General features: G+C 39.6%; 1 protein-coding gene across 1 annotated transcript; it reads right to left on the bottom strand.

Annotated features, from left to right (window-relative positions):
• Window positions 1-9429: 9429 nt before the first annotated feature.
• Window positions 9430-31479, bottom strand: LOC150090230 (monocarboxylate transporter 9-like). Its single transcript, XM_090390218.1, has 4 exons — window positions 31251-31479; window positions 24977-25120; window positions 13541-14470; window positions 9430-9542 (listed from the first exon to the last, which is right to left on the bottom strand). Exons 1-4 carry the CDS (start codon window positions 31477-31479, stop codon window positions 9430-9432), a joined length of 1416 nt encoding a protein of 471 aa, XP_090246344.1.
• Between the last annotated feature and the right edge of the window lie 27869 nt (window positions 31480-59348).

The following is a 59348-nucleotide window of genomic DNA, read 5'->3' as shown; positions in this document are numbered from 1 at the left end:
GGGCTGTAAGTTTAGCCTTAAAGGCACCATGTCCTGTTAGCAGGAAGGTCGCGTGGAGTCCCGGCGTGAACCATGCTGGAGCCATTGGATAGAGTTTTCCAACGTTGGGGAAGAATCGTTTGGTGACTTCTCCCTTTGTGGAATTCTCCCATCTGGTTTGCCAGGTTTGCATGAGATGATTTGCAAGTCTCTTTTTCTCAGTCAAACGATTTGTGGTAGGATCTGCGTCGAAGCCGGCGAAGGTGCAGTCTCTTCCCTTGGAGAGTTCATATAATACTCCACATTTAGCTACTTCGAGGTCTAAAGGTAGGGTTCCCGCCAGCACCTGCAGCGCGTGGGTGCTAACTGTTCTGCAGGCCCGGGTTATAGCGAGCAGCATGGCTCTATGGATAGAGTCGAGGATTCTGCGATTTACAGCCATGGTGACTTTGGGGTACCAAGCTCCGGAAGCATAGGTAGCTATCGGCAGGAAGGCGGCTTTGTAAAACAGCTTGAGGGTCTTCTTTTTCAATCCCCAATCCCTTTTTGCGACTCTGGTAACAAGGGCTGTATAGCCCCGTATCTTCTTACGGATGTATTTCAAGTGTGCCTGGAAGCAGAGAGTGGGGTCCAGTATTACTCCCAGGTATCTAAGTTCCTTGGACAGTCGTAATGTGATACCATCAATCTTAATCTGTGGGGGATCTCCTGTAATCTAGGGCACCCTTTAGGAGAATGGAGTCCGTTTTGGTTGCTGAGATCCTAAGGAAGTGGATATTGGTCCATTCTTGTAGGATTTTAAGGGCATGATTTGCCTTTCTTTCCAGCTGGATTCTGCTGTTTCCCTCTATCATCAGGATGAGGTCGTCTGCAAAGGCTTGTGAAGACGCCTCTCCAATATCGGTATTTAGGAATTCATCCAAAACGATGTTCCATAACGTAGGTCCTAAAACGGAGCCTTGTGGACAGCCTCTGTTGATTTTTCTGGTGAGTATTTTATATGGAGCATTCACCATGATGAGTCTACTGGAGAGGTAGCTTTGGATTACTCGATAGAGGTTGCCTGGCATCCCACTCCCCCGGAGCCGGGCCAGGATGCTCGGTCACCAAAGGGTGTCGAACGCCCCAGCAAAGTCGATAGAGATAGCCAGGAAATATTTGTTTTCTGTGGCAGCTGCACGTGCAAGGACGTTCTTCAGGGCATCTACAGTCGACGTTCCCGGTCTAAAGCCGTACTGGTTTGGGGACATTAGGTTTGCCTGTAGGTAGTGAGCCTGTATTCTGCTTAACAGGAGTCGTTCCAAGAGTTTACTGCAGACTGTTAGTAGGGCTATTGGTCTGTAGGAAGTTGGTTGGTCTGGTGGTTTTGTCGGGTTTTTAATTATGAGTTTAATATTTGCTTTTTTCCAGTCCTTCGGATAGGTTCCAGTTTGGAGACATAGATTGAAGAGGTTCAGTAGCATGTCAGGGGCTATCTCCACCACCTTCCTGATGATTTCGGGCTCCAAGAGGTCCGGACCCGGACATTTCTTACTTTTAATAAGGTGCGCAGCCGCTTGTAGTTCCTCTATTGTGAAATCCGGTTCCCTGTCTTCTGTTCGGTAGTCGTCATTCTCTGTGCACATCTTGATTTGTTGGGGTGTCTGTGGGTCTACATGAGGGTGGAAGGTTGCATCCAAAATATTGTTAATAGATGCCTCCCAAGAATTGGTAGCATCTCCCTGTGGTGTTATGGTGGTTGAAATTACCTCTCCCCTGGGAAGTTTATTAGTGGTTACTTTGTAGACCACCCCCCAGGGGTCAGTGTTGCCAGTGGTTGCGACCAGATTTTCCCATGAGAGTTGTTTACTTCTGCGTATGAGCGAGATGTACTGGTTTCTGGCCTCTTTGTAGATTTCCCGTAGTGCATCCACTTCAGGGGCAGGCCAGGAGCGTCTGGCTCTCTGGAATGCTTTTCGTTTGTCCTGGACTTCTCTTCGGAGCCTCTGGAGCTCCGGACTCCACCATGGTACAGCACCTGAGGCAGGTTTTCTTCGTTTTATGGCAGCATTCGCTGCTTTAGTAATGATCTCTGTGACTATTTTTTGGAGTTGGTCAGGGTCTTGGATTGTTTGAATTGCAGCTTGCTGTGTATCGCTTTCTGCTATTAGGGTGTCTCTGAATTGGTTCCAGTTTGCAGTGTTCACCGCATATCTCTGCAACATTTTTCTCTCAGGATATTGTGAATTTTTTAAAAAGTCCTTTTCCTATACTTTACACTGAAAGGACAGAATTCATGGGATACCTGGTTCCTGGGCAACGCTCCGCATCCACCCCTCTCCCAAGTGAACGAACCCACCGCTTGGCAGGTACATAGATACACTGCATTCACGGAGACGGTAATTCGATGTAAGCATGGATAAACCGACTTTGAAAGAAGTATAATAGTGAGTGCTCGACGCATGGGTGACTCAATCGAGGAGGTGGTGCAGATATTGCACTATCCCCGTTCGACAGTGTCAAGAGGGTATCGCGAGTACGCCATTTCCGGAATAACACCTCATCGTGGACAGCGCTGTGGGCGGAGAAAGGTGTGGATGATCGTGGCCGTCGACGACTGTTTCGCATTGTTTCAGCCATCCAGAGAGAGAGAGAGACAGTGGCCCAAATCACCGCCGACTTCAATGAGGGAGGTGCCAGAAACGTCTCCATCAAGACCATCAGGGGATCATTTGCCACAGTAGGTTATGGGAGTCGCTCACCCAGCAGAGTTCCTTTGCTAACACCACGACAGAGGATTCTACGTCTCAACTGGGCGAAAGAACATTGGCACCAGACCCTGGATGATTGGCGACGGGTCTCCTGGTCCGATGAGTCTGGTTTCCCGTTATTTCGAGCTAACGGGAGGGTTCGTATCTAGCGGAACCGCACGAAGCTATGCACCTGTCAAGTCTGTGCGGTAGCACAGTGGTATCCCCACCGTTCTCGCCGACCGGGCTAGCCGAGTGGGTAAAGTACCTGCCCGGCAACCCAAAGGTCGCGGGTTCGATTCCCGCCTCGGGCTTGGATCAAAGTACTGCAAAAACCTTGGGAGGTGCAATATGGCCACAGAAGCCGATGCGCCAACAACTACCAAATCAAAAAAAAAAAAAAAAAAAACCACCGTGCTCCCCCACACCGGGTAGAAAAGGCCCGGGTTCGAATCTCGTCGATAACGCTAGGAACTTTAGTGGGTTTTTTCACTCCGTGGCTGAGTTAGTCGGTCTCAGGCGTAGTTAGCAAGGTTTTTCCCCCAAATACATTTGGGTTTTTTCGTCCAGCAAACAGGCAAATCGATCAGAGAACACACGTAATTTACAGACAAAATAAAGATGGGTAGAGGTAATCATTTACAGGGGACCCTAATATCATCATTTGTTTGTTTTTTTTTATGCACCTGTCATGTCAACAAGGAACTGTTCAGGAAAGTGGACGATCGATAATGGTCGGGGGCGTGTTCAACTGGCGCATATTGGGAAGGGCCTCTGGTACGTCTAGACGCATCTCTTAAGGGTCTAGGTTACGTGTCCATCCTTGCAAACTATCTGTATCCCTTCAAGATCATCGTGCACCCACAGGGCAAATAACTCTTCCAGCAGGAAGAGTTAATTGCCCTGTGGGTGATCCACTGATTTTACCACCATCGAATGGCCTCCCCGTTCCCCAGACATGAACCCTGTGGAGGGTCTTTGAAATTTTTTGGAAAAGTCCGTTCTAGCTTTGGATCCTCCACCCAGGAATGCGATGGAATTATCGACAGCGGTGCAGCAAGCCTGGATGAAAATACCTATGAAACGCTTTCGTGAACTGGTGGACTCAATGCCTGGCCGTGGGACTGACCTGATCTGGGCGAAAGGTGGGCCTACCGGTTACTAGGAAGGTATCACATGAATTCTGTCCACTCTGTGTATTTGGAGTTGGAGTTTAGCCCATTTTTTATATATGCTCTAGACGTTTAATACTTTGTTCGTTACATCTTCTACAGACTAAATACTCATAATTGAAAGTTAAAAATCCTTGTAATGAAAATAACAGCTCATCCTTAATTAAGATCACTGGAGACTGAAAGACAGATTGTCTATCCACTGTCCATTGGAACTTTGTCTCTTTGTTCAGAAAATGATGATCTACAGGACGCAAAAGCAAAACAGGACCCAATAAGATCAAGAAGATATGAAAAGAAGGAAGGGAAATAGTATATATGCCCAGTAACTATTTTAAATTTCGAAGAAATGCGAATGCCTTTTTTAAGTCTCGTTTACCAGATCTATTTCGAGTCTGAAATTAAATGCTTGCAAATGAAGATTGGTCCTTGGTTCTCCTTGAAGATTTGGTCCTTGAGGTTGTCACAGACATTCTCTCAGATATGTATGCCAGACAAGCTGTTCTTGCTACCTGGGAGTCTAAAACGCTGATGGAACTGATATTCGGGTGACACTCAAGTCAAAGTGGACCCAATTTCGGCGAAGTCCGGACGGTCTATGACAGCCAAATCCTCTGCTTGCACCTTCACGATGGTGGGACTGTTAGTAATCCTGGGTATAACCTTCATGCACAAGTACATGGTGGGTGACCACCCAGGTGTGAACCAACGTAAAGAGGGGTCGAGGTGTGGCGCCCACACCACATGGAGGAACGCCGCCCCTCTATGTTACCAGGCAGTACTAGGTGGTAGATGACTCTCATCAACCGGTGAAATACCACCACTTTGATTATTGGAGGCTTGAAGTGGTGGAACCCATGTATAGTCTCTAGAGCTAAGTTCCGGCCAACCCTTCCCTATCTCTTCCATCATGCAGTATGATTGATGATTTTTGAGGTTATGATGAATGTCGTGGCGAGATCCAATATTCCTTACATTTCGAGGGTACAGCTCTAAAACGGTGTTCGCAGGCCGGCCGCTAGTTAGTACACCGGACTGAACCTATTGGTAACTCTCTAGGAAGCTTCCGGATCAGCTAGTGTATAATCTTGCTACCTCTACTCTGCCAGATAGTGACTGGAGGGAGTCCGAGTAGTGTGTATGCGGGGAACATTGTCGAGGCCACGTTATGTCAAGGATCTGGGTATATTCTTACCACATGTACGCCATATCCAAAAATTTCATTACTTCATACAGCATGTCCCACCCACTTTTTCTTACTATTGAATACACCATGAATTGTCAAAATAATAGAGCAAGCTTATCTGCGAAAAGATCTAAACCTCCCAAGAACTTCCTAATTCATTTCACAAATATACGTGGTCTCAATTCTAATCTCAACGATGTCCATTTCCACTTGCAGTCTTCCAAACCCCATGTACTTTTTCTGACTGAATCTCAGTTATCAGTTGATTCAACTACTGCTCATCTCAGATGTCCAAATTATTTGCTGTATGATTCCTTTCGCCTCAAAGGTGGTACTTGTGCATATGTCCGTTCTGATATTCCCTGTCAGAGACTTGGCAATTTGGAATCTCCTCTCTTGGATCTTCTCTGGCTTAAAATCTCTCTACCTCATTGTGTAAAATTCATCTGTTGTCTCTACCGTTCTCCCAACTCCACTAATCACTTGGAGCTCTTTGACTTCCTCTCTTTGCAACTTGACTTTCTCCAGTCCAACTTTCCTAACAGTGAGGTAATTTTCCTTGGTGATTTTAACGTTCACAACTCCAGCTGGCTTGCATTTTCTAGTCACACCGACCCAGCAGGTCGAGATGCTGAGGCTTTTGCAATTACTAATGACCTAGCACAGATTGTTCATTTACCTACAAGAATACCGGACAATCCTAATCATACAGCCAATACGCTTGATCTTTTTCTCACAAACAACCCTTCTAAGTACAAAGTTGAAGTGAGAGGTCCTTTACAACTTGGTGATTGCCTCTTCTCCAATGGAACCTTTATCTCATGGCTATTCCCAACCTCGTATTGTTTGGCATTACAAGAATGCAAAATGGGATGACCTGCGAGGCTTCTTTTCTTCTTTTCCTTGGTCTGATTACTGTTTCAAAACTTCTGATGTCAACGTTTGCTCAGATCGTGTCAGTGAAATTATTCTTGCAGGAATGGAATCCTTTATCCCACACTCCACTTTAAAATCTCGTCCTTTATCTAAACCTTGGTTTTCCAATAAATGTGCTAAGGCTGTCCAAGAGAAGAACGTTGCATATCGTAATTGGCTTGTTTCTAATTCTTCAGTTTCATTTTCTGCCTAAAACAAAGCTCGCAACAATTGTAAAGCAGTTATTAATCAGTCCAAACTAGAGTTTGAACAGGCTAAGAGTAGAAAACTTGCTTCTTGCCCTAATGGTAGCCGAGCATTCTGGTCTCTTGCCAAAGCTATTGGCCGCAACCCTTTCCCATCTCTGCTGCCACCTCTGTCCAAACCAGATGGTTCTGTTGTCACTTCAGCCAAGGATAAAGCTGACCTGCTAGCATCCCATTTTTCGTTGAGCTCATGTATTAATGATCTTGGTAAAACACCTCCCACCATTCCTAACACGCTCCATTCAATGCCTCCTGTGGTCTTCCGTCAAAAGGATATCAGAAGGATTTTGATGAATCTTGATGCTAAGAAAGCTCCAGGTCCTGATGGTATTTCTCCACTTGTTCTCAAAACCTGTGCTCCTGAACATACTCCTATTCTTTGCCGCCTTTTTTCACTTTCTTATTCCAAAGGTGTTTTTCCTTCTGCTTGGAAATTTGCTCATATCCAGCCAGTTCCTAAAAAGGGTGACAAATCCCTCCCATCCAATTATCGTCCCATTGCAATTACTTCTACTCTTTCTAAAGTAATGGAGAAATCAATTAACCGCCAACTCTTAAACTACCTAGAAACCTTCCGTCTGATCAACGATCGCCAGTATGGATTCCGTCAGTGTCGATCCACTGGTGATATTCTGGCTTATGTTACCCATTTATGGACTAATTCAATGGAAAGGTTCGGTGAAACACAAGTAGTTGCTCTTGACATCTCAAAGGCTTTTGATCGTGTTTGGTATAAAGGTCTTCTAAACAAGCTTCCATCTTATGGTTTGCCAACTGTTTTTAGTAATTGGTTATCCAGTTTTCTCTCTGATCGCTCACTGAGGGTGATGGTAGATGGCTCTCTGTCTTCTAACTTCTCCACTAATGCCGGTGTCCCCCAAGGTTCAGTTCTTTCCCCCACTCTTTTCCTCTTGTATATTAATGACCTTCTTCCATTGACTGGAAATCCTATCCATAGTTTTGCCGATGATAGCACATTGCATTCAACTTTCCATTTTGAGAAACCTTGTCCAGATCAATCAGCTTCAAGTTCTCGAAAATCTGCTGCCAATTCCTTAAATACCGATCTTCAGGTATTCCAAGTGGGGCAAAGACAACTTAGTTGATTTCAACCCTTCTAAAACTCAATCTTGTCTTATATCTCGCAAAAAGGATTCTTCTGCTCCTATGCTTATCTTTAGTGACACTCCGATTTCTAGGCAAAATGATATATCTCTTTTGGGGATTAAACTGACTTCTAATCTCTCTTGGCACAAGCACATTACAAATATTGCTTCCTCTGCATCTAAAAAACTTGGTTTTCTCTTTCGCTCTCGGCGTTACTTTTCTCCCAAACAGCTGCTCACTCTGTATAAATCGCAAATCCGCCCTACCATGGAATATTATTCCCACAACTGGGGTGGTGCCCCCAAAACCTCTCTCAGGCTTCTTGATTCCATTCAGAAGAGGGCAGTTAGGTTAATTAATGATTCATCTCTAACAGAATCTCTCCACTTGCTGTCTCATAGACGCACTGTTTCTGCTGCATGCCTCTTCTACAGATACTTCCATGGGCACTGTTCTTCTGAATTGGCTTCTATAATTCCCGCTCTCTCTTTCAAAACAGTCCGAACACGTGCCGCCACCAGCCAACATCCATTTACTGTCCAACTTCAAACCCACAGAACCAACTTTTCATCTTCCTCATTTATTCATTCAACTGCCGTTCTCTGGAACAACCTTCCTTCATACGTATTTCCTGAAAATTACAATCTACAGAAGTTCAAGTCCAATATCAACAAATATCTACTTTCGTCTTCTCAACCTCCAACCCAAGCACGGTACTAAGTACTATAGGTTATAATACCTCTCGTGTTTGGGGTTCTCATAAAAAAAAAAAAAAAAAAAAGATGATAACTTCTAGGTAAATCACTATGTGTAAAATTACGGACACTGGAACATAATCTTGAAACTCGGGGGGAAAATTCCCCGAAAACGGGCACGTGGCGAGAAATTAGATGCTGGGTTCTTATACTTTTTTAACTAACATCTCTTTCTTTTTAGATCCTTCTGTAGTAGCTCACCATTTTTGTAGGTTACATTGTATGAAATAAGCAATATTAATTCCACAAATTTAATCCATTCAAGTAAACGAAATAGCTCGAATGCATTTCGCTTCTTTACCACTCTCCTTCTAGTTCGTTCACTTTAGAAGGCTTTTCAAGAAACCATACCATGATGAGCGTGAAGTTGTCTTTATCAATGCTTCACAAAACTTTCCAATTACCATTGCTAGAAAAATTTTGTAATAAGATATTAAACAGGAATGTCCGCCTTTTCTTGTATAATTGGATAGTGTTTTTCAATAAAAGCGACTTCCAGAAATCGTGGACTAGAATTATCCCATGCGGAAACACTTCTTTTGAACCATCTGGATGATTGGTGCAGAAGATTTGTTCTGTGAGACCTACCTTTTAATACAATGATTAGGTATGGATGCCTAATCGTGAAGTTAACGTGGTTGATTAACCTTCTCAAAGAGTTTCAGGATGCCACATTTGATGAGGTTGGGCCTGAAGTTCTTTGGTCTCTTGGGATACTTATATTAAGTATAGGGCGCACAGAATATGACTTCGGAATTTCTTGGGGATCATTTGTATTAAGGATTTCACGGAAAATATAGCAAAAATATCAATTATATAAATACAACATGGTTGCAGAACGAAGAGCCTATATCCATTTGGAACTACTGTGTACTTTAGAAATAGCTTCTTTATAATAAATTGGTCTCTGGAGATGGTGCACCCTGGTAATCTTAGCTTTCACCGACCTACAGCAAGAACGATGGGCTGAATGAGCAGCGCATTCCGCTACTGGAAGACCAATCTTCTGTATTCCATAAAGGGTTTAATTGATCTCTAATACAATTACCGAAATAAAAGAAAAATTATCATCTTGTGAGATTAATAATCTATTATTTTAACATAGGTAGTGACAATTTTTAAATATCCCTACGATATCATCATCATCATGCGTTCCTTCAGTCTCTACGATAAGTTGGTAGCACTGATGACTCTTTTCCACATCTCTCTGTTGAGTGGCAGCTTCTTCAAGTCCTGGTATGATCTTGTTGTGCGCAACAAGACGATGTGTGCAATGTTTTCTACCCCTGATACGAACAATAATTGATACACTGTATTTCTCTATGCATTCTTGAATTTCTTTAGGCAAATTAACGACAGTCCTCCGACAATGAGAATGACACTAAATGAATAGAAAAGGCCATCGTAGCTCTGTAAGGTATCCCGGAAGTAACCTGAAAAAAATTTTTTTAAAGAATTGAACTATAGAAAATCTTTGCACAAGTAACATTAAAATCTACATTGAATTTTGTAATACATAAAAGGACTCTTGTTTTTCCTTGTAAATTTCAGTACCTTTAAATGTGGTCTTTGGTGAACATCCATCATAAACGTAAATCATTCTGTATGGCTTACAATTTGTATTGTGGCATGTGTCGGTTAAAATACTGAGCAGTTGGGCATCCAAATCTGGATAATTTAACACACGAAGGTGTTTGTGTTATCAAGATATTCAAATAGCTATCCAGACCGCTACGTTGATTTACAAGTTGCGATAATTTAAGTGTTTAAGCTCCATAGTGAAGGAGGAGGAGGAAGGCGTAAACACTAGCTAGGCTCGAGGGAGGGATGTGGAATTTAAGGACAAGGGGAAAAGTGTAGTACGCTTTCTCTCTCAGAAGAGGGAGCCAGAGAATGAAAAAGAATGATCAACAGTAGGTCAACTGACCACGATCGAGAAGAAAGGCACCGTCGCAAGCAAAACAGTATAATGATCTTCCACGGAAAGGATCCATGGATGATGATGTTGATGATGATCTCACCACGTATAGCAGCGGCTGCAAAATTTTCTATTTTGGAATCAGGGTATCCTACGGTTATCCAGATTGGAATAATGCTATGAGAAAGCATGTCTACCAAGGAGTTTAGCGTCAAAGCATTCAGGACCGATGCTTGTTGGAATTCTATATAAATCTTGAAGACAATGAGCCCGCTATTTGAGTTCTTTGTTTCCTTTTACTGTGGCAGTAAGTGCGGGTTCGTAATATATTGATGACAAAGATTGAACTTTGAACATTTATGACAGCTGAAGCAAGGTTTCTGAACTGAACTCTGACTTAAATAATCCTTTAAAAAAATAAATAAAATAAAAATTCCAGCTCAGTATCCGTCAACCATGATTAACACGGACCGCTAGAAAATTAAGCAAAAAAAAACCCAAAAACACTAATATCTATTAAAACAGTCAACTGTTTCCTTTTTTTGAAAGACTAATCTACAATATTCTTGAAAGCTTAAATAACATTCTTTGGACTGAACATAAGCCGCCGTAGCCTAGTGGTCAGGCGCGCGGGTGCATAAGTACACGTGCCTTGAGTGACCGGGATTCAAGCCCGTGACTGCTGAATACGGTGCTGTTTCTTGTATTCTGTCTATCTTGTGAACTCCTCTGACCGTTTGGTCGTCCCGGAGTATAAAAGAAAATTTATTTTTATTTATATAAATATTCAAAACATGTATCAAAATTGGAAAATTTATCCCTTAATATATATCTGTATTCTTCGTATAGCGAACACTCATATAAAAGATGCTCCCAACTCACTACCATTTTACATTCACAATATGGTTGGGATTCTAAACCAAACTGATAGAGAACCATGGCCAGTTAATATAAAAGAGGTCTCAATATTAAGATAAAACCACTTAGTCAACTTGATTTCATAATTAAAATTAACTAGTGGAATGGACAAACGAGTCACAGCACCAGTTTCACTATTATTTCATCTTTGCTGCCAAATATCAATTAATTTCACAAGAATATTTCTTTATTCTTTCTTAATATTTATATTGAGATTTCTTTCTTAATATCTATATTGAGATTGCTTTCTTAATATCTATATTGAGATTTCTTTCTTAATATCTATATTGAGATAACCTGAGAAAGCCTACAACAAATTATCAAATCATTTATAGCATCCTCCACAGAACAGTTTTTCTTGAAACTGTACTGGCAAGGAAGAGTTACATTAGCAGTGTTAAACAAAAACTCCAATCTTAATAACAATAATCTTTCAAATATCTGGCCCAAGTTAGCCAACAGAGAAATAGGCCTGTAAACTCTTGGATCAGTTAATTCCATCCCTGGTTTATGAATTAATTTTAATAGGGCAATCTTCCAGAAACCTGGAAAGACTCCTTCCACATAACACTTATTATACATTTTTAAAATAATTTCAGGGAAAAGTTCAACAGCTTTCACTATATTGCTGTTTTCCACCATATCTAAAACCGGTGTTTTGATACAATTTAACAAATAAAGTTATACTGCAGGCTCAGCGTGGATTTGTCAAGGGGTGAACTTTTCTGACTAACCTGATTGGATACTATGATGCAATAATAAAGGAACTAGACGCAAAAAATAAATTTGGTGTCATGTATTTGGATTTCAGTGCTTTTCATATCTTACGCATAAAAGACTGCTGTATAAATATGAACAGTGTGGCATTAAGGGCAAATTACTGCTTTGGATAAATAGATGGTTGAGTGGGAGAAGATAGAGAGTGGTTATTAATGGACAAATATTATTAGGGAAATTCCCCAGAATTCTGGGCAGCGCCCATTATCATTTTCTATATTTATTAATGGTATTGTAAAAGGTATATCGGGATTAATATTTAAATTTTCAAATGGATAAAAATAGGCAGATCGGCTGAGAAATGGTAGCTGAAGTTTAACATTAACAAATGTCAGGTATTTATATTAGGTGCAGTAATTCAAGATTAATGTACCAATGTGGTACTTAGGGTAGTGGAAAATAAAAATACCTGGGGGTAATTGTGCAGCCAGATATAAATATCTCTGACAGCACAGACTGCCAGGAAGATCATGGGATATGTTCTCATATATACAGGCATTTTGGTACCAGAAATGGGGGGGAAGCATTGTCCCATTTTATAAGGCTACACAAAAGATGGGACATAAATTCAAATTGTGGAAGTATGGTTGCAGGATAGATGTGCGGGAGTTTGCCATTATCCAACCGATGGTTTTATTATTGACAAGCACTCCCATGTGTTTCGGAAATAGTTTCAATATATTCAAAGAAGAACAAGAAAAACTATTGGTAGGGATGCACAGGTATGAAGTGTGAAGTTTTTTTTTTTTTTAGCCTGATGTTTTGTGAGCTTGCTCTCTTGCATCTTTTGTCTCACAGTGTACAAGGACACCGAGGATGCCTATACGAGCCCAGCTAATATCCGCTGCATAGTCCATGTGAATATTGCTGTTGCGGTTCCTATCTTTCTGGGGGTTGGTTGACTGTGCTCTGTCGCTGCTGTTTTACGAAATGAGACACACATAGCTCACCACGTGCGTCGACCACACGTGGTCGACGCACGTGGTGAGCTATGTGCGTCTGACGTGTTTCACGTTTGACCCTTGTCTGGTTTTTCGATCGCAGTAAACCTAGTCACGATAGACGTGTGACCCCATACGAGAATGCTTAACCATTTTGGCTGATGTCAAAATAATGGCATCTGTCCGTCTTGCCCCCACAATCATTTTACGTTCGGGGCTGGATATATCTCGACGCAGACCCAATTTTCCTGGCAGACAAAAACTGATATCAGTCCACGTGTGTGAACTACAATCTTATATCAACATTTCCCGAATTTGTCCCTACCAGCATCACAATCTGTTCGTTCTTACACAAGGAATTGTTGTTAAAGCAAAACTAACTCAGTGTATATTGGGTACAGGGAAGGACAAAGAGATTGGTGAGGAGAACAAAGCTGTGCTTTCACCAAGAGAGGGTTCAGTCCTACATATTTTGGCTTCTGGAGACATGACACTTGAGAAGTGATCTGACTGGGGTTTTAAGGCTGTGAATGGATTAAGTAAGCTCAATGCTGATGGCATTGTTCCTGTTGCTGAGACGACACACATGAGGGGGTGGGAGCATAAATTCAAATTGAGGAAGGATGGTTGCAGGACAGATGAGCAAAAATTTGCCTTTAGCCAGTGGGCGGTCGATTGTGGGACAATTGACAATAATTTTAAGCAATAACTAGATAAATTCTTAGAGGGGTAGACAGGTGATATGGGGAAATTTTTTGGATTTTTTTTTTTTTGCCAATGCTTTGTTATGTATTATCTTGCTTGCTTTGTTATATATTTTGCTTAATCACAAAAAATACGATGCAAAATTAAAGAAGAGCAAGTGTTGAAAACTTACCAATAATAACTGGTATAAGAATACTAAAACACCCAATAATAAATCTTGACAAACCAGTTGATAATGCGAAGATTTCCCGTCCCAGATGCTCTTCAAACAAAACAAGGTAGAATGGTTCAAGACATGAACATAATCCTATAACAGCGGAGTTTATCATCAATACAATATAACTTCGAGCTGAAGCAATGCAAGCCATGTTCACACCCATCGCTAACATGAGAATTATAACGAGAATTTGCTTTGTTATAAATCCCTTATTGGTCACCCATCCACCACCGATCTGGAAGATAATACTTGCCACAGCAGTACAAATTACAATAGAAACACTGTAATTTTCACTGACTCCCTTGTCAAAGGCAAAATCTATTATAACGGTGTGAAAAGCAATTATAGAAATTGTAAATGCAAGTAATCCAAAGGTTATGACAAGAAATATCGGAGTCAACAGCAAAGATGCCATTATTTTTATTGTGGGTAAAGTACCTTTAAGGAATTTAAAACAGTAATTTTCGTCATTGTTAATTGCTTCGAGTTGCGACGTTCTTTCTGGGGAACTCCGCTGTGTTTCTTCAGAGAAAACGTTCATATTTTGAGTAATTTCTGGCTTTCCATATGATTTAGAATCATGACACTGGACATCTGAAGAGGTTTCTGCTCGATGACCATTATCATAATGATTTTTTGGGGACTTAACAGAAGGCTCTCCCATTACGATTCCAGATATAATAATGTTCATCAGAAGAGCACCTAGAATTATAAACGACCCACGCAATCCATAAAATTCAATCAGTCTTTCCGTAATAGCTGGTAAAATTAGACCTCCGAACCCATTTGCCGAGAATACGATCCCAAATACCACAGATTTCGTAGTTTCGAAGTGTTGGCTGATTGTGACAGAAACTGTCGGATAAAGCAAACCCATTCCAAGACCTGTGAAAATAAAAATAAAAACAGTATATATGAGGTAATAATAATACAATACAATTTATTTTTATCGAGAGAATTTATTTACAATAAATGAAGTTGTTAAGAGAAGTAAATGTCTTGACAAGAAGTTGTAATTCTTCATTTACAACAGTTTTTGCATAGACATTTCATTATCTTTTCTGTTGGATAACAGAAAAGATAATGAAACCACAACACATAGTACATTCCGCACTGCAAATAGAGAAAGTAATTTATCTGCATAGCAATTCTAATCTACTGTATCATTGAGTATCAAAAATTTTCTTATTAAAATGTTTAATTTGGAGCTTGAATAACTTCTCTTGAGTCTGAAATCTACACTAGCCAACACGTTGTTTATTATATTCATTGTGTGCCTATCTTGAAATCAATTTAGTATCCTAGGGTGAGGCAAAGTGATTGCTTTTGGGTTCCTTAAATTTTGTGAGACATTTCTTTGCAGATTCGACTCTTCAAAAATAGATTAAGATTTTTCAAGATTAAATTTAACTTCAGTTTTTGAACTGGATAAAGTATTTTATATTTCAACAAAAATTGCCTTCTCTTATTCAGGTCATTCCAAAAGTTTGTCCCATTAAAAGTCTCAAAATCCTGTTAATTAAGTTGTTTGTTACCCTTATTTCAGTTATATTTGCTCGTGCCCATACATTTACTAAATAATTGAGTTGGGAGTCCACTAATGCATAATATAAGGTAACTTTTGTTCTAAGATTTAACTTATTCTTAATGTAGTAAAAAAGTGCACATAAAAACTCATTATTTTGTACAAATTTGTTATATGAATAGCCCAACTTAGATTGTTGTCAATCCAAGGTAAAATCCAAAAACTCCAATAAAAAATCCAAGTAAAATCCAATCCAAAAAAAAAAACCGAAGGTAACAATGATTTGAAACTTCTTCCACAGTTAGACATTTGCAATTCTGGAAATTCTGATCATGTAGGCATTCATGTTTGTGTAATTTAATAGAGGGATGGATGTCCAAGGTTTGATAAGGGGGTCTAATTACCAGAAATTTTGTTTTTTCAAAACTGAGTGCTAATTTATTATCATGCAACCAGTTTCGTAAATTTATTAAATCCTGCTGTAAATATTTAGTCATTTTTGTCAGGTTCTTTCCTATTGTATATAAGATTATATCATCTGAATAGATTTTTATAAAGGCGTTCTTTATTACTTCGAATATGTCATTTATACAGGGTGTTTCAGTTAAGCGTTTCAGAACTTTTAAGAGGGGTAGGGTACATCCTGACAACTCGAAATCATATAGCAATGTGGGGTCGGAAATGCTTTCCTGAAGCGGTGTTGTACACAGAAGCACCATAAAGAAAAGAGACCGTAAGTGAGAAATCGTTTTAATAATACATGAAAAGAAGCAAAAGGTACATGGATTAAAGTAAGTGTTCGAAGTTTCTTCCACGGGCTACAATGCACGCCTCACATCTCCGACACATGGACATCCGAACATTCTGGAATACTCCAGGCGAATTTCGAATTTCTTCGGGAGCTACTGCGATTCTTGCAACCAGCTCCTCAGCATTGTCAACAGGGGTGTCATAAACTAGCGATTTCATATGACCCCAGAAATAAAAATCAAGACATGATAGGTCGGGTGACCGAGCAGGCCAACGCACGGGACCACCACGTCCGATCCACTGTTGACCAAATGTGACATCCAGGTAGTTACGAACATCTCCGCTATAATGGGCAGGGGCTCCATCGTGTTGGAACCACATTGTGTGTTGCGTCGATGCAGAAATCTGTTCATCTCTCAAAAGTTGTGGCAATACTTGCTGCAGAAAGATCAAGTAGATAGGTCCGGTTAGACGACACGGTAACAGGTAAGGTCCGATGAGGTGATCTCCCATAATACCGGCCCATACATTGACCGAACATCGAATCTGTGCTGCACGACGTCGTATTGCACGCGGGTTCTCGACCGCCCAGATATGGTCGTTATGCGTGTTGAAAATTCCTTCCCTTGTGAAGGATGCCTCATCGGGAAACAACACTTCAGCAGAAAAAAGGGGATTTGTAGCACATTTTCCAAGGTACCACTGTGCGAAAGCAGTACGAGGTGCATAACCCTCCGGTTGCTGTGTCTGGACACGCTGCCTGGAGTATTCCAGAATGTTCGGATGTCCATGCATCGGAGATGTGAGGCGTGCATTGTAGCCCGTGGAAGAAACTTCGAACACTTACTTTAATCCATTTACCTTTTGCTTCTTTTCATGTATTATTAAAACGATTTCTCACTTACGGTCTCTTTTCTTTATGGTGCTTCTGTGTACAATACCGCTTCAGGAAAGCATTTCCGACCCCACATTGCTATATGATTTCGAGTTGTCAGGATGTACCCTACCCCTCTTAGAAGTTCTGAAACGTTTAACTGAAACACCCTGTATAGATGTTGAACATGATTGGCCCTGCATGAGTGCCCTGAGGTACTCTTCTCTTTACATTATATGATTTTCCTTTGTATTCTCTACTTCAACTGTTATTTTTCTTTTGGTTAAATAACTTGCTAAGAGTTGATTGATTCTTCTCCTTATACCATATTTCAGTAGTTCTGTTTCAATAATGGAATATCAATTAAGTCATATGCTTTGGCCAAATCTATAATTAAAATCATTATGAAGTTATTGTTGTTTAAATGTAAGTTAAAAGAGTCTACTAAACTCTCTAATAATGTTTGTGTGCTCTGCCCTTCTGATATGAGAATAGAGAGTTGTTTAACAGCCCATATTGATGTAAGTATTTGCTTATATGGGAAAAAATATAATTTTCTATTATCTTATTTATAACTGACTGTATTGTTATTATTCTGTAATTGCAAAAGTCATCTGGTGATCCCTTTTTATATATTGGAATTACCTTAAATGAGAGTAAATTTGTAGGATAGCTTCCCGACTCTACCATCCGTGCTATAAGCTCCACCAAGAGAACAGAGAACTGTTCTTTATTTCTCTTTATTTAGGTTACTGTAATAGTACGATTTCTTGTTCTTTAACTGTTCTATAATCTTAAGAACCTCAGTGTATTGTGGAGTTAAGACTCCACAAGAGATCACTATCTGAGGAAGACTATCTTGTTGATTAAAGGAATTTTGGCAATAATGAATATAATATCTATTGAGATCTAATACAGCTCTGGCAAACCTATTTGCACCCTAATATTGATTGTTTGTACCAGAAATCTGTTCTAATAGTGTTTTAATTTGATTCCCCTTGATAAGTTCTTCCTTGTACTTAACAGGTTATTTATAATGTTCCATTTATCCTTTTGAGTTATCTGCTTATCCATAAAAAGTTGATTGCAATAAGTGTTTTTTTGTTTTCTAATCATACCTGTCAATTTATTTCTGAGTGTTTTATAATTGCGATAATGTTCTATCTTTGATGGACAATTTTTATACTGCCTGAAGTATTTGTCCCTTTGTACCATTAATTCTTCTATTTAGTTAGTCATCCAAGGTTTCTTAAGCTTAATCCTGCTACTCCTAGAATTTAAGTTGCAAGCGTATTGATTTACTTTTCTCTCGGTATTAAACATCGAATTGTTTATCATTTGTATTATCTTATTTTAAAAGGCATTTACATTTGTTGTGTAAGATGCTTGCTCTTGTATTAACATGTTTTCTATGTTCTGTTTCAGTTAACCTGTTGATAAATAATTTTTCTTCGTAACATTTGTTAATTTAATATCTTCACATGGATGTTGTTTTGAGTACATATCCACTATAAGTATACATGTTCTGTGTTCTGAAAATTTATTTAATAGTATGTAAGAATTAGCGTACTTCAACTTTATATTTGTTATAAGGTGATCTAAACAAGAGCTTACTGTTCTATCACCCTCCATCCTTTGTTGCCCAGTTATTCCAAATAAGGTATGTTCAAATCCATAATTGTTTAATATTGCAGAGTATTTGAGTATTACATTATCAGTTTCATCGGCAAGAAAATTAACATTAAAATCTCCTACTAGTATGGTCTTTTTAGTCTGTATGTCATCCCATTGCAAAATTATGTTATCTAATTCTATTGGGCAACTGTTTATAGAATTTGATGGTGACCTATAAAAAGCACAAATCATGAATGTGTTTTCTGGATCTTCTAATAATTTGACATACAGGAGATCATTAGTCATTATTCCTATGTGTAAGGCCATGGTTAAATGAACCTTGGTATAGAGGTCTGGAGGCCTCACTTGGAAGGATGTTGAACAGCTGGAACGAGTTAAGAGAAGGGCAACCATACTGGTGAAGGGAAAAAAAGAGTTATTGTAGTAGGGTTTTAGGTGCATCAGCAACTATGGTCATATTGCTCCTTGTATGCTGTCTCTAAATTGTTCATGTTCTGTGGTCGATTTTCTGTTTTTCCGGACGAAAAACCCGAGTTTCCATAATATGGAAATTCAACTGGAACCATGCTACATTCACCTAACACAGACCAACTCTTTGTAAAAAAGGCCCATAAAAATTCCTCTCGTCATCCACGGGACTCGAACTCAGTTCTTTTCAGCCTAGTGTGGAGAGGAAGGCGATTCTGTCAAGTGTGCTGACCACGAGAGCAGACCCTATTAAAAGTAATAAACAAGAATAAGCAGAAACACGCTTTGCAAAATGTTTATTCACATTATGTGTACGTTTTGCTTATTATAATATATATTTCTAAAGAAACTTGCTTGTTATAATCTGCTAACCTACCTTCCATTGTTATCTCCTCTCTCATTACAAAATAAAGAGTATTGATGAACGCATTATTTTTTATTGTTTTAATGTTTTTACAATTACATGTATACACAATGTATTCTATTCAAAAGTTACGTGATTACATGTTTACAGAAGACAGTTATGTTTTCACACAAGAATCTATTCAGCAGCTAACCCAATGATTCATTTCCTGAATCATTGTTAACTGATTAATTATGAATCAATTATATGGACCTCGGGAGCACCTGAGCAGATTAAGAGGGCCCGATGACAATGGCTGAACAAAGTGACAAACAAACGAAACTCAAGGTCGAGACCGATGTTGCACATTAACGTCAACTTTAAACCCCAGAAACATAGGATACAATAAATAAAGCTAAGTAGCATAGAAAATCATTTACACATTGACTCATTAGACCAAATCACATATGCCAAAGAATCACATGTTCAGAGAAGGAAACAGGAGAAACAAAAAAGAAACTGAAATTGAATTTAAAGGAATGAATGCTATAGAGAGAATGCTCCCCGCAAATACATGGGGACCTCTTTTCTTCATAACATTGGAAAGAACTTCTGTTTGAAGGATTTTTCAAGGTCTAAAAGATAAATAAAGCAAATTATTATTACCTTTTTAATTCTATGTTAGTAATAGAATTAATATTAGTAGTGAAAAATGATGCAAGAAAACAGAATTGCACAGCATCAGCCAAAAAAATAACTTTTCCCTTCACCTATCCATCTCCTCCAACAGGTAGTCTAATTCTTCCTTCAATTTATTGAAACGATTCATTTCGAAAGATAAGGATGCAAGCTTGTTCCAGCAGTAAACCACTTGCTAGCTAAAGACAAACGTCCGCATGAATTCTGTAACCGGTCTTCCTCAATCTGAATTTGTGCCACCTTATGTGCGTAGTCTGAGCAAAAGAAAGAACCCCATCAGCATTTATCTTGCTCAATCCATTTAAAGCCATAAAAACCTCAATCAAATATCCCCGCAGGTGCCTAGTCTCCAGACGCTGCAAATTGCAGAACTGAAGTGCTTCTTGGTAAGACCACTCTTTTATTGCTTCACAAATCTCGTTACTCTTCTCTGCTCATTCCAGCTGCTTCACATCCTTCCTAAAACGTGGCCACCAAACCTGCACGCAGTACTCAAGGTGTGGCCTGACCTTTGCCTAATATAATAGACTAATCATCTTCTTATCCCTGCTGCCAAATTTCCTATATGTCATAGACAACCCCACGATTTGTCCTGGCATTGCTCAGATTTCTTCATATGGGACTGCCCAAATTACCCCTAAACATTTTCCTCTACTCTGAGTGTAGTAACACACAGTCGGAATGTTACCTTGGAATTCTCAAAGTTAAGCATCAACTGTCATGTCAGTTCTCAGCTCACCTAATTTTTCTCGATCTTCTTACAACAGCAAACTGTAATTACTATCATTAACCATCCATCCTGCCAACCTTCGTAGTATTGGCAAACTTAAATATTAAGCCTGATATACCTTCATCATTCATAAATAGAGAAAACAAAAATGGGCTCAGCACCGAATCCCAGGGAATCCACTAATAACATTAGTCCACCATAACAGGAGTCATTGATAATACTGTCTGTTTTCTGTTCTTCAACCATCCATTTATCCATATATGTAACTTTCCCTTAATGCTAAATTGCTCAAATCCATACAGCAGTCTTTTATACGCAACAGTATCAAAAGCTTTCCTCAAAATCCAAGTATATGATATCAAAATTATTTTTTGTATCCAGTTCCTCTGTGACCAAATCTGATTATGCAATAAAATTAATCAGACAACATTGCCTTATGGGCTACCATCTGTTTGTTTTTTTTCAATTGAGTATTATGTAGTTTTCTCTCCGACCGTTCACTGCTTTTTGATGGTAGATGGCTCTAAGCCTTCTAACTTTTCCACTAATGCTGGAGTTCTCCACGGTTCAGATCTTTCTCCAACTCTGTTCCGCTTGTATATTAATGACGTTTTTCCTTGACTGGAAATCTTATCCATAGCCCTGCTGATGATAGCACATTGCATTTCGCCTTCCAGTTTAAGAAACCTTTCCCTGCACAAACAAATTCTACGTCTCGAATATCCAACAACAATTCCTTAAATTCCTCTCTCCTAGTATTTCTCCAATAGAACTTTAGAAGAATTGAAGTTAACTTCAATCCTTCTAAAGTCCTCTGTCATTTCTATCATATAAGACTCATCCTGTCTTAATACTCGAAAAATTTTCAATGTTTCTGTGCTCATCTTCAAGGATACTCGAATTTCTAGATAAGGTCACATATCTCTGTTAGGGACTACTCAGCATTCCAAATGAATTTTAGCATAAGCTCATCAAAATATTGCTTCCACTGCATTAAAAAAAATGTTTCTGTTATTTTGGATTTCGCCGTTACTTTTCGTCTAAACAGCTGCTCACTCTATCTTACATCGGTCCTACATTGCAATACTGTTCCCACTTTTTTTTTCATTTGATTTGTTTCAGTTTAAATATATACCTGCTCAAATACAATAAAATGCCAGAAGATACGTGGGACGTGAGTATTTGAAGTTGTGCCCCGGAAACCTCGCTCGAGCTCCTTGACTCTCTTCAAAACTGGGCAGTAGTCAGGTTAATTAATGTCCACCTCTTACAGAGTCTCTCCACTCTCTGTATCATGCACGTTCTGTTTCTGCTGCATGCCTTTTCTCTAGATAGGTCCATGAACACTGTTCTTCTGAACCGCATCCGTAATTCCAACACTCCCTTAAAAATAAGTACGAACGCGTGCCGCAACCAGTCACCATCCATTCACTGTCCAAATCCAAACTCACAGTACCAACTTTTTCTCTTCCTCATTTATCCCTTCTACTTCTGTTCTTTGAAACAGAATTCCGTCACATGTATTTCCTGAAAATAAAAATGTAGAGAAATTCAAGTCTAATATAAACAAGTATCTTCTGTCTTCTCAATATTCAACTGATGCATGGTACTGAGCACTATATGTTATCAGCCTTTCATGTTTGGGATTTTCGAAAATAAAATAAAAACCTTGAATTTTTATACGGTAGGCTTTCATTCAGCGAATTAAATGATCATCTCTGCATTTACGAAGCATATTCCATTGCGACTGCCATTTGTCGATACTTTACTACCGGGATATTACCGAAAGTCCACTTGGAAAATGTTCATCACCTCCTATTCCCTGTTTTTAAATTTTTATACTTTGATCTTCCTGTTTACCGTAATTAAATTAAATCTAATTACCGTAATAAGTAATATATTAATTGTCTATCTCTAATATTCCAGTCCGCTGACTTTAATTCAGCTTTTGATGTAAAATGTGGGTAATGGATGTGGAACAATATTACATACCCAAGCTAAAGTTGAAGATGAACTCAACAGTTACCTTGCATCGATATTTAAAGAAGGGAAAACCCTTTATATCAAAGAGAAATTCTGGGAGTGAAGTCGAAAAAAATGTAATTAATGATGTTGAAATTCAAACGTTTATTTAATAAAAAAAACTTTCGAGCCTACAGGACAGTCAGGCTCCTGGGCTGATGGCATATATCGTATAATCTTAAGGGTGGTGGCAAGTGAGTGCATTGAACAATTAAGGCTAATTATGCGAGCATCACTTTTTTTTTTTTTTTTTTTGATAGTTGTTGGCGCATCGGCTTCTGTGGCCATATTGCACCTCCCAAGGGTTTTGCAGTACTTTCATCCAAGCCCGAGGCGAGAATCGAACCCGCGACCTTTGGGTTGCCGGGCAGGTACTTTACCCACTCGGCTAGGCCGGTCGGCGAACGCGCGAGCATCACTGAACTCGGAAATATTTCCATTGGATTGCCAAAGTGCCAATGTATCTCCAATACATAAGGGCAGTTCTAAAAGTAAGTGGGAAATTACCGGCCGTTTAGTTTAACTTCAGCAGTAGGGAAAATCATGGAGACTATGATCAAGGGTGGAATTTCAATATCATTTAGATAGAAATGAAATTCTGAAGGATACTCAGCATAGTTTTGTGGCGCCTCCGTAGCCAGGTGGGAAGGAGCAGCAGTGCGTAGCACACGCTTCTTGATTAGACCGGGGTTCGAGCCCGTCACCACCAAATACGGAGGATGCGGAAAGGTCAGGGAATGACCATCGCATATCCCGGAGCAATATGGCCTTAGTTGCTAATGCTCCTAAAAACCAAATAACAACAACAACAACAACATAGTTTTGTAAAGGGAAAATCATGTTTAACTAACCTGGATAGCTATTTTGACAGGGTCACTCAAGAGCTGGACTTCGGGAAAAATTTTTGCATTGTTTATTGGGGTTTGAGCAAAGCATTTGACTGAGTCCCACATGCTTTATTAGCTGGACCAAGTTGGAATCACAGGAAAAATCCTTAGATAGATAGCTGTATGGCTTCAGGCAGGAGGCAGAGGGTTGTGATAATTGGTTATTCCTAAGATTTGGTTAATGTGAGAAGTGGGATCCCCCAAGGATCAGTATTAGAACCACTGTTGTTTTTAATTTTCAAAAATAACATCGATGAAGGGATAGAGGCGTGATGTCTAAATTTGCAGATAATGTAAAAATTGGTAGAGTAGTTAATGATCGCCTGCATGCAGAGCTTCTTCAGAGCGACCTAGACAGACTTCATGGAAGTTCAGAAAAATGGCAGCTATGCTTTAATCCAGCAAAGTGTAAGGTATTGCACCTGGGGAACATTAACCCCAAAATAACTCAGCATAGTTTTGTAAAGGGAAAATCATGTTTAACTAACCTGGATAGCTATTTTGACAGGGTCATTCAAGAGCTGGACTTTGAGAATAATTTTTGCATTGTTTATTTGGATTTGAGCAAAGCATTTGACTGAGTCCCACATGAGTTTGTATACACTTGGCGGAGTTGAACTAAAGCCGGTAGTGAAGGAAAGGGACTTGGCTGTTACGATACGATTAGAGTAAGATTATAGACAGGTTGCAAGGAAGGCCCATGGTGTCCTATCGAACATATGGCCGCCATAACCGAGTGGTCAATTGCTCGGATGCATAAGTACACGTGCCTTGAGTGACCGGGTTCAAGCCCGTGACTGCTAAATACGGTGCTGTTTCTTGTATTCTGTCTATTTTGTGACATCCTCTGACCCTTTGGTCGTCCCGGAGTATAAACAAAATTTTTATTTATTTGATAGTAAAGGTAAGGACGTCATAATCCCATTGTATAAGGCTATTGTTAGAACACACTTGGAATACTGTGTTCAGGTATGGAGACCGCACCTAAAGTAAGACATTGTGCTTCTTGATGGGGTACAAAGATGGTTACTCGCCTGGTGAGATCGGCTAAAGGGCGCCCATATTAGGAAAGACTTCGAATATGTGGGTTGCAGAGCTTGTAAACTAGGCACCTTAGAGGATACTTGATTGAGGTGTTTAAGGCGCTGAGTGGCAATAGTAAAACTAATGAGGACGAACTTTTCACGGTTATAAATGATTCTAGAACTAGGGATCATAATTTCAAGTTACGGGGGAGTTGTTTAGATTGGATTGCAGGAAGTTTTTTTTGTTTTTTAATTTTTTATTCTTATTATTATCATCATTTTATTTAATTATATATTTTTTTGGACTGGTGCAGCCTAAGCCATAGGTTTCCTTGCACCATGTGATCATTGCCAATCTAATACCAATACTAAACCTCTGGCTATTGTCCAAGAAGGTTCGTATTATTGAAACCCAATAAAGAATTAAACTTACCAAGGACGAATCGGTATAATATCGACAACCACAGTATGCTTTTCGCCAGTGAACACGCTGTTAGTCCAACCACTGCAGTAAAACTGCCAGCCAATGCTACCTTTCGAGTACCGAAGTTGTGTGTCAACATTCCTCCAAGCAGAGCTGTAAGAATAAAGAAAATTCACGGTATTCACGACAAATGGAAATACTCATTCAAAACATGACTCGCCATTTATTTAATTATTATTTAAACTCAGTCTTATTAATATTATTGTTCTTATATATTATTTCTATCTGATTAGGACTCCACCCCGTGATTGCTACTGGTACCAAGTGCACAGGGTTGTTGTTGTAGGGATTGAAGAGCATCAGCAATTCCGAGGTCGATTTTCTGTTTTCTTGACGGAAAACTGAGTTACCGGGAGAAAAACCTATGCTGATCATGCCTGAAGACAACTAACTCAGCTACGTTGTGAAAAAGGCCCATAAAAATTCCTCCCGTCATCGACCGGATTGGAATTGGTTTTTTCCACCTGGTGTGGGGAAAAAACCCCTGGCTATTGGAGGACGGCGATCGTAATAACCATGCTACCCATGAAGGCGGTTGTTATTTCTACCAATGTATAGTGATAATTATGTTCAGATATTTTTTATTTATTTATTGTAAAATACGGTCCCAGCCAGCTTTCCTGGCAACCCCGCTTATAATTAGAATACTGTACAGATATTTACAAACTTACATCACTAATTCCCTCTCCATTACAAGATATTGATGTTCTGCACTTCATGTGTCCGCAAAAGTATAAGATAATGAACAGCTGCAGTTCATAAAAAATGAATTTGGAATCCTTGCTAAGGAAAGTAGTTGAGAAATTGCCGTCAGTGCATGCAGTTGCAATGTAATGTCCAGTCTGAGAAAGAAAAATCTTTTTAATAAATGAAACATTACCCGAAAATTGAATTCCACACCATGGAAGTACTGTATTCTCCAAAGTAAATTGCAGTCAGGCCGGAAAAGTATTCTTATCAGCAAATTGTAGTAAGAAAGTGAACACAGATCTATTGCAAATGCATCAACTTCATAAGCTTTAAAATATGTTTAGTTAGAGATTGACGTTTCCAATCGACTCGTCAGGTATACCGAGTTAAAAGACCAATCACTGATGAAATTCACAACCTGAATTACCTATCCTCGTCCAGTACTCAGATTTGAAATAACACTTAAGGAAGCATCTGTCCTCGAATACTCCTCCATGAAAGAGCACTCAGTGATGAAGTGTGGACTAACCAGGGATGTTTTTCTGGCCTATTTGTACTACTCCTCTTAAATCATTAGTGATTATCTAGCAGCTGCCAAAGCTCGTGCCTGCAGTATCAGGTACCGCATCACACAGCTGTCGTCCACGGCACAAGGAACCGCCTTGCTGTAATCTAATGATCGAACATCATGTTGTAGAAACTGGTGACACCTTGGAATTACAATTTCAATATGATTTAGCCGGAGGATTAACTCATGCAGCAAGGTCCATTCAAGAAAATTTTATAGCTGTCACGGTATGGTTGAAATTGTTTTCAATATGATGTTGCATGGTTCACGTTTCAAGGAAGAAATAGTCACCTACTACTGAAGAGGACGTTGATTTTCACCTCCATAAAGAATACAATAGGAGATGTGAGTTTAACACGAGTGTCACCTGTGGTTAAATCACCTCTTCCGATTTGTTTGCCGCAGCTGACTGAAACATTCTATAGCTATCAGTTTGAGCCACGAAAAACTTGGATGTGCTACATCCGTTTCAGTGAAGAAAATTTAATATGCCATAGAGCTACTCAGCTAATTTTATCAGCATTGTTCTGCTCCATTTGCAGCAGAACTCGTCGTCTTTTGAAAACTTGTACAGCAAAAGTTTGGAAAGCACCAAAGTCTACCCTTGTCTTCAGTAGAAGGGCCTCACACATCCAGAAGTCGGTGTTTGCACGCTGGGTGCTCCACAATCAATTCCTCTTAGATCCTGGTATTCGGGATACCTATAACGAAGATGTACGCAGTGTTCTCTTTCTCCACAAATACACGATGAACGAGCTGAAATACCTAAATCATTTGATTTTCCAAAGACGGACCCATGTTATGTAAGCAGGAACGTTGAATATAGATTTGGTTGAAACCAACATGGCATGCCTTTCCAAAACTGTTTGATGCTTGGAAGAAACATTTTGATTATTAAACCCTTAGTGCAGTTCTTCCATCTGTTTTGCCACCGATCAATAAGAAGAGTCCACAATCATTTCTTCTCCTCGTTATAACCATCGTCACAGCGAATTTCAATTGAAATCCGCTCGTATGGCCGTCTACGCCGCAAATAGAAGCACATGATTTGAATACTAAGATCAGATCCAGCGGCAGCCGTCCTGTTATCACCTGCAAGGCCTCATTTGACACAATCCTACAAGCCATACTAAGTTGTAACAACATTGTCCATTGAATTGAAAATATTCTCCTAACATTTGCCTTTTGCATCTCACAATCTAGCCAGACATGTGCACCATAGCTCGCAATTGGCAAGAAGATACAGTCATAAAATAGATATAGATTCAATGCCTTGCCTTTTATCCCCCAGACCTTCCTAGTTACACGGCCAATCATACCAACAAATTTACGAATCTTCCCAGCGATGTAGTTGATGTGTGAGACAAAACGTAACTATCTATCAATCTTAACTCCTAGATATTTGATCGTTTTCACACACTGCAGACTCACTCCATCTATCCGGCATTGTGGATTTCTCGTAATTGACAGGTATCCTTTTAACAACACATTTTTGCTCTTTTCTCTTAAAATCACAAGTCTCTGCAATTTACACCAGGTACTCAGCTACGAAAAAATGAAATGTGATCGTTACTCTAATTGGAGCCTCAAGTCACCGTCCACCAGCAAAATTAAATCATCAGCATGGAAAATCGCGCATGATAACCGTTATCATACGCGATTGATATTTAAAGGTATGATATTAGGTATGATTTTAAATATCATACGCATATGATATTTAAAATCATACCTACACTTTCTTCCCATGTTCGAGTACCATCACTTGCCTGAATTGAACGTGTGATATCTCCCCCTGGGTATTTAATTTTGCTAGTAAATAATTTGGAAATTAAGCCCCAAGAGTCACTGTTCCCACATATTCTTACAAGTTCCATCCACCCATTAAATTTTTCTTTTGCAATCAGACGTCTGTATCTTATTCTCAGTCGTTTCTACTCATTCCTGAAATGCATTTCGTCTTCTTCACAGTGACGTTTACTTCTTTGGTATATCTTCCAATTTATAGCTTTATTGGATTCTTTGCGTAGCGTTGTTAACTGTGGAGTCCACCACTTAACAGGCATACGTTTAGTTTAGCAACCCCTCATTGCAACTTTAAAGGCATTTTACACTGGTGGGCAAAACTTATGGACCAATCAGGTTTTCACCTGTAGCTTCTCATAGGAGTGGCCTGGATATCGGAAAAGTACACCAAAGGAACCTTGTGAGATACAGAAATGATGAAGGAAACAAAACCGACACAACAACGCTGCAGATGGACTTTATTCAAAAATGTCAACATAACACTGGCTGCCATGATACAGATTCATCACTGCCAAACATGGAACAAAGGGAAGAGGTGGTCCACAGTAGGAGATATGGCAACCCCTAATGTCGATGCAGGCTTTCCACCGCTTGTCCATACTTAGACGATATTGTTGATTTGTTCTTGGGTTAACATCGGCCATTCCTCTATCAGCGTCATCTTCAGCTGGCGAACATTTCCTAGTGGGTGTGGATGTGCTGCTAGGCGTCTCCTCAGAGCGTCCCATATGTGTTCGAAGGAATTTAGATCGGTCGGTGAAACGGGCAGGCCAATTCATACGAACAATATCCTCACTTTCCAAAAGCAAGCTACATTGCCATGTGGTGTGACGCTATCATCCATTAACACGAACTCGGGACCAATGGCACCTAGGAACAGATGCACACGGGGCAGGATTACCTCAGTACAGTAGCGTGCACCAGTTACAGTACCGCCTTTCAGTATCTGGAGTTGTGTACGTCCATTCAAGATAAGGCCTCCCCAGACGAGAACACCTCGACTGCCATATCGATCCCTTTCAGTGATGTTTGAGGGGTGATACCGTGTGCAGACCTTTTGCCAGATTAGCTGACGTCCAGAACGCTGCTGAGGCTGACTCTACTCTCATCAGTAAAGAATACCTTACCCCCATGCGCTGCTGTCCAGTCTTTGTGTTCGAGGTACCACTGTAAACAGTGTTTCCGATGGGCAGGTGTTAAAGGGACACAGTCTACTGGCCGTCAGGCAAACAGTCCACCTTTGTGGAGTCGCCTGGCCACAGTAAACCGCGATACCCTGCGTCTTGTGCTCCTGTGCAGTTGGTTTGCAATGGATCCCGCTGTCTGATGTCGGTCCCTCCTGTCCTGTAGGAGTAAATAGCTGGCATCATTGGAGGTTGGTTTTCATGGACGAATACCACTGGTCCTTCGAACAGCTGCACTTATCGTTCTGAAGACCGACTACGCACGTGAGACGATGCTATGGGCAATACCGAACTCTGCAGCCACACTGCTCGCACGTCGACGTTCCTCGTGCTTCCCAGTTATTCGACCCCTGGTAAAGTCATACCGATGTTGTTGTCTACTGGCCATTTCGTTGTCTGTAGCACTGTATGAAACCAATGGAACGTCTGTAACAATCGTGCTCACCATTAGTTAATATTCACATAACTGCTGAACTGCTGCTTTGACCTGTTAATTGAGCCCTCTCATCACGATTCAAATGTTTGCATGTGCACTAGCTTTCTACTGAACGGCCACAGTTTTGCAAATCGCTACAGGCTGTTTCGTTTGATTTTGTGTTTGTAACCTTTATAAATAGTGTTGATCCTTAAGTTTTGCACACTAGTGTATAACCATCCTTGTATCAGCTGAGCCGCTGCAGAGTCACCCAAATCGATTAACGCATGGGTAGACACTGCGGCCTTTTGTTTGTGTAATTCTTCATAAAAACAGATTCCAGTTAGCAGTATGTACAGAGAATCGTTGCAATTGACCTTGCATATATCCATTTTGACGAGTGTCATTTTCCGTTATCTCAAACATGATACCTCTATGATCACTGGAGATCTAGTCACGCTCAATGATACAGCTCGTTATGTGTTTGGACCCTCTAAATTGTTGAAAGGGTGATATCAATATTCGATTCTCCATATCTGTCCAAAATGTGCTATTCTCCGATCTCTGATTATGGATTACAAGATTATTTCTGATTGTTTCCTTCAATAATATCAGTAGACCTGTATACCACGAAGTATTTTTGGAGTTGGAGTCCAAGCACAAAATTATTGTTTGTCCTTTCAGATATTCAAACAGGCATCCCATGTAATCTAAGTGTAATTCAATTTCTGCACCATGCTGGAAGTATATCGAGGCTAAGTAAAATTTTACGATCTCACTTTCAACACATACACATACAGCATGAGAATTACAAAACAAATGCAGTCTTGTCACCCCTATGATTGAAGATAAGAATCGCGGCCCACAGATTATGCTCGTTGCACGACACAATGTTTGTAGACAGAGAGAACCTCATTACTTTTCCATCACTTTCGTAAGGTTCTTGAGTGCACGCCAGATCAACCTGTTTAAATTGCATGCTATTCTCAGCTCAGCCGCTCCAGCTTTTGACCGTTGTGCATTAAGCTGGATTATTTTTATATTACTTTTACCATTAATCTGTTCGTTACGATTTCTAAGTGTATCGTTCCCATATTTACAATAATTCTGACCTGAACCTCTTTGCACCATGTTGCAAAGAAGAATATCAGATACGTCATATTAGAATTTCTGAATATCAGATACGTCAGTTCGTTCTTTCAATTATTAATTTCCGTGCTCTTTCAAGTTCTGGACATCTCCTATCCCTAACAGAATGATCTGCTTTATTTCCTCGATTTAAACAGACAGTTCACATACATAACTTGCTTATGAATATCCGGACAAGTGCGATATGTATGTCCACTCTTTGCACAGTGGCTGCAAGTAAGCTCTTGCCGCCTGCAAGGTCACCAGATGCTACAACTGCCGGCTGGCAGTTGTAGCATCTGGTGACCAAACGAAATGAATTTAGCCCATAGGACATCATTCCTATATAGACTCTTCCCTGATTTATCAAATATTTATATATGCGACTGGACACTTCAACTATCCAGTTTCTACTAATTCTTGTTTTGTTTATACTGTACTTCCAAAATATATCATTAAAAAACTTCTCTTTGTTTATTTCTTCATCAACATCATAGATAATTATTTTTGGACTCGATTTTTTAGGCTTCGAAAATGAAACATCCAAACTTCGAATCAGTTCATTTTTCTTTATCTCATAGATATCCTTTACAGTCTCTAACTCCAGTATAATACGTCTTCCCATTATTTCTCGTACCCTTACAGTTTTCAGTATTCCTGACATTGCCTTGCCAACAGCCAGTTGAAAATCCGTACTGATTTTTAGCCTCGAATCTTCTTTTGCTTTAATCACAAGCGCGTGATTAAAACAAAAGAATATATAAATATATATTCTTTTATATAAATATCTAAAAGGATATATGCTTCCCTTCTTCTTGCACCACATCGCTGTACAGACTTTTACCTACCTGAAAATTCTCACTCCCCATTGCTTTATGAAATGTTATTTTTTTGACAAGTCTACTATCTTTGCTACAAGACACCCTCTGCTTCAAAAATTTCATTTTGGACACCCAGCCCTATGGATGCATTGTCTAATATACCCCGTCTCAACAGAATTTCTGCTATCACAGTTCTGTTTACGCCATTGTCTTCACTTAAGAGCTTGACCAGTTTTCTCTGGCGAAGTTTCTTTTTTTCCTTTACACTCCAATCTCTGTCTAGTCTCTTCAGACTCATTTTCTTCAGGCTCAAAGGCTGGGCTGAAATTTCTTTTTTGATCCTCAATTTGAGGAGACATCTGAATCTGGGGTACAAGACTCTTCACACCGCTTACTTCCTCTAAATTAATACTGCAGATTAAATGCCGTTCATCATCCATTAAAAAAAGATATAAAGCCATATTTTGTTTCACTCTTTCAAGTGACCCAGCCTCATGTGCATGATACATTTTTTTTCTAGTCATGCTTCTTGTGTTTCTCTTTATCCCATGTAACTTATTCTTACTCATATCTGGAGTTCCCACCAAACTGTCCTGCTCCACTTTCACTAGTTTATTTCCCTTCTTAGTAATCAATCTCTGAGAATCTACGCTATCATAGTTGGTTTTATCTTAAGTCGATGGACTGTGGTCCAGGACAGCCCCAGAGACTACTTCCGCCCAATCTTTATCTATTACTTGCATTTCAATGTCAGTACTGAGCGCCGATTTGTTCCCTGATTGAAGGCCAACTTTTTCCACTGAACCGTTATCACCGCAATTTTCCTTCTGTTTAAACTCCGATTTTATCTTTGCTTTTTCCTTTTTAAATCTCTTTTCCTAACCCCTTCTGTCTTCCTCTCGCCGGTATCAGGAGTTCCCACTGAAGTGTCCTGTCCCACTTACACCAAATGTTTCCCTTTTTTTTAAGTAAATTCCTGGAAATCAGCATATTCTTTATCTTGAGTAGACAATGGGCTGTCCTACAAAGCAATCCCAGAGGCTATCTTCACCCGATCTTGATACACTTGCATTTCATTATCAGCATTTGGTTCCGATTTTTTTCCTGATTGACCACTTATTTTTTCCACTGGACATGTATCCTTGAAGTCTTCCTTCCATTTGTACTCCAATTTTCTCTTTGCTTTTTCCTTTTTTAATCCCTTTTTCTTGATTCCTTCCTCACTTCTATCTGCATGCTTGCTATTTACCTGGTGTTCTCCATATTTTTGGCAAGCAGTAACTATGGTCAATTGCCCTAACACTGTCTCCATTTTACCGTGATTTGTGTCAACTCCATTATATATTAATATACATATCTAGAATTAATGCAAGTGATGCGAAATTACCGACATCCGGAGTTCGCCATGAAGATTCCAGCTGGCATTAAATAACTTTCCTCCTTATGTCAACTCTGTATTACCAGGAAGCAGCTAAAATGACAGAAGGAGAAATTAGACAATTTGTAATATTTCCTTATTTCACAATGACAGAAGGAGAAATTAGACAATTTGTAATATTTCCTTATTTCACAAGCAGTGATCATAATCATTATTCCGGTTCACATATATTACTTAATTTGTTTATTTCTCCTTGTTCACAAGTGTTGCACGTTTAATCAGGTGGCGCTAGTATCTTCTTCCCGAAGCTATTCAAATTGGTAAATTGGTAGGTAATTGTTGTCATTAACTTCAAATTAGGTAATGTATTAATCCCATTTGGTTTTATGCATCATCCGCATGTACCTCGCTACGTCATGGAATAAGTTTCGAGTTGTAAGAAGCTCCTTAATTCAAATAATTACCGAATGAATCGTCAACGGCGTTTTCCTATGTTATAGCATAGGAAGCCATTTAAGTCAAATTGCTTTAAAATATTCTTACCGGCTAGTAACAATTTTCACTCTTATTCATTGTATGACTGGTGTTCAAAGAAAGTGCATCACCTAGGAATTTCACATTTCTAACCCTTCTTTCGCGATGGTACGTTACATTAATGACTAGCATCACAAATAGAAATATAAACAAAAGGTATTTATTAATAGTTAAGGCAAAGCTAAGCAATATTTGACAGGTGCTCTCAAAATATTCCAAAATGAGCATTTGCAACCTTTATGCATCTGTTTTGGTAAACACTATAATTATGGCTGAAATGTTATCAGAAGCCCTCAGTTTGGGATGTGTTGGGGTAACTAAGAATAGGAATAGGTGCATGTATAGCAATGCTAGAATTATAGTAAATAAATTTGATGATTTTGAAGTGTTGGTCAAAACATCAAAGGCGGATGTTGTTGGGATATCAGAGACGTGGTGTCACACAGATATTAGGAATGCAGAATTGAAATTTGGGGAGTATAATGTGTACAGAAAGGGAGGAGGTGTTATGCTGATAATTAAGAAAAACATAAAATCCAAAGAAGTGCATCCAGTTGATACAGATGAACACTGCACTGTTGAGTCAGTTTGGTGTGACATAAGCATTGTGACAGCAAAAATAAGAGTAGGAGTGTGTCCTAATGACTCACATTAGTACAATGAACAATTGTACAGAGAAATAGAGTGGTCTAGTAAATCAGAATGTCTTATAATGAAGGATTTTAACTTCCCAGATATTGACTGGAACTTCAGGGTTGGTCTCTCGCACACATGTAAGACTTTTGTGGATTTATTGGATGATTGTTTTCTGCAGCAGCATGTCGAGAGGCAACCGGAGAGGGTAATATCCTTGTTCTGATTATCAGCAGTGGTCAATCGTGTATTAAGAATTTGCAGATAAAGGAAACACTGGGTGTCAGTAATCACAGTGTACTGATGTGGGATTTACTTAAATATACAGGGTGTTTCAGTTAAACGTTTCAGAACTTCTAAGAGGGGTAGGGTACATCCTGACAACTCTATATCATATAGCAATGTGGGGTCGGAAATGCTTTCCTGAAGCGGTGTTGTACACAGAAGCACCATAAAGAAAAGAGACCGTAAGTGAGAGATCGTTTTAATAATACATGAAAAGAAGCAAATGGTACATGGATTAAAGTAAGTGTTCGAAGTTTCTTCCACGGGCTACAATGCACGCCTCACATCTCCGACGCATGGACATCCGAACATTCTGGAATACTCCAGGCGACTTTCGAATTTCTTCGGCAGCTACTGCGATTCTTGGAACCAGCTCCTCAGCATTGTCAACAGGGGTGTCATAAACTAGCGATTTCATATGACCCCAGAAATAAAAATCAAGACATGATAGGTCGGGTGACCGAGCAGGCCAACGCACGGGACCACCACGTCCGATCCACTGTTGACCAAATGTGACATCAAGGTAGTTACGAACATCTCCGCTATAATGGGCATGGGCTCCATCGTGTTGGAACCACATTGTCTGTTGCGTCGATGCAGAAATCTGTTCTTCTCTCAAAAGTTGTGGCAATACTTGCTGCAGAAAGATCAAGTAGATAGGTCCGGTTAGACGACACGGTAAGAGGTAAGGTCCGATGAGGTGATCTCCCATAATACCGGCCCATTCATTGACTGAAAATCGAATCTGTGCTTCACGACGTCGCACGACGACTTCTGTGTACAATACCGCTTCAGGAAAGCATTTCCGACCCCACATTGCTATATGATTTCGAGTTGTCAGGATGTACCCTACCCCTCTTAGAAGTTCTGAAACGTTTAACTGAAACAACCTGTATAATTACCGTCAGGGGTAAAGGAAAGAGTTTTTGCTTCCGTAAAGGTCTCAGACATTGGTCTCAGACAGTTTTAAATTCTGTACAGTGTGACCAGCTGATGATGTTACCAACAGTAAATTCTAAGTGGGAAGTATTCGAGGATTTAATCGTGGAAGCTACTAAAAGTTTCATACCTATTACAAATATTGTTCAAGATTTAGGCCTAAATGGTTGTCAAATGAACTAATGAGACTCGTGACAGAGAAGAAAAATGCATGGAATGCATATAAATTATCCGCCGACACAGAAGCCTATGGCAGATATAAGCTAGTCTGTAATCAAGTCACAAAGAGGTTAGGCAGGCGAAGGCAGATTACGAGAAATCTTTGGCAAAGGATGCTAAGAAAAACAACAAGGATTTCTTTACTTATATAAACTTTAAAAGGAAGAGGATGAATCTGATTGGTCCACTTGAAATCGATGGTTCGACTGTTGATGATCCAGCTCAGAAGGTAAACATTCTGAATGAGTATTTTGCATCTACATTCACACATGAGGAGTTATTAAGGTTTAAAAATGCCAGAAGGTTATAAGATTGTAGCAGGGTGCTTAATGCTTTTGTAATAACAGAGCAAAGTGGAGGAGAAGTTGTTGAAGTTGAACATAAGAAAGGCACATGGAGTGGATGGGATCTATCCAGTTATATTAAAGGAAGCGGCAAAGGAAGTAAGCAAACCCTTAGCCATAAGTATGAAAGCATCCTTGCATTCAGGGGAGCTCCCCACGGACTGGAGATGTGCAAATGTGTCCCCAATTCACAAAGGGGGATCGAAAGGTGACATGAGTAATTATAGACCAGTTAGTTTAACTTCTGTTCCGGGTATAATAATGGAGTCACTGATTAAAGATGCATTGCAGGATCATCTAGACAAGACAGCAGCAATAATTCAGACACAGCATGGGGTTTGTTAAGGGAATCTCGTCTGAAAAATTTAATTGGATATTATGATGTGGTTACAAAGGTACTGGATGCAAAAAAAAAAATTTTGATATCATATATTTGGATTTCAGGAAAGCTTTTGACACTGTTGCACATGGAAGACTACTGTACAAATTGGAGCAGAATGCTATTAAGGTAAGTTGCTACAATGGATAAAAGGATGGCTAAGTGGGAGAAGACAGAGGGTGGTAATCAATGGGTACTGCTCTTCGTGGACAAATGTTTTTAGTGGAGTACCTCAGGGTTCGGTGTTGCGTCCATTGTTGTTTTGTATATTTATCAATGATATTGATGAAAGTATATCAGGCTTAGTGTCGAAATTTGCAGATGATACAAAGGTTGGCAGGATTGTTAATGACAGTAATGGCAGTGTGCTATTGCAACAGGATCCAGAAAATTTGGTCGGGTGGGCTGAGAACTGGCAACTGAAGTATAACATTGACAAATGCAAAGTATTACGTATGGGTAGAAGTAACCCCAGAGAAACGTACCAACTGTGTGGTACTACACTTAAGGTGGTAGAAAATAAAAAAAACTATGAGTAATTGTGCAGTCATATATGAAGTTTTCTGAGCAATACCGACAGTCTGCCAGGACAGGTCATGGGGTTTTGTCCATGATATACAAGAATTTTGCTACCAGGGATAAGGAGGTGATTGTCCCTCTGTATAAGGCAATGGTCAGGCCACGCCTTGAGTACTGCGTACAGGTCTGGAGGCCTCATTTTAGGAAGGATGTAGATTTGCTTGAGCGTGTACAGAGAAGGGCAACGAGATTGGTGAGGGGAATGAAGGGATCCTCTTACCAAGAGAGGCTTAAGTTCTGCAAATTGCAGTGGCTGGAGATTAGGCGCCTGCGAGGTGCTCTGATTGAGGTGTATAAGGCCTTGAATGGGTTGAGCACGCTGAATTCTGATGGGATTCTTCCACTTGTTCAGATTACGAACCTAAGGGGGTATAAATTCAAATTGAGAAAAGACGTAAAATACATGTGCGGAAATTTGCCTTTAGCCAGCGGGTGGTTAATTGCTGGAACAAACTTCCATCTGTCGTTGTGAAAGTTGATAGGTTAAATAAATTTAAGGAGGAACTGGACAAACATTTAGAGGGAATTGTTTTATAATTTTTTTTTTTCGCTGATGCTTCATAAGCTCATACACTTGCTTTCTTGCATCAGATGCCACTACTACTACTACTATTTGCTTCGGTTTATCATTTTAAATGTAAAACAAAATGAAAAGTTGAAAAGTTCACCAGATGCAAACTAACATTTAGTTGGACCACCTCTGGCCCTGATGATAGCAGCACACCGTCGAGGCATTCAGAAGATCAATTTCTGAAGATAATCAACTGATAGTTCGTGGTTCGAAACATGAATTATGAAGTTCACAAAGGGCCTTTGGTTTCTTTCTGGCAACTGCAGATTCCACACGATGCCAACAGTTTTCTATTTCCGGGCTGTTTCCTTGCCAGCTAACAGTTGTAATGGACCGTTCTTCCAACCATCTTTCACCTGTAACAAATGTAAACACATTGCTGTGAAGCCTCTAATGCAGAAATGAAGCTAAGGTAACTACAGAAGTGCCTACTTACACTTTTCGCCCGATGACAAGGAGCAGAGTCGTCCTGAGAGATGCAGTTACTTGGCAGGCTGAAATAGTCTGATGATTGGCAGTAATTTGCCTTCTGGTATAGCCAGGTATCCATTGGAATTTACGGAACCTTTTATAAACTGCAGGTGATACGAAATGCACCTCCATAACATTTGGCTTGTAGGAAATTTTACTGTCGACACCATACAGTCTGGAGTGCATTCTTCACCACGTCTACGTCGAATCGTTTGTCTCCCATCAGAGCCATGCAGGTTAAATTTCTTCTCATCCGAGAAAATAACTGACTTTCTCTGCTCGGGGGTTCATTTGAGACGCTCCTTACACCAAATTAATCGGGACTTTTTTATTTTTTGTGTGAGGAGGGGCTTCTTCTTAGGACGACAGACTACAAGTCCATTTTTGAAGAGACGTCTTCTGACTGCTAATGCACTTGCTACCACTCTTGTATGTTCTTTCCATTCTCTTTTCAGCTTAGACGAAGAATCATTACAGTTTTTAAGGCATAAGCGCTTCAAAACGCGGTCCTGTTATGGCGTAAAGACTCGTTTGTGTCCGGTTCCTTTTTTCCTATCAGCAGAACCAGTATTCTTGAGTTTGGAAAGAAATCAACTCACTCTCCACTAATTACGAGACACTCTATAAGCAATATGACGAGAAGAACATCCTTTCTCACGTAAAGCAACACTTTTTCTTCGTGGAGTCAACTGCACTTCACTCGCCATCCTGACACAAGCAAGGAAGGACTGCAACTCTTTCAGAGCGTGCTCATATAGCTGAAAGTAACGGCTGATGCAATATTACGTCATCACCTACGCGTGTCAATCTTATCTGATGCAATGTGTAAAAAATATTGCCATATAATTACGTTATTCGGACGACAATTACAATTTTAAGGGATTATGCACTTTCTACGAACAACAGTGTAGTTACCCAATATAATACAAACATTATCTCTTCAAGTAGAATTTGTATTCCTCTCTCCGATATAACTAGTCATCTTGTCTTTCTGAGCCTTTAAAAATAACTAATTTAACGTTTAAAACTTAACACAAAATTATCTATCTATAATAGTTAACTACAGTAACGCCCTTCAGTTATGTTCAGATACCATTCTTTTGACTAGGCTAAACAATGAAAGTAGATTTTTCTGTACTTATTTTACCACTTTCAAAATAAGCTAAATCTCACTACCTAAATTTCCATCTGCTTTGCTTTAATAGACTCAGTTTTAAAGAATGCTGTCAACATCTGGAGCAGAGTTAATGCACCACAGTTAAGCATCTATATAATTTCCTACAAGAACATTGAAGTTACTTATCGGTTAACTTAATAAATATAAGGAAAACGAGGTTCATTCATCAGAAAGCGGTAACACGCATAATATTCTTATTCGTTTTTATCGATTTTAATGATGCTAATGTCTTTTTTCACTGGCAAGTAGTGGTTGGTGATTTATTGTATTCTTGTGTCAACTCTTGAGCTATTCATACCGGATAGGTTGCATCATCGATTCTCCATCGGGTTTAAAAATATATTTAAGTAATTTACTAAATTCATCATATCTAATTTGGATAATAGAGACTGTTGATATTGAAGCATTTTACAAGAAATCATTGAGGAAAACTTCTTATTTATTTTTAACTGAATATGATAATCAGTTAACAAATTCGGAATGACACTATTTCAGAGAATCAGGTTCTTCTAAAGTTTAAACTTGTGTATCCCCATCATAAAAACAAATTAAATTTAATACTTAAAAAATACAGTTAATACAATCATTACCATACCATACTCTCTTAAATCGCAAATAACCCCTGTATTAGTTCATCCCATACCATGGAATAAATATGGTTTAGGGAAACTTTCTGTATTATCGTTGAATTATTTTAAGAAAAATTTATCTTTCCAACCTAAGAATTTTAGTAAGAATACATATTATCCAAAATAAACCAACAGAATGAGAATTTTTTTTCTTTCCTTTGCTGTTTTTGAATATTTAAAATGGAATGAAGGTAATTGTATCTTTATTTTGTTCCAGAATGGCACACATATAAACGCTCAGATTACAAGATTATATTTAAAAACATTCGTAATTCTAACTTTCTTAAATAATTTCAGCGATAATTAATATTAGTTCTACAAACACACAGTGCACGAAAGCATTGAAAGATCATAATTCACTGTTGGGAAAAGAGAACCACTTACACGCTGTCTGGAACATCATCATATAAAGACTGAATGGCCATACTGATTTTTCTCGGGATGCATCGAAAACTCTCATGGTGGCTACAAACAGAACTGCGATTGTTCTTATTAATCCAAAAGTAAAGAACATAATAAGGAAGCACGCCATAACTATCAAACACTTGGAAATCTTTGTCACTCCCATTTTCGAGCTCATCGCAGCAGACACCTACAACAGAAATGCGAAAACGTTAGCGCTCTACGCTACCTCTTGAGAAAGACGAAAAAGATCCGTGTACATGAACAATATAAATAAAAAGTAATCATAAATAGTGACATTGCTTTTCCGTTTTATCATTATTCATTTTTTATAATATATATTATAATAAATAGTGACCCTGCAGTTTTGTTGATGCGCCACGTAGTAGTAAATCATCTATTGAATAGACTCTATTCTATAGTGATCATGTTACTTAGTCCATTGGAGGCTGTTCAAAATATGAATGTCGCATTTCGTAACTCGTGACTGTAGGCCAATTAGGAACATGTTCAGTGATAGTAGTAAAAATGCAATATTAACTACAAGTAATAATAATAAGCAACAAAAAAAAAGGTGATAAAAATGACGTATCTGATTACAGACCCATAACCTTGCAAAACAGCCTGGCTAAACTCCTCGACACAGCAGTACACAAACATCTCTTCGAATTCTTCAGGCCTTTCATCGATCAGAATCAACATGGTTTCTGCAGTGGCAAGTCAGTAGTCACAAATTTACTTCCTTTCTGGCAATACACCTCGGTAGCTCTTGATAACCATCTACAAGTTGATGCAGTCTACTCAGACATATCTAAGGCATTTGATAAAGTCCCGCACGAAAAACATCTGGAAAAACTTAAGCTATATGGTATCCGTGACCCTTTGCTCTCATGGCTACGCAGCTATATTACGCATCGTTCCTTGAGAGTTATCATCGATCAAGTGAACTCAGAATGTTTTATACCACTAAGCGGAGTACCACAAGGCTCTCCCTTAGGTCCTCTTCTCTTCATTGTTTTCGTAAATGATCTTCCTTCTTTCATGTACACCTCCAATGATAACATAGAGAGCAACTTTTTTCAAGTTGCTCTCTATGCAGATGATCTTACGATCTACTCAGCAGTGAAGGAGATTACCGATTCTCAACAGCTTCAATGTGCTCTCAATAAATTCTCTCTGTGGCTATCTCTGAATGGCTTGTTTGCTAACCCCTCGAAGTGCAAAGTAATTCTTTCTCATCTTGCAGATCTCCACAACTAATGAATACGGAGTACACTGTTAACTCTGTGATCATCGAAAGGTGTGACCAAGTTAACGACTTGGGATTCTCTTTTCCAGCAGTGCTAAATTCGATGCCCATGTTCTTAAAATAACCAGCAAAGCATTCAAAACACTTGGATTCATCAAACGGAACACATACAAGTTCAAAACTACAGATATGCGGTTATCTTTTATAAAACCATTGTTCTGCCAATCCTTGAATTCAGTTCACCCATCTAGAACCCTCACACAAAGACTTTAACTAACAAAATTGAAGCAGTACAAAAAAATTTTGTCCGTTACCTTACGTACCGCAATCCTCTATTCTATCACTCAGTGTATTATGAATCGCTGTGTGATTACTTTCATCTGAGGCCTCTGTGCACTAGAAGAGTTATTGCTGACATCGCCCTTCTAGCCAAAGTAATCACTGGAATTTAAGAAGCATCTGATATCCTGAGTAAAATAAACTTCAATGCTCCCTGTAGACAAGTCAGGAACCTTACACCGTTTCGCCTTGACTCTGCCAACACGGACTTTATGAAGTTCAGTCCACTGAACAGAATCAGCAAATCAGCAAATGACTCTCTCATTGACTTCTTTGACAACTCCCAATCACTGATGAACTCCATCCACAAGTTTGCCTCTTCACTTAAACTGCAAAGTGACTAGCTCACATCTAATTATTGTAGTTTATTATTATTTGTTATATTATTTTTCTATTCTCTAACGGATTAATTATTACTTGTTTTACCGGTAACTTAGCTTAATACAATCCTCTTTTGTACATATGCTTTTATTGTTTGAATCTATATCAATGTTTATCGTCCTGTTGGATTTCATATTATTGTTATTATGTTTATTGATCTGATCTCAGATACACTGTTAATGGTTACCTGTTGTGTATCTTGCTATTAATAAAATAAAATAAAATAAAAGTTAAAAATACTACAAAACATTCACCGGATACTTACCATTACAGACTTGGGTAATCTTGAATTTTTTTAAAAAATAAAATCCATTCTTCAGTTTTTATTTGTTCAAAATCGATTAATAACTTTTTAATTCATGTTTGGCGCACTGTTGATCACGCTTTTCTGTATTGAAAGCATTGCCTGAGCCTTTCCTGATTCATACTGCTACTTAAAAATGTTTTTATTCTTTTTAATGTCGAATGGCTGCCTTCGGGCTCTGAAGTAGTCATCGGAATGGTAAAATGAATTTTTACGAATTTTGTAAATTCACCAAGAATTTGGGCTAGATTATTTTCTGGGAGAAATTTCAGGAAGTCAATTAATTTGCATAATTCTGTGGATTATGACTGCCATAGAAAACTTGTGATTCCGTCAGGCGTTTTGCTCTTTCAATCATGGGATATGCCTCAGTAGTCTCCATTACCTCTCCCATGGGCATTTTCGTACGAAAAATAACAAAGTTCTCCTTGTTAAACAATTTAGCAGCAATTAATTGTTTTGTAAAAGAATATCACTTACCTAAGTCAGCACTTACAGAGTAACCATTGGGAGCAAAATGTGGAATTGTCTAGCTCACAGTTGTGCCTACAGTTAAACTTCAAAGTTCAAAACGATTTCGTGTTTTTATTCGTTTATTATTGAAATGTTTATTAGAAATAGTTGTTTTCCTAAAAACCAAAGGCCTTAGGCTATGGTTGGGCCTGGATGGCTCGGACTCTGTTTAATACTTGTATTAAATAAAGAATTATTTTTTTTTATTATTTATTTATTCTTATTATTTTGATTATTGTAAACAGAGGATGAGTTCACTATATAAGGGACCTGTTAATAAAAATATTCATTGCGTTGTCTTGTTCACAAAATTTCATATGAATCCATTATCTGTGTATTTAGATTTAAAAGGTGCTGCAGTTCCTCAGTGCCTACCAACGAGTCGTCCCTGGTAGTCGGTTCAGAAGATAGAACTGTTACTTGACTTTAATTTACTTGATTAGATTTGAATCTATGTAGATTGTAATTTTCAGGAAATACATGTGGAAATGGTTACAGAAAATAGAAGTTGAAGGGTTTAATTAGGAAGAGGAAAAACTGAATTAAGTTGAATGTTGCTGGATGTAAAAACCTACTTTTCGGAGAAAAAACCATGACACCCTCTGCTGAGACTGACTAACTCGGCGATGACTCATGAACTTAGCCATGACTAATGACTAATGAAGGAGAATCTCTCAAGCAAATATCTCTTTCAAGCAAATTGATGAATTTGAGATATTGCTCAAAACATCAAAGGCAGATATTGTTGGGATATCAGAGAGGTGGCGACACACATAAGGAATGCAGAACTGGAATTTGTGGAGTACAATGTGTGCAGAAAGTAAGACAGGATAGGAAGGGAGGAGGGGTTATGCTATTAGTTAAGAAATACATAAAATCCAAGGAAGTGAAGCCAGTCGACATTGCTGGACAGTGGAGTGTCGAGTCAGTTTGGTGTGACATAAGCATTGGGAGATCAAAATTGAGAGTAGGAGTGTGCTACAGGCCCAATGACTCTGATGAGTATAATAAGAAACTGTACAGGGAAATAGAGTGGGCCAGTAAATCAGAAAGTCTTATAATGGGGAAATTTAATTTCCCAGATATTGACTGGAATTTGTGGGCTGGTCACTCACACACTAGCAAGGCTTTTGTGGATTTATTGGATGATTTTTTTCTACATCAGCATGTTCGGGAGGCAAATAGAGGGAGTAATACTCTTGATCTGATTATCAGTAGTGATTCTTCATGCATTAAGAATCTTTAGATAAAGTAACCACTAGGTGGCAGTGATCACAGTGTGCTGAAGTGGGATTTACTCAAAGAGGTAACTACCATCAGGGGTAAAGGGAAGGGTTTTTGCTTTCGTAAAGGTGACTACGGTGGTCTGAGACAGTATTTAAATTCTATACGGTGGGACAAACTGATGATGTTACGAACAGCAAATTCAAAATGGGAAGCATTCAAAGAACTTATCTTGGAAGCTACTAGGCTTTACATACCAACTACGAAATATTGTTCAAGGTTTAGGCCTAAATGGATGTCAGATGAACTAATGAGGCATATGGCAGGGAAGAAAAATGCATGGGAAACATAAATTAATGGGTGACATGGGAGCCTATGATAGATATAAGCTGGTCTGTAACCAGGTCACAAAAGAGATTAGGCAGGCAAAGGTAGACTACGAAAAATCCTTGGCAAAGGATGCAAAGAAAAACAGAAAGGAGTTCTTTACATATGTAAACTCTAGAACGAAAGGGATGAATCAGATTGGTCCACTGGATATTGATGGTTCAACAGTTGAGGATCCTGCTCAGGTGGCTAACAAACTCAACCAGTATTTTGCATCTACATTCACACATGAGGAGTTATTCAGGAAGGGGAATGCCAGAGGTGAAGTAAATTCTGGCAGTAACTAGATTATTTTGTAATAACTGAGAGGAAAGTGGAGGAGAAATTGTTGAAGATAAACATAAAAAAGGCACCCGGGTGGATGAGATTTATCATTGTTTTGTTCGGATTTTTTTTTTCTTGGCTGGTGCGGCATAAGCCATAGGCTTTCTGATAGGTTTTTGCGGTAACATCGTCCATTCCTCCGACAGGGCCTTATTCAGCTCGTGAACATTTTTTAGTGGGTGTGGATGTGCCGCTAGCGTCTCTCCAGAGCGTCCCATATGTGTTTGATGGGAATTAGATCCGTGACAACGGGCAGGCCAATCCATACGTACAATTTCTTCACTTTCCAAAAGCATGTCAACAGCTGCAGTGCCATGGGGTGTGGCGTATCATCCATAAACACGAACTCGTGGAAAATGGCACGTAGGAACAGACGTGCATGGGGAAGGATTACCTCAGTACAGTAGCGTGCACCGGTTACAATACCGCCTTCCAGTATCTGGAGTTGTGTACGTCAATCCAAGATAACTCCTCCCCAGACGAGAACACCTGGACCGCCATATCGGTCTCTTTTAGTGATGTTTGCGAGGTGATACCGTGTGCCAATCTCTCGCCAGATTAGCTGACATCCAGAATCGCTGCTGAGACTGAATCTACTCTCATCAGTAAAGAGTACCTTATCCCCATTGCCCTGCTGTCCACCAGTCCCTGTGTTCGATGAACAACTGCAACTGTAAACGGTGTTTCCGATGGGTAGGGGTTAAAGGGACACAGCGCACTGGCCGTCGGGCAAACAGTCCACCTTTGTGGAGTCGCCTAGCCACAGTAAACCGCGATATACTGCGTCCTGGGCTCCTGTGCAGCTGGTTTTCAATGGATCCTGCTGTCTGATGTCGTTCCCTCTTGGCGTGGATGACCGCCACTGGTCATTCGAACAGATGTACCTGTCGTTCTGAATGCCGACCACGCACGTGAGACGATGCTATGGGCGATACCAAACGCTGCAGCCACATTCCTCGCACTTCGGCCTTCCTTGAGCTTCCTAATTATTCGAACTCGGGGAAAGTGATCCCGATGTTGTCTTCTGGCTGTTTCGTTGGCTGCTGTAGCACTGTATGAAACCAATCGAATGTCTGTAACAATCGTCCTCACCATTCCGTAATTTTCACATAACTGCTGAACTGGTGCGTTTATCTGTTTATGTGAGCCCTCTCATCACGATTCAAATTTTTGCATGTGCCCCAGCTTTCTACTGAATGGTGAAAGTTATGCAAATCGCCACAGACTGTTTCGTTTGATTTTATGGTTGTAACCTTTAGAAATAGTGTTGGTCCTTAAATTTTGCACCCTCGTGTATGTTCGAGCGTTTTCACAGTCGACATCCAACTAGAAACCTCTTTCATATCAGATCCAAACCGATTGCATTACTTCTTTTACTACTTATCCCTAAGTACCCTAACTGTAATAGTGTGGAGAAGAGGGCCATAATTTCAAGAACTTTTCTAGATCCCAATAAGCGCTTAGAGCAGCACGATTTATTTCACGGCACATACTCCTAGAATGATGTAACCCAATCCTCAAAGTTGAGCTCATCACGAGAAGAATATACATAATCATCTTCTATGCAACAGGCAAAACAGTTCATACTATCCCGAGGACCAATGCTTTGGGGACGAAAGATTTATCGTATAATTTTGACAGTCCTTTCACAGGCATTGAAAAATGTCGGGCACTTCTCAAGATATAATCCTGTATTTCCCAGAGCAAGAGCAATTTTCAGCAGACACGAGACATCAGCAATAAATAGGTATACAGAAGCTACCTTATCTAAAGGAAAACACTCTTGATCCAGATTATTGTATTGACCACATTGCCAGATTCCAAACTAACACCAATCCTGCAGAATTATCTCTTCAACATTATTAATTTTCTCGCATTAATGACCTCTTTGTCGTTTCTATCACTACACAGCAACTTATAAACTCCCTCTGCCCATCAAATTACGGCAGGCCAAGTTAAAATACCTCATTGGGATTCAGAGATACATTGCTCTCAATCCGTGCGCCAGCCCAGCTCTCTCCATACGAGGATTTCCCTGCCCAATGGAATGAATATTCCGTGAACCTACTGTCAAGAGTTCAAGTGTCAACAAGCCCAAAAGAGTTCAGGCCTGATTCAACTATTTACACACTCCTCATACTCCTAGAAAAGGTGCCCCTTCCACCAATAAGACAGCAGCTCGTGCCTCAGAAACCGAAAGAGTTCCACTTCGCAGTCAAAAATAGATCAACCATAACAAACTCTAGGCAGAACCTACATGCATCATTCCCGCTTTCGAAATTAGCTCTTGCGTGCGCTGATATTGAACCTGATTTTGATAATCTAGATATCAAAGCCGTTCCCAAACTTCGGCAATCCTTCTGTGGGATAGATGAAGAACTACTAACTTGCTCATCAATATTGTCCACACCTCACAATGAAGAAGTCCTAATATACCTAAAAATTCAAGAATACCATAAGCTGGGTCCTTTTTTGCCTTCTCTTCTCAGCGACAGCTTTCCCATTTATACAACTCCGTAACGATATAATATATGTATGTAGACATGTATAGTATCTTATGTAGGACGGCACCTGAACGAAAGTTCAACTCCGTCTTATATGCCGATGATTTAAGGTTGTTAACCTTAAGCCCACCTACAGAAAATCCGGTTGTAATAGTTTCTACAAATGACCGATAATTTGACCGCGCTTTCAACTTACTTGTAGAATTTCTGTTGAAACCTTAATCCAAATAATTCTTCAATAATGATATATTCACTCAAACAGCCACCAACGGTGATTTAGCCATCAGTTTGTGGTATTCTCATCTTAGCTGTTGCCAGGCATAAGAAATTCGGCTTCTGTTTTGATCCGAAGTAGAAATTGTTGCTCACACAAAATACTTCCGTAAGAAACATCACCTTACGCTGGAGAACAAAACAGCAGTTACTCCATGGCAACGATGCTATAACCACCCTCCGATATCTACAAGCCACTTTAATCTCATAATTTTATATTCTGCTGAAATTGGGGCATCTGCTTTGCGCTCACTTCACAAACCGAACCGGTGTATAAACATATGCCTAATGGACCGTGAAATGGGCAACTCATAAGCATCCCGACCTCCTCGACCGAGAACCGCTGACAGGACTGAAGAGCCAAATCTACTCAGGGTCCTAAGATTGACATCAGACATTTAATTACTGCTACTTACAAAAATGTCCATAGCTTGATAAATGTCAACTGTCAACCCTCTGCTATCCTTGAGCTCTAAGACATTACCTGCATGTGTCACGCCTTCGTCAGGGATACGTAGAAGCCGCTGCTTAACGCTTTCCGCAACCCATGGAGTTTCCATTTTTTTTTTTTTTTTTTGTCAACGTAAAATTGGGGCATCTGCTTTGCGCTCACTTCACAAACCGGTGTATATGCATATGACTAATGGACTGTAAAATGGGCAACTCATAAGCATCCCGACCTCCTCGACTGAGAATCGCTGACAGGACTGAAGAGCCAAATCCACTCAGGGTCCTAAAATTAACATCATCATAAAATTACTGCTACCTACAAAAATGTCCATAGCTTGATAAATGTCAACTGTCAACCCTCTGCTATCCTTGAGCTCTAAGACATTGCTTGCATGTGTCACGCCTTCGTCAGGGACATGTAGAAGCCACTGCTTAGCATAAACCGAACGCTTTCCGCAAACCATGGAGTTTCCATTTTTTTTTTGTCAACTACCTGTATATTTATACACTGTGCTGCCACTTGCCACTTTATTGGGTACACCTACCTAGTAGCGTGTTGAGCCTCCTTTAGCCTTCCTGAATTCGTCTAGGCATGGATTGTACAATATGCTGAAAACCTCGTGCAGGAATAGAGTACCATACAGACACGTGTGTCACGCATCACGTGAATGTATGGGTATCAATGAACCCAACATGTGCTAATGAAACATTACCCACACCATAACACTGCCCCAACCACCTTCCAGAGCAGTCGTCAGACATGACGGGTCCATGGATCCATATTGTTTTCGCCAAATTCTGAGCCTTCCATCAACATGAGGAACCAGGAACCTCTACTTGTCAGACCAAGCAACTGTTTTCCAATCGTCGATAGTCCAGTGTTGGTGTTGCTGTGCCCACAGGAGGCGTGCTCTCTTGTTCGTCATTGATAACAAAGATACGCGGTGTGGCCCTCGGCTGTTGTAGTCCATTCGTGACAAAGTGCGACTAGTGGTCCGTTGCAATATTTTGTTCTGCGCACCAAGATTGTATTCTGACGTGGTGTGCGACATTGTGGCCCGTCTGTTTGCTTGCACAATTCTAGCCATCCTCTAATCTCTCTTATCAACAAGCGATTTTCTTCCACAGCAGTGCCGTTGAGAGGATGTTTTCTGTTCGTTGTACCATTCTCGATACACCCTTGAAACTGTGGTTCGTGAAAAGTTCAGGAGAACTGCCGTTTCAGAGATGCTTTTTCCAGCACGTCTTGCACCTACTACCATGCCACGTTAGATCACTGCTTTTCCCCATTCTTGCTACGGTTTGTGCGACGCTTAACTGATACTAGAAAGGTTGTTCTGCTGCATTTATATCCACAACTGTGGTCATGTGACTTGCAACATTGTGGGACAAACCATTTGTGTGCACAGCAGGGGTGTACCTAATAAAGTGGCAGGGCAGTGTATGCTTAGTAGATATTCTCTTAGTTTAATTTTTATTTATCTCGGTTTTTTATAAAATCCCAAACTCGATGGGTGCTAGAACCTATATTACTTGGTACCGTGCATGGATTGAAGGTTGAGAAGACTGAAGATAATTTCTGTAGAGATTCAAATCTAATGTCAACTGAAGTTGACATTAGACTTGAATCTCTACAGATAGAAATTTTCAGGAAATATATCTGAAGGAAATATATCATTCCCGAAAAGAGAACTGGAATGGATAATTAAAAAAGAAGAAAAACTGCTTCTGTGATCTTAAATTTGGACAGTAAATCGATGCTAACTGGGTCCGGCACGGGTTCTAATTGATTTAAGAGAGTGCAGGAGTTACCAATTCAGAAGAACAGTGCTCATGAAAGTATCTACAGAAAAGGCAAGCAACAGAAACAGAACGTCTATGAGACTGAGGTGTGTGACTATGTAAGTGATGGGTCACAAATTAACCTGCCATATTTTCAATAGAGTCTAGAAGCCTGAGAGAGATTTTGGAGGCTTTACCCGAAAAGTTGGAATAATATTCCTTTGTAAAGAAGATTTTAGGTTTGTACAGAGTGAGTTATTGTTTGAAGAAAAGTAACACTGAGAGCGAAAAGGAAAACCAGATTTTTTAGATGCAGAAGCAATAATTGTGATGTGGTTCTGTCGAGGAAATTAGAAGTTGCAATAATTGCTATACAGATACCAACTTGTCTAGAAATCTATGTTATTGAAGATAAGCATAGGAGGGATACATTTTTTTGCGAAATATAAGATAGGACTGAGTTTCAGATTGATTGAAACTGACTAAGTTATCATTGCACCATATGCAAAATAAAGTTTTTTATGCTAGGCGTTGTTTTCAGAGGCATAGATCTTGGGGTTTGCTGGAGGCAAGATACTATAAAGAACTTAATAAAAATAAAAGGGCAACGTTCTAAAACTCCTACAATCCTTCTGTGAGCTAGATGACAAACTGCGAACTTCAAAAAGCTATATTGAAATCTAAATTGGCATCTTGGCAAACCTTGATTTCAGGGAAAGGTAATTCTGATCCCTGGAGCTTAGTGTACAAGTTGGTAACTAATAAAATTCACTCTACCTTTTTATTGCCTACTATACAATATGAAATTTTGGAAAGTAGGGATATGTATTCAACCATTTCCTATACAGCAGATATTCTTTTTCCTGACGATATTGTAAGTACTGACACTGAATATCAATCTATGATAATTCAATTAAATTTACAACTTGTGGCACCTATTAACAATTATGTAATCACACTGGACGAATTAAAGCAGGTGTGCTCGCCGGTGAATGTTAATAAAACACCTAGTATAGATTTAGTAGAGGATAATGTAATTTTGAAGATGGTAGATATCTTTCCACAATTGATGTTGAATGTTTTTAACAAATCTTACATTTCAGGCACCTTTCCAGCATTTTGGAAGGTGGCATTGTTTAAACTAATTCCTAAACCCAGTAAATACTTGATTGACCCTAGTACCTATCGCCCGATTTCGCTGCTTCCGAATTTATCTAAAATCTTTGAAAGATTGATACTCCTCAGGTTAACTAATTTGTTGGAAGAATCCAATGTTAAATAGATGTTTCAATATGGGTTAAAAGCGAACTGTGCAGATAATGCACTTAATGACTTAATGGATTATATTAGAAAGAGGGCTAGTAAATATCTTCTTGTTTTATATATTGATTTTGAAGGTGCGTGTGATAGTGTGTGGCACGAGAGTATACTCAGTTCATCAAGAGATGTTAAATGCCCACTGTTACTTTACAAGGTCATTGCCAGTTATTTGAAGAACAGGAAAATTATAATACGCTCCCAGCAAATGGTATATTCTAAGATTGCAATACGAGGTTGTCCCCAAGGCTCTTTGGAACCTTGTTCTGAATTTGTGGCTGCAAAGAACACATGTATGGTGTCATAAGATTGTGTATGTCAATGATTTGGTTTTGTGTTTTCCCTGCAAATCTCGACAGGAACTACAAGATCGTGCGTACTTAGTCATGAATGACTTACTTAAGTGTAATATCAGGGGAAAAAAACTAATGATGCTATTTCAAGGTAAGTTAGATGTAGGAAGACCTCCTACGGTATTTGTTGAAGGTAAATCAATCCCCTTGGTGAATGATACAAAGCATTTGGGAGTAATCATAGATAATAAACTTACTTTTTTGCAAACCTTACAGTATATTGGTGAAAAAGTTAAAAACGTTTCTTCAGCAATTGTGAGGATAATTAGAACGGAGTGGGGATTGAGGAAAAAAGCAATAGTGCTTTACTATAAGGAGTATTTTAACCTATTATTGTTTATGCTGCTAACATTTGGTATTGAAGGGTCTGAATGTTAAATTCAAGCAAAAATTAATTTCTATTCAAAGGAAGATGTTATTAACTTTATTTAGGGTTTCTAGGACCGCATCGAATAATGCTCTTCGTGTTCTAACTGGAAGTATGCCCCTGGATCTATATGTTGTTTACAGGATTTCCTGCTACTCCTTCAGGAAGAACACTCAATTAACTTTTATGGGTATATCTAATGATTTAAATATTGATAGTAAAAAGGCTAAAAAGCTGGAAAAATGAATGCATTAATGAGTATTTGGCAAGAAAGATGGGATAACAGTTATTCATACCTCATATCAAGTTTGTCGATGGAAAAAAAATATGGTGTGGTTCCTTCGAGAGATGGAAACCTCTTACTTCATTACTGGCCATGGTCCTTTTAATTATAAACTGTGCTATTTCAATTTAGTTTCAGATTCGTTAAACTTTTGTGCTAATGAAGGAACTTGGAGTCATATTTTATATGATTGTACTATATATGAGGGAAGGGGGAACAAGCTCAGGCAGACAATTTCAGAATTAGGACCTCGTAATGAGTGCATCTTCTAAACTTAATTTTAATGTTTTGTATTATTTTTTTCTTTATTTTTGCTGGCACTCATTAGGGATTTTTTTTCTTTAGGTTTTTTTTCCTTCTCCTGAGTGCGATGATTTTGGGAGATCGTACGTCCGGTGCTTCCGTATCGGAAAAAGCATGTCTCGTCGTTTTCTCACGGCCCACTGTGGTTAAGGTGTACAACGAATGGGGTTGAACAGTTCAAAGGTAGATATTCGCGGCGAGCAAAGGGTGCAGCACGCTGTAAAGGCTCAACGGCAGGTCACTGTGCGACAGTTGACATCGCAATACAAAATGGAGAATGCAAGAACAATATCCCAAACGACGATACACTGCACACTCGGACGTATGGGGTTTCACAGCAGACAACCCCCAAGAGACACTATCCTCATCTCTGCTCACAGTTGACAACGAATGCAGTGGTGTTAACAACAAGCTAGTTGGACACTGGAGGACTGGGAACAAGTGGGCTGGTCGGATGACTCCAAATCCCTGGGCGGCCAAACAAGGTAGGTGGTCATAATTCAGTGATCATTATAAATAAATAAGATCTTTATTGTAGGGTTCATAGGTACACGCAGGTGCCCTATCTTTACAAACCCTTCGCGGCACCAAGCCAGAGGTTAACAAGCAGCAGCAGAGATACCATATCGCCGGAAATATAATACAGGGTAAGTAAAAACTTAAATACGAGTAAAGTATAGGACAATTATGTGTTAATAACATCGAGCAGATTATATTAGCTTAAAAAAAATAATAATAATACATCAAATTACAAAAAATAATTTTTTTTTCTCACTTTTTCCCATTATATATGGGGTCAGCGTTTTTATAGTTTTGGCATGCAATTATTACCGCCGGATGCCCTTCCTGACGCCAACCCTCATCCTTTATCCGGGCTGGGGATATACGGTGGTCGTTCCCTGACCTTCCGTATTTGGCGGTCATGGGCTCGAACCCCGGTCTAATCAAGAAATGTGCGCTACGCACTACTGCTCCTGCCCACCTGGCTACGGAATACAAAAAAATAATAATAATAATAAAATAAATTACAATAACACAAGATAGTTTTCTTCAGTTGGGTTTTCTGTGAGACTGTTGTCGAGTCGGAACGATCTTAGATCAGTTGATGGCAACGGAAACAATGGGCGAATCTAAACTGAAACGTCTATACTTCTTGTCCTCTAGGATTCCACACATGATAGCATCCAGCAGTTGAACTAGATGGAACTTCTGATAAGAGAGGAAACGATATTTAAGATGTAGCCCCCTAAGAGAGAGCAATACACTTGGGAGTGGAGCAGAGGTCTGGTTGCGGGATCCGGCAACACACGGTGTCTCGAATGTTGGGCGCTTAGAGTCTCCAGCGATAATTTTGATGATGCAGATTAGTCTTCTTTCATGGATTAAGGCAGAGAAAAGGGGGGAAGGGAATGCAAAGAAGAGAATTACAAACCAGATCGGACCCTTATGTAATGGACGTGGTATAGTATTAGATACCTCAGCTGAAGTTGCAGATGAACTCAACAGTTACTTTGCATCGATATTCGCAGAAGAAAAACCCTTTACATCAATGAGAAATTCTGGGAGTGAAGTTGAAAAAAAGGTATTTATGATGTCGAAATTTCACACGTTTATTTAATGAAAAATCTTTTGAGCCTACAGGCCAGTAAGGCTCCGGGGGGTTTGATAGCATTTACCCTTTAATCTTAAGGGAAGCGGCAAGTGAGTTCATTGAACCATTGAGGCTAATTATGATAGCATCACTGCACTCGGGAGTGATTCCATTGGATTGGAAAAGTGCCAGTGTGTCTCCAATATATAAGGGCGGTTCTAAGAGTAAAGTGGGAAATTACCGTCCAGTTAGTCTAACTTCAGTAGTAGGGAAAATCATTGAGACAATGATCAAGTGTAGAATTCACGATCACTTAGATAGAAGGGGAATTCTGAAGGATACTCAGAATTACATGGTTTTGTAACTTTGTAAAGGGAAAATCATGTTTAATTAATCTGGTTAGCTAGGTCATCAACAGCGTGACCTAGGGAATAATTTCAACGTTGTTTATTTGGATTTCAGCAAGGCATTTGACTCAGTCCCACATGAGCGGTTACTTTATTAGCTTGAACAGGTTGGAATCACAGAGAAAACCCTTAGATGGATAGCTGGATGGGTTTAGGGCAGGAGGTATAGCGTTGTGATAAATGGTTCTTCCTCAGATTGGGTTAATGTGAGAATTGGGTTCCCCCAAGGATCAGTATTAGGACCACTGTTGTTTTTGATTTTCATAAATGACATCGATAAAGGTTTTTTCTCTTTTTTTTTTTTTCTTTGGTAGTTGTTGGCGCATCGGCTTCTGTGGCCATAGTGCACCTCCCAAGGTTTTTTGCAGTACTTTGATCCAAGCCCGAGGCGGGATTCGAACCCGCGACCTTTGGGTTGCCAGGCAGGCACTTTACCCACCCGGCTAGCCCTGTCGGCCATCGATAAAGGGATGTAGGGCGTGATGTCTAAATTTGCGAATGATGTAAAGATTGGTAGAGTAATTAATGATTGCCGCCAAGCAGAGTTTCTTCCGAGTGACCTAGATAGACTTCAGGGATGGTCAGAAAAATGGCAGCTATGCTTTAATCCAGCAAAGTGTAAGGTATTGCACCTGGGTAACAGTAACCCTAAAATAACTATACACTTGACGGGGTTGAACTAAAGTCGGTAGTGAAGGAAAGGGACTTGGGTATTACGATACGGTGAGACGAAGTTCTCCAAGCATTGTAGACTGGTTGCAAGGAAGCCCATGGTGTCCTGTCGGGGATTTATCGAAAAATTGCTAGTAGAGATAAGGATGTCATAATCCCATTATACAGGGTGTTTCAAATGTATTGGTACAAACGTTTAGGGGAGGTAGGTAACATCTAAAGGAATGTGAATCGCATAGGAACCCATAACCGGAAACGTCACGGGAAAGTAGTAGCAGAGGCACAAAAAGCAGAAATGACAAAAGACAGTAATTAGTGGCAATCATTTATTTGACATAATATTAACAATGGAGTACGAGATGGATGCATTTCATGATGTTACAACAGATGCTCCAAGGTTCCACCATGAGACGCGATGCATGCGTCACACCGACGCAGCATAGATTGGCGGACACGGTCGAACACACCTGGAGTTTCTTTGACAGTAGCAGCAGCGCAGACGAGTCTCGCCACGAGATCCATTTCCGTCTCCACAGGGGATTCATACACGATAGATTTGAGGGCCCACACAGAAAGAAATCAAGGCTCGATAAATCAGGTGAGCGTGGGGGCCAGGCAACGGGTCCACCACGGCCAATCCATCGACGCCCGGCACCTCCGTAGCCAGGTAGGAAGGAGCGCAGTGCGTAGCACACGCTTCTTGATTAGACAGGGGTTTGAGCCCGTCACCACTAAATACGGAGGATGCGGAAAGGTCAGCAAATGACCACCGCAACACCCCGGAGCAATATGGCCTTAGTTGCTAATGCTCCTAAGAACCAAAGAACAACAACCATCGACGCCCAAAACTCCTGTTCAAATGGTCACGAACAAACCTTCCATAATGGGCAGACGCCCCGTTGTTGAAACCAAATGTTGCGTCTCACATTTGCTGGAACATCGACAAGTAACCCTGGTAGAACTTGTTCAAGAAAGATCCGATACTTAGCGGAGTTCATGCGGGATGGTAACGGGTATTGGCCGACTAAGCAGTCACCGACCATACCTGCCCACACATTTACTGCGAAGCGATGTTGTGCCGCATGGGGGCGGACACCGTGTGGGTTGTCGTGAGCCCATACATGAGCATTGTGCTGATTGAATAAGCCTTCCCGAGTGAAATAAGCCTCATCCGTGACCAAAACATAGGCTGGAAAATTCAAGTCTTGAACACTTTCTTGGAGAAACCACTGCACAAAAGCCACGCGTGCAGGGTGATCTTGGGGGAGCAGTAACTGAACCCATTGGAGATGAAAGGGGTGTAAGGAATCGTCGTGCCAGGCACGATGTACACTGCAACGAGACACTCCTAAGGCAGAGGCAACTGCACGTTTGCTAGTAGTAGGATTATTCTGGACGGCATTCAACACACTTTCTTTCATGGCGGGAGTTCGCGTCGAACGTGGTCTGCCCGCAGTACTCCTGTTACCTCTAAATGACCCATAATCGCACAAATTTTGATGCACACGCGCAAACAAACGGTGGTCCGGTACAAGTCTGTCTGGGAAGCGTTCTCCATAAATTCGCTGAGCGGCTCGTCCATTGCCCTTTGCTAATCCGTACACTAGGTGCATGTCTGCCAGCTCACAGTTCGTATATCGATGCATGCTCTTCGTGCGGCGACTACTGCTTGAATGAGTAAACCAGAAATTTTCCCTCTAGCGAACTGATGAACAGCGCCGTGTACCGACTTACGGTGACGTTTCCGGTTATGGGTTCCTATGCGATTCACATTCCTTTAGATGTTACCTACCTCCCCTAAACGTCTGTACCAGTATTTTTGAGACACCCTGTATACAATATAAGGATATTGTCAAACTTGTAATACTGTGTTCAAGTATGGAGACCGCACCTAAAGAAAGACATTATTCTTCTTGAAAGAGTCCAAAGATGGATAACTCGCCTGGTGAGATCGGCAAAAGGGCGTCCATATGAGGAAAGACTTCGAATATGTGGGTTGCAGTGCTTGGAAACTAGGCACCTTGGAGGAGACTTGATTGAGGTGGTTAAGGCTCCGAGAGGCAAAAGTAAAATGAATGAGACGAACATTTCACGGTTATAAATGATTTTAGAAGTAGGGGCCATAATTTCCAGTTACGGGGGGAGATGTTTAGACTGGATTGTAGGAAGTTTTATTTTAGCCAGCGAGTTATAAATTACAGGAGTAAGTTGTCTACATGGGTGGTAGAGGCTGATAGTGTGGGAAAATTCAAAGGTTAGCTGGAGAATTACTTACGGGAGGAGGGAAAGGCATAGGATGTCCATTTCCTTTTCTCTTATTAATTGTTATTATTATTTATTTTTTTTTAAATTTCCTTCTTTTTATTATTAATTTGTTTTTATTCTATTATTTTAAAAATTTCCTTCTTTTTATTATTAATTTGTTTTTATTCTATTATTTTAAAAATTTCCTTCTTTTTATTATTAATTTGTTTTTATTCTATTATTTTATTTATTTTTATTTTCTTATTATTTTTTATTTTATTATTATTTATTTATTGGCTGGTGCAGCATAAGCCATAGGGTTCCTTGCACCATGTGTCCATTACTAATACATTTGGAAAATTAAATGCACTAGGCATAATCCTTATGGGTTTTGATAATTAACTATATAATATCGGTGTAAATACACCATAGTTAACCCATATATTTGAGCTACGATTGTAGCGTACAAGGCATCGTTTTAATTGTATCTCATAATGTGGTTGCCTTCACAACAAGATAGCTACTATTGAATTACTTCAAATAAATAACGCTTCTCTAGTAGAGAAGACTACTGTTATTTATTTTCAGCGTACCACCACCCACACGATCGTTTCGAAGCTTTTTGGCTTCGTCATCAGTGGGCGGGTAGGTAATACAATATGCCATCTCAGTTGCCAAGTTATATCCACATTATGAGAGATGCCAGAAGGGTGTGGTGGTAATGTATTTGGAAAATTAAATGCACTTGGCATCTCTCATAATGTGGATATAACTTCGCAACTGAGATGGCATATTGTATTACCTACCCGCCCACTGATGACGAAGCCAAAAAGCTTCGAAACGATCGTGTGGGTGGTGGTACGCTGAAAATAAATAACAGTAGTCTTCTCTACTAGAGAAGCGTTATTTATTTGAAGTAATTCAATAGTAGCTATCTTGTTGTGAAGGCAACCACATTATGAGATACAATTAAAACGATGCCTTCTACGCTACAATCGTAGCTCAAATATATGGGTTAACTATGGTGTATTTACACCGAAATTATATAGTTAATTACTAATACAATACTAAATCTCGTAAGGTACTGCTGTATTTCTTATAAGGTCTTGTTAAGGCCGATTTTATTTTTGTTAGGAGCTTCAAGTCATCGCCGTATGATAATATATCTGTTCTGTTGTGTATTAACGGGTTAATTATAGCTGTAAAAAGAATGCCAGACAAGATTCCTCCTTGTAGCAATCCTGCTTGTATTTGCCTACTATAGGTCTGCTTTCCTATGGACAGTAGGATGATTCTGTTCTGAAGAAGGGATGTCAGAAACTTCAACTGAAGAAGGGATGGGATGTCAGAAGCTTCAATACTTTGCCAGTGATGTGATAATAATTTTGAAAGAGCGTAAATAAGACGGGGAAGTGAACAGTATTGAACGCAGCTTGTAGATCTAGATAAGTAATTGCAATTTCTTCTCTCAGTGTATGTGACCTCTTATAATCAACTGTACAAGTTTGTTGTCAGTGCTTGCATAAAACAACGTGATAGGATCTTGTCAAGAATCTCTTCGTGGCCAAAGCCATAATGTACGCATTTTTAAAATTGGAGGGAAGGTCAATAAATAATGAGTCCCAACCCACAAAAAGTTAACTTCTGTTGAATTCGCTGTATGCTGCTTTGCGTAGTCATTCAACAGCAATGTTCTAGGACTCACTAGGTCAGCAATATTCCAGGATTCACTAGCTCAGGCTGTTTTCTGCGAATTGTGCGTGCCTCTTAAGTTCTTTTATAAGCGAGCAGTAACACGCAAACTCCACTATCTCTCCAGATATTTGAAAATATGCAAGGAAAACGCCATGGAAATTCCACAAAACAGCCGTTTTTACCTTCTTAATGATGATGCAGCCTTAAACT

The sequence above is a fragment of the Mastigoproctus giganteus genome, chromosome 2, assembly GCF_048544385.1.
Source record: "Mastigoproctus giganteus isolate SK-2022 chromosome 2, ASM4854438v1, whole genome shotgun sequence".
Taxonomy (NCBI): domain Eukaryota; kingdom Metazoa; phylum Arthropoda; class Arachnida; order Uropygi; family Thelyphonidae; genus Mastigoproctus; species Mastigoproctus giganteus.
The sequence above is the reverse complement of the archived record's forward strand: the minus strand, read 5'-3'. Positions and strand labels throughout refer to the sequence as shown.

Bases quoted from the DNA above. Each gene is read 5' to 3' on its own strand.
- LOC150090230 (XM_090390218.1), bottom strand. From the start codon at position 31,479: ATGTCAGGAATACTGAAAACTGTAAGGGTACGAGAAATAATGGGAAGA. The intron at 25,121-31,250 runs GTATAAACAAAA...TTATTCTTACAG, and splicing joins TGATATATTTTGGAAGTACA to CTCTGCTTGGAGGAATGTTG. The intron at 9,543-13,540 runs GTAAGTTTTCAA...AATTTTTTTCAG, and splicing joins TCTTATACCAGTTATTATTG to GTTACTTCCGGGATACCTTA.